At 52.9% G+C, this 64,335-nt stretch overlaps 2 protein-coding genes across 6 annotated transcripts; both read left to right on the top strand.

Annotated features, from left to right (window-relative positions):
- Positions 1-425: 425 nt before the first annotated feature.
- On the top strand, positions 426-19,879 carry GPR157 (G protein-coupled receptor 157). Its single transcript, XM_059136884.1, has 4 exons — positions 426-888; positions 12,814-13,027; positions 16,223-16,417; positions 16,787-19,879. Exons 1-4 carry the CDS (start codon positions 506-508, stop codon positions 17,000-17,002), a joined length of 1,008 nt encoding a protein of 335 aa, XP_058992867.1. The 5' UTR covers positions 426-505; the 3' UTR covers positions 17,003-19,879.
- Positions 19,880-31,712: 11,833 nt separating this feature from the next.
- LOC131809768 (solute carrier family 2, facilitated glucose transporter member 5) lies at positions 31,713-61,419 on the top strand. Of its 5 annotated transcripts, XM_059137128.1 has the most exons (15): positions 31,713-31,842; positions 34,725-35,100; positions 42,786-42,876; positions 43,541-43,639; positions 48,925-49,023; positions 49,606-49,766; positions 52,318-52,442; positions 55,907-56,059; positions 58,390-58,515; positions 58,650-58,837; positions 58,944-59,054; positions 59,496-59,597; positions 59,922-59,997; positions 60,461-60,588; positions 60,681-61,419. In XM_059137128.1, exons 2-15 carry the CDS (start codon positions 34,871-34,873, stop codon positions 60,882-60,884), a joined length of 1,893 nt encoding a protein of 630 aa, XP_058993111.1. In that variant the 5' UTR covers positions 31,713-31,842; positions 34,725-34,870; the 3' UTR covers positions 60,885-61,419. The 5 variants fall into 5 exon arrangements, with proteins under 5 accessions (XP_058993111.1, XP_058993112.1, XP_058993115.1 ...); XM_059137129.1 differs by lacking the exons at positions 31,713-31,842; positions 43,541-43,639 and having other exon boundaries at positions 34,915-35,100; XM_059137132.1 differs by lacking the exons at positions 31,713-31,842; positions 34,725-35,100; positions 43,541-43,639 and adding an exon at positions 35,711-35,729.
- The last annotated feature ends 2,916 nt before the right edge of the window (positions 61,420-64,335 follow it).

The following is a 64,335-nucleotide window of genomic DNA, read 5'->3' as shown; positions in this document are numbered from 1 at the left end:
GCTCGGGATGGACGTTCGGGGATCCAGGCGCCCCGCCGCGGACCACGCGCTAAGGCTACCGGGAGGGCGGTGGAGGGCGCGGGGTCGGGGGCGGAGCTCAGAGGGCGCCAGGGGCTGGGCGGAGCGCGGAGGGCGCCGGGGGCGGGGTCGGGGCGCAGAGGACCCCGGGATCCGGGTTGGGCCGGGAGCGGGAGGCGGGGGCGGGGGGCACCGGGGCCGGGGTCCGGAGACCGCGGGCCGCGGCCGAGGGCGGGCCGCGAAGGGCTTAGGGGTGTGGGGCGGAGCGTGGAGGAGGCGAGGGGTGGGGCGCGGGGACTGGGGCGGGGCGAGGGGCGGGGCGTGGAGGGGGCGGGCCGCAGGGCCGCGGGCCCGGAGGGATCGGGAGTGGCCGGGACGCGAGCCGTGGGCGCGTCTGTGCCCAGACGGCGGCGGCGGCGGGAGCCGCACGCGCGTCCCGGCCTCTGTCCCCGCGGCGCCGCGGCCCCGGCCCCCTGCCCGCCCGGCCATGCCGTCGCCCGCGCCGCCCACCGTGCTGCTGCCGTCGGAGCGCGCCGTGGTGCTGCTGTCGTGCGTGCTCTCCGCGCTCGGCTCGGGCCTGCTGGTGGCCACGCACGCCCTGTGGCCCGACCTGCGCACCCGGGCCCGGCGCCTGCTGCTCTTCCTGTCGCTGGCGGACCTGCTCTCGGCCGCCTCCTACTTCTACGGGGTGCTGCAGGACTTCGCGGGCCCCTCGTGGGACTGCGTGCTGCAGGGCGCGCTCTCCACCTTTGCCAACACCAGCTCCTTCTTCTGGACCGTGGCCATCGCCCTCTACCTGTACCTCAGCATCGTCCGCGCGGCGCGCGAGCCTCGGGCCGGCCGCCTGCTCTGGGCCTTCCACGTCGTCAGGTGCGTGGCAGCGGCGCCTTCCCTCGAGTCCCCGACCCCCACCTGGGACCTGCCTGCTGCCTTGTGGCCCTTGCGCCTTTCTGGCACCCGCGTCTTGGTCAGAGCCCTGGCCGGGGGCGCAGAGGGTTGTGTCTGCTCGTGTTCCGAGGCGGTCGGGGGCCGGCGGGAAGACGCGAGCGGAGCAGTGGACCTGCCCTGAGCATCAGGGCAGAGGGCACCCCTTTGGGCCGGCTACGGAGCCCGAACCTCCCGGAGAGGTGGGGGGCCAGCGCTCAGCCCTCGTAACTTGGAAGCACCTGGGGAGATGGCACCTGGGGAGATGGCGAGGACACCTTATGCCTTTTGACTCCTGCTTCCCTGCGTTCTGGCCATCTCTGCCGCCCATGGGGAGAAGCTCCTCCTTCCCAGGCTGAGGGGGGAGATAGGTGCTGCTCCAGGCTGGAGAGGGCCGCGGTGCCCAGTCCAACCCTGTGCCACAGTAGGTGCGATGCGTTCAGCCCCTCCCAGGCTGGCTACCGGCGGCCAAATGCAGTGCCTCAGCGGGAAGGTTTAGAGAGTATGGTCTTCAGTGTTTTGTCTTTGCTCATCTCTAGACCCAGATGATCTGGACTCTGTAGGGTTCAGAACCTCTGAGGGTGAGGTCAGTGGCAGGGGCTGGTCTGAAAGAGGGCCCCCAGGTGCCTGGAGTCTATGACAGTAGAGTCAATGGAGGGCTTTGCCGGGCCCTGGCATTAGAGGCACCTCATCAGGACACCCTCGCCTGTTGCAGGTCGCCCTTTTCCTGGTGTAATTTCCCCAGTCTGAACACCGATGGTGTCCTGCACTCCACGCAAGGCAGGAATCCTACAGGGCTCGTTGATCCTTGGCCCTCTCCCAGATAAGAGCACCCGGTACTGCCCTAATTATAGGACCTCGCTGTTAAATACTTGAGTGCTTTCCATGGGACTGAGGACAGTCAGCACTTTGGCAGAGACAGGTCACCTGGATGTCACAACGGTGAGATCACAAGCCTGCAAGAGTCACTTGACCTCTGGGGCTCAGAGCTGCTGGATGAATGCCAGCTGGTCCGTGGGAAGCTTAAGTGACCTGCTCCTCAGCTGTTCATGTCATAAGTTTTTCAGGGAGCCAGACAGGGCCTCAGATGCTGCAGAGACCCCCCGGGGCCCCCTTTCCTCCCCTTGCAGCTTCCCCTGCCCCCCGTCGCCCTGCTGGCCTCTGCCTATTTCAGAGACCCAGTCCTGGGCAGTCTGGCTGGGCGTACACCAGAGTTCACATACACTTGAGAAGGAGCCCCAGACTGGACCTTCCTTTGCCAAGAATCTCTTCTCTTCCCCCCCTCCCCCGCTCTTAAAAAAAGAATATTTATTTATTTATTTATTTATTTTATTAAGATTTTATTTATTTATTTGTCAGAGAGAGGGAGAGCAAGCGAGCACAGGCAGACAGAATGGCAGGCAGAGGCAGAGGGAGAAGCAGGCTCCCTGCCGAGTAAGGAGCCCGATGTGGGACTCGATCCCAGGACGCTGGGATCATGACCTGAGCCGAAGGCAGCCGCTCAACCAACTGAGCCACTCAGGCGTCCCAAAAAAAGAATATTTAAAAGCAGTATATTTTTTAAATGATGGAGCGAGTCTGATACATCTCCTGTAGAAAAGTATTTTCTAATGAACCTGAGTTGGGAGTTTCTTCCTTTCAGTCCTAGGGGTGTTTTCTGTGATGCCGGGAAGAGGCCTTCTAAGAAGCCAATTGGGAGTTGTTCATCTTGTCCTTGGAATGTGATCCATCAACTTCTCAAAAAAAATTACCAGGCTGCCTGGGTGCCTCAGATGGTTAAACCTCCAACTCTGACCTCAGCTCAGGCCTTGATCTTAGGGTCGTAAGTTTGAGCCCTGCACTGGGATCCACACTGGACAGGGAGCCTGCTTTTAAAAAAAAAAAAAAAAAAAAAATTACCTATATCCAAGGTTCAAAGGGAGTTTGATAATTTGTTCTCTGGTGTTCCCTTTCAGAAGTTAGCTCTCAGCACCTTGCTGGTCTAAGAAAATTGATAGAAAACCCGTCTGACAGGATCATTTATTGACCTAGATCCTCCCAGGCCATAATGCTAATGACCTTGCTGAGGGCTCTCCAGTGGCTTTCTTTGGAGTATGAGTTTATAATGGTTAAAGACCTGTTGGCCTGAGAAATCTCATCTTCAGACAGAGACTCCTCAGTCATCCACTTTTAACCAGCTCAGCCTACTGAAGATCAGTTCTCGTCAAACCTTCAGTCTGGGAAGGCATTTTAAAACGTACAACGCAGAGATTGAGAATGTCTGTTGGAGTTTTTATGAAATTATTTTTTTTTAATTTATTTATTTATTTGACAGGCAGAGATCACAAGTAGGCAGAGAGGCAGGCAGAGAGAAAGGGGGAAGCAGGCTCCCCACTGAGCAGAGAGCCTGATGTAGGGCTCCATCCTCGGACCCCGGGATCATGACCTGAGCCGAAGGCAGAGGCTCAACCCACCGAGCCACCCAGGCACCCCTGAAATTATTATTTTTTTAAGATTTTATTTTTAAATGATCTCTACACCCAAATTGCTGCCCAAACCCCAAGATCATGAGTCACATGCTCTACCGACTGAGCCAGCCAGGTGCCCCTAAAATGTTTAAAAAAACAAAAAACACAAATATCCTGGTAAATGGCCAATGGAGACATTGCGACAAAGTGTCAGAATGGTTCATAAATATATAGGGGAAAGTTTCTCCCATTAGTAGTCAAAACAATACAAATTAGAACAATGAGGTACATTTTCTTATTAAATTGGGAAAAAAGTAGGAAAGCGGAATACTAATTCGATAAATGCTGGTAAAACTGTTATTTTCCGACATTGTTATTGGCAGTGGAAACTGGGATAATCCACATAGAAAGTATCTGGTTTGTACCCTTTGATCCACTAATCCTATTTTTAGGGACCTCGTCTAAGGAGATAATCCAAAATACATTCAAAGCCGTAGATACAAAGGAGTTTTTGTGGAAATTTGGAAGCAACCTGAACGTCCAAAATATAGGGGAACAGAGGGTTACTAACCGTACCCCACAGGAAACGTTACGTAGCCATCAATACTGGCTGTGAACATGATAGAATGTTAAATGGAAAAAAAAAAAAAAAGCCATCTCTAAAACTGGACCACGGGAAGCAGGAGACCAGATAGGATCCTACACCACACCCCTTCCCAGAAAGGACTTGCACGATGTACGACCCCCGCAGGCCCCATCGTAATACCTGAGCAGGTTCCCTTTACAGAAAGACTTTTTTTTTTGCCCACTGGGGAAGGAAGGCAACTTAGACTTTAGGCTCAAGGAAATGGTATTTTATCATGAGTTGCGTCTGGCTCCAGAGTTCTTTCAAAGTGCCGGTCCATTCTTGAGCTCATTGGCCACCAGTAGTCTTGTGCTGGGCAGGATGGTCACTCTCTAGTCACAGCTCATGAGATTTGCCTGAGCTCACGAAGCCGTAAATGGTTATGAACTCCAAGGGTCGGTTCTCCATTTATGATCTTGTCTTGTCTCTTGACCTGAGGATAATTCTTAAGGTTGGGATATCATTACACAATTTATTTGTAACTTTCCAGATTTCTGCCGTTACAAACATGGTATCACATTGGCTTCTGTCTTCCGTGTTTATTTTTCTGGAGCCATTTAAGAGTATAGAGTGATGACTCCAGAACCCCTAAATCCTTTGATGTTTTTCCAAAGGAAAGGGACCGTTTCTTAGGTGAACACGTACACCTTCCAGAAGCAGGACAATGGTGTCACCCAGAACAATGCTGTTATCGGAGAGAGGACTTTACAGGGATGTTGTCTGTCTCCTGCCAGTGTCCCCAGTGGCAAAGGGACACCCTTGGCTTGTGTCTGACTTAGTTGTCCGGTCTCTCTCTTGTCCGGCAGTCCGCAACAATTCTTTTTCCTTGGTGTTTCAGGACACTGACGTTTTTGAAAGGCGCAGGCCTGTGGTTTTGCAGAAGGTCCCTCTGCTGGGCTCCCCCGTGCTTCCCCACAGGTGGTTTCAGGTTCTGCACGGGGACTGGAATCTTTGCATGGCTTCCTCCGGGGACTGGAATCTTTGCATGGCTTCCTCCCTGGGGACCTGGATTTGTTCTGCCTCTGGGGGCAGGAATTCTGATCGCCTGGTGAAGGTGTTTCCTGCTGGTTTTACAGGGTAGTTACTGTCCTCCCTTTTGGTAATGAAAAATACCTCGTGGATATAAAGACCTTCCTACTCCTCAGATTTTACCCACAAGGTTAGCACATGTCCAATCTGACAGTATTCTGAAAGTGAATTTCCTGTTTTTTTTGCTGCCTTTATAAGGTTGCGTGAGAATACCTAGCATCCAAGGGAAAGTCCTGGGTTAAGACGCCCCTCCCTGTCCACTGACCATGAGCCGTGGAGGCAGCCTGGTACAGACCCCCCTGACCCCCGTATTTCACAGTCATGTGCATGTGCATCTGGGAGCGTTCATGCTACTCACTTGAGAAGATGTCCAGGAGCTCAGGGCCCCCATCCCCGGACCAGGCGTTATGGGGTGTCCTGTGAGCAGGGGAGAAAGGCTGGGCTGGGGGCGAGCCTCATTGCCTCAAATCAGAAGAAAGGGTTCCAAGCCAGCCAGATGAGGCAGTCATAGGCTTTCTCCAGGCACCAGGTGGGAATGGGTGTGGGCCTGACCCATGGGCCCACCCACGCTCTGGAGGTTTGCTTGGGGATTCTAGGGGAAGAGTCTGTGGTTCCCAAGTTCGCCATCAAGACCGCTGCTGCAGGGAGTGGGAAGTTCTAATGTAGACAAAAGGGGAAACACGGGGCCAGGAAGGGGAAGGTGCTCTAAGCTCTTTGACAGGGAACTAGCTCACTGTGGGGCCCAGTGACGAGGCCCCAAGCAGGTGTGTCCAAATGGGGGAGGCACGTGGCAGCTGCCGGAACAGCACCCCATGTCGCTCAGGGCTCCCCAGAATGACGAGAGTTGAACTGGCTTTGCTTTTGCCCCCTGAGAAATGTTCAGAGGCCACTGCTGCCTTGTGAGGTCTCTACCTGGTGTTTTGTGTGCACGGGAAGAGGCTGTGAGAGAGAGAGCAGGGGCTGCCCTTGACCCTCCGACCGGCTTGGCCGGGACCTGCGCCGTGTCTCTGAGCACGGCGGGTGGCTTCCCGATGCCCACCCGCGCTGGGCCTTCGGGGGTGTGTGCTTACCAGTTCCTTGGCACACCCCACTCCCTTCTGTGGCTGGTGCCACAGACTGACCTCGTGGTGGCCTGGCCAGTGGCTGGCCGGTTCCCTGAACTTCTCCCCCGACCTACACCTCTGCGCCACACTCAACAACAAGTGCCCTTTGTTCGGGGAAGAAACCTCCGGGCCGCTCCCGGCAGACGCACTACGCTCTGGGCCCAGCTCTGTCTTGCCCCCAGGAGCTCTCTAAATTGGCACATTGTTGCCCGATGGTTTTGTTCTCTGTTCTCAAAGCATTTTCTTTTCTTTTTCTTTTTTTTTTTTTTTTTTTGAGTTGACCTTTAAGGCTTTCCATAGACCACCCAGCCCAGGGGCCAGGCCCTGCTGTTTGGGGGAGAAGACCCTTCTGTTTCTTTCCCAGCAGGTGCCCACCCCCTGGTGGAAAGATCTGTAGGTGGAGTGAGGTTTGGGGTGAGGGGGAAGTGCGAGAACCTGACAGTATGGGAAGGAGTGAGCAGACCTGGTAGCCTCAACCTCGCCGCCGTGACCCTGGGGCAGAGGTTCCAGAGACCGCGGGCGGGAACATCCCCATCGGAGCAGAGCCGGGGACTCCGAGGGAAACCCAGAGCATCACCGTCCAGAGACAGGCCCCCTCCTCGGGGACACCGGGTAGATGCCTGGGAATTCGGGTACCAGGGATGGCTTCCCGGCCACCTGGCTCACCGTGTGGTGCTTCTGGTCCTGCTCCTCTGGAGGAGACTGAAAACCAAAAAGATGCTGGGGCGCCTGGCTGGCTCAGTCAGAAATGCGTGCGACCCTCCGTCTCAGGGTCATGAGTTCAAGCCCCACGATGGGCATGAAGCCTCCTTTTAAAATAAATAAATAAATAAAAATAAAAACAAAAGGATGTCACGTTCCAAAGCAGAGCTCTGCTCGTGAGAGACCTGACTGGCTTTTTGTCAGTTTACCTTTTTCCCCTAAGCTTGCTGAGGGACCCCACCCGCTCTGTCAGCCCGGCTGTGGTGGGGTCCCTGGGCAATGGGCACCTGGGTCTCCCTTGCAGTTCGTAGAAAGCCTCTCTTTGTCTGTTGGGGCTGCCCTAGCAATGTACCACAGCCGAGTGGCTTAAACAAGAAAAGCCCATTTTCTCACAGTCCTGGAGGCTGGAGGTCAGAGATCGAGGTTGACAGGGCTTTCCTCTGAGGACTGTCTCCGTGGCTTGTAGGTGGCTGTCCACACCCCATGTCTTTCCATGGTCTTCCCATTGTGTGTGTGAGAGGGGGGCTCCTGATCTCTTCATATAAGGATGGCGGTCGGGCTGGGTTAGTGCTCACCCTCCAGAACATTCTATTGGTCACTCTAAAGACCCCCATCTCCACCTACAGTCAGATCCTGAGGTACCAGGGGTTAGGACTTGAGCACAGGAATTTGTTGGAGGGGGTACCCAACTCAGCTCTTAACAGCCTTTGAGGGCGGATGAAGCCGACTTGGGGTCTGACTTCGGTTTCCGGGTGAACCCAAGGGAGGGGCGTGGACATTCGGAGAAGGCCTCAGTGTCCCTCCAAGTGGGGGACTGTGCTCCGAGTGTGGTCTCCCAGGCTCCCTCCAACCCGGTGACCCCAGCGCTGCTTCTCCTCAGTCTGAGTCACAGGTTTGGAGAGAAGGGGACCAAACACCGTTCACAGCATCCCCTGCACGGGGTCCCGTGGCTTCCTTCAGCGAAGCTGCCAGTTCAGTCTCTGGTTTCAGTCCTGAGTGGGGCACCCTCTCCTCCAGCCGTCTAACCCCATCTCCCCAGCCCAGCTTCGTCCGGAGCCTCTGAACATTTGAGCTCAAGGCCCAGCATCTCCTAATGTGCATGGCTCTGGGGCCACCTTGACAATCTGAGATCTAGAAGGTGGGTCGCGAGCCTCGAGACGAGGTAGGACAGCTCCCTGGCAGGTCTGGTCTGCCACATCCCGGCATCAGGGTGAGCCTTCGAACCACATGTTTTCTAGGTCATAATCAGCTAAAGTCCTTGATCTTTTTCATGTGCTATTATTCAGTGATATTGCTTTGGATTTTGTTAATGTTTTGGTTGCTGGCTTCTCTGAGGGGAGGGGAAAAAACTATTACATGGTACGTGATGGGAGATGGAAATATGCATCTCTGGAATGCAGGGATCGTGTCCCATGTCTCTGTGAAATGCTTTCTAGATTCACGGTGCCTACAGCTCAGGCTGGCCCCCTGGCCGGAGCATCGCTTGGCTTACCTGAGGTTGCCAAATATACTGACTTTCTCCTCACTCTTCAGATGGAGAACCTTGGGGCATCTTCAGCAAATTACCCTTTTTCTATCCTCAGTCCATTGGCGTCCTGGAGCCAGCTGGGGAGACCCAGTTATTAAATTTTAGGGCGTTTTAGGAGCTGATTGCTAAATATAATCATTAATAAAAACTAAATTATATAAACTTATAGTAAGTTGTATTAAAAAGTAGTAAAAATAGGAAAAACTATGTTTTTAAAAAGATTTTATTTATGTATTTGAGAGAGAGAGAGTGCAAGAGCATGAGGCGGGGGGGTAGGGCAGAGGGAGAGGGACAAGCAGACTCCCCGCTGAGTGTGGACCCCGAGATCATAACGTGAGCTGAAGGCAGATGCTTAACTGACTGAGCCACCCAGGTGCCCCACTAAAAACTACATCTTAATTACTTTACTATTATCTGTGAATTATTTACAACTATTATATCTGTGGTATGGAAATACGGTCACAAATACTGTACATCTGTCTCCAGCCACGTGTGCTGATGGCTTGAAATTAGTCCTAGGGGGAATATTTGCCCTGTGGAGAATGGCAGACATGACAGATGATGGCTTGGTTGGTTGTTCTGCTGATTGTGTAGAGCAGAGGTCAGCAAACTTTCCCTGTAGAGGACCGGAGCAGGTGTTATCTGCTATTGTCACTGTTCGACTTCTGCCCATGTAGCCTGAAAGCAGCCCAAAACAATACACAAAGGAATGAGTGTAAACGAGGCTGTGTTGCAATACTTTATTTAAAAAAGTAGAAAGCACACTCCAGCCAGATTGGACCTGAGGGATGGAGTGTGCTGGAGCCCTTCTCTAGACTTCAGGTGATGGAGAAAATATCAGTAGGGAAGATGATACTTAAAAGGGCTGCTTGTGTGAACTTCAGAGGTGGTACCCACACGGGGTCCGGTGGGAACCCAGGTATTCAAGGGGGTGAGAAGAGGTGGTATCCTGGAGCAGGAAAAAAAAAAAAAAGAAAGAAAGAGAGAAAAGAAAAAATACTCTTCCAGGGCTGGGAAATGAGTATTTGCTCCCACAAGGAAACCACTCCCTGGTCACCATTTGTCTCGTCCCTTAGGTCTTCCTTTTTCCACATGATTCTTATATGGGAAGGAAAATGAAAACACAACCAGCTTCACGTCCTGAAACGACTTTCATTTCATTCCAACCAACACGTCCCGTGAGGCTCAGGTGGCTATCCGGAATCCGCCACTAGGATCACAGCGTGTGGTGTGATTACTTGCAGACTGGGTGCCTCTGGGTGCCTCTGGGTGCCTCTCGTCTTTCCTATCTGTTAAAGTAATAAATGTCCGTGTGCAAGCATACATCTGTGCACACGCACACGCGCACAGATACGTCTGTGTGCGGAACCTGTTGCTACGCGTTACCAGCACCACAGCGCCCAGCCCCACAAATTACAAGTCCGGCAGAGCCTGCTTGGCTGGGTCCGTAGACTCTCTTCCCTCCCCCTCCATTCCCACCCCTCCCCGGTATTACTTCTTCTTACCACCTCCGCTGAAATACCTCTCGAGCAGCTTCTGGCCACACGTGCTTAGATTCAAATAGTGACTCTGATTGATCAGCCCACATTCTTTTTTTTTTTTTTTTTTTTAAGATTTTATTTATTTAACACACAGAGAGAGAGATCACAAGTAGGCAGAGAGGCCGGCAGAGAGAGGGGGGGATGCAGGCTCCCCACGGAGCAGAGAGCCCAATACGGGGCTCGATCCCAGGACTCTGAGATCATGACCTGAGCACAAGGCAGAGGCTTAACCCACTGAGCCACCCAGGCGCCCCAATCAGCCCACATTCTTAACCCATGAAAGCCCTCTCTGCCTGTTGGGACTTCTCTCTGGCTATTTCCCAACATAAACTTGGCTCCAGGTGCACCCAAGTCAGAGAGAGGAAATGCATCACTTTGTAGATTTCTTACCCCGATGAGAGCCCAGAGTCACGAAATGGGGTTTGTCTCCGGGTGGGGCCCAGGTCTCCTGCGAGGGCCACCAAGATGCTGAGGAAGGAGAAATCACTGCCTATGAGTCCGCTCCCTTCTCCTGCATGTCTGCCCTGTGCGCTTCCTTCCAGCCCCGAGGGCGCCCCTCCGCTCCCGGGCAGCCCCCTGCAGGGTGAGCTGCCCTCCACACCAGGCTTTTTTTTGGTCAGTCGGTTGCAGGGTTCCTTGGAGGAACCCAGTAAACCATACAGTGATGAGTGCAGTTTTAGTACCTTAAAAGCCTTTTACTTGGGCGCCTGGGTGGCTCGGTCTGTTAAGCATCTGCCTTTGGCTTGGGTCATGATGCTGGGGTCCTGGGATCGAGCCCCACATCGACAGGGGGTGGGTCCCTGCTCAGTGGGGAGCCCGCTTCTCCCTCTCCCTTTGCTCCTCCCCCCTGCTCATGCTCTCTCTCTCTCTCAAATGAATAAATAATCCTTAAAAAAATAAATAAAAGCCTTTTACTTCTCTTTCAATGACAATGACATCCTTGCAGCAAATAGTTAAGGAGTGAATTGGGGAAGATCCTTGCTTGGCTCCCACCAGGCGCCAGGCGCTGTTCTAGATGCCAGAAAGCGCAGGGCACCTGCCCTCACGGCGCTCATAGCTGGGACATACATTGTCTCCAGATCCCAGGACCCCATGAATCGTTAAGTGGTGACCCTGTATTATGACAAAGCAGTTTGACACTAATCTGTATCACCTTCACAAACAAGTAACCAATTAGATCAAGCATTTAAAATGGACAAACTCCTGGGGGTAACTTGGTCCCTTTCTCGTAACCCTTTAACTTCTGTGGGTTTGTTGTCCCTTCTGTGCCTTTGTGATGTCAAGGAGAACATTCCCACCTCCGCTGAGGGGGGAGAGTGGATGCGGAGGGTGAGGTAGCTCTGCCTCATGCCCTCATCTGGGCCCCCAGAGGCCAGTATGGGAAGGGGAGCGGGTCAAATAGGCACTCCATTCTGAAAGTGCCCAATGCAGAGTCCTTCCAGGCCCGGGGAGTTGGCTTTCTCTGTCCCGCACAGCCCCGCAGCATCTGGAGAACCTGATTGAACACAGCACTTCTACTCATTTTGGCAAGACTAACATGCAGCTGTGGTCCCATCATTGTTCTAGAACCTTCTCTCAAAAAGAGTTGTTCCTGGCTGGCTCCGTCAAGTCAGGGCATGCAACTCTTGATCTCAGGGTTGTGAGTTTGAGCCCCAGGTTGAGGGTAGAGATTCCTTAAGTAAATTTTTAAAAATTAAAAAACAAACAAACAAACAAACAAACCACTGTTGCTTACCCAGAGCTCTCAGCATATAACTGATTTCTGAGTTGAGTGTCTCATCGATGACAGGGTCCTGCTTATACATGGCCTGTCCTCTAGCGACTGACCTGGGCCATGGCTCCCAGGAGCAGAGACGGCACAGGCCCTCCAGGCCGGAATCCTGGGACGTCGGACATGACTCAGGACCGCAGTCAGACTCACTGACATACTTACCTAGTCCCGGGTTTCAGCCATGTTCCCCTCAGTTTATTCCCATAGTGACCTGCTCTCTTCTAGACACCGTGCCCGTCCCCACTTTGTGGAGAAAAACACGTGTCGAGGCCAAGTGGCGTCAGGGCCAACTTGGATCCTGCTTCTTGCCTGGCAGCCCAAGCTCTGAGCACCCCCAGGGTGCCCACGAAGCCTGTGTTTCCCCCTGGCCTGTGTCAAGTGCTTCGCAAGCAGACCTGTGCGGGGACACTGGGAAGCTCCTTGGGGCTTGGCATTATCTGGCCGTGTTGCCATCAGGGGAAGCTCTTGAAAAGTCAGCCTGGCGCTGCCCTAAGAGGGGGTCCCTGTGCCTGGCCTGATGCTTTAGAGGCCCCCCCTTTGATCTTTGCCAGGAATACCCCTTCTCAGAGAGCAAGGAGCCCTCAGGTCCGGAGAGATGTGTCTACTACCCAAGCCCCTTGTCCCCCTTCTAGATCCTGCTGCAGGTGCGCGGGACCCCGGAAGTCCCTGCTGCGGCAAAGCCAGGCTGCCAGGGTGTAGACCCCAGACCCAGGCGGCCAAGGGGGCTGTTGGGTGAGACACAGGCGCAGGCCACCCTGGGGGCAGGAGGGAGCCGCCCTCCCCGAGCCGCAGCCTTCTCGCGCCCATCTCCAAGAAGCCCAGCAATTCTAAATTACAACTCAGCCTCCGAAGGGCTGGGGGCGGGTGTGGGTCCAGGCAGGAGGCCAGGACATCCCTGTGTCCTCTGCCCCCGGCTCTGTGACAGTAGGGTAGGCCTGTGGGGCTGGGGCAGAGCGGTGCTGGGGGCGAGGGCAGTTGAGGACCAGTTGAGGACCCCTCCCCCACTTTCTCCAGGGATGCCGTGTGGTCCGGGGTTTGGGGGGGGCGGCCCGTGGCTTTGCCCCTTCTGGCTCTGCTGGGAGCAGGGCCTGACCGGGGCTGCCCCGTGTGCCCATTGTCCCTCAGCTGGGGCGTCCCACTGGTCATCACCGTAGCCGCTGTCGCTCTAAAGAAAATCGGCTATGACGCGTCGGACGTGTCCGTCGGCTGGTGCTGGATCGACCTGGAGGCTGAGGACCGCCTGTTGTGGATGCTGCTGACCGGGAAGCTCTGGGAGATGCTGGCTTACGTCACGCTGCCTGTGCTCTACTTCCTCATCAGGAAGCACATAAACAGGGCGGTAGGTGCCTGCGGCCGCCCCCTCCCCAGGCCCCCAGACAACAGCTCCGGGTGGCCGTGACACCCTAGCACCCGATGCTGGGCTCCGCCACTCAGGACAGGCCAGGGGGACGCCCCATGGCCATCGGGTTTGCTAGTTATGCGGTCCTGGAGGGAGTGGGTCCTGTCGCTCTCCGTTGTGGACAAGGAACCAGAGGCCAGCAGAGGCGAAGGGGCTCCCCAGACTCACCCAGCCCCTGAGGCCCAGGCCCTGTGCGCGGCCTCTGGGAGAAGAGCGTCCAGCCTGTGATCTGGGCACAGGCCTCTACTGCCCCCTCCTGGCAGGCCTCCAGGCTTGCGCCACCTCCAGGGGAGAGCATCCCAGCAGTTGAACTGGGATGCCCTTGAGAGACGGGAGCTTGGGCTTTTGTACTGCGACACGGACGCCACACCGCGTCCCCTGTGGCCACTGAACGTGGGTCATACACGTAGACTCTTCAGGGTCTCTGGAGCTCAGAGAGCAAGAGCTGGGCTGGCTGGAAAGTCCAGGCAAGAATTTTTTTCCTCTGACGACGTGGCCAGATGATTCCTTGTCCTTAACTGCGTGGCTGACAGGTCGCGGGGCGGGGTGTGTGTGTGTGTGTGTGTGTGTGTGTGTGTCCTGCGCGGGGACAGGGCGGGAGCGCCGAGGGGGCGCGTCCGTATCCGGGCCCCAGGATGCTGCGGCCAGCGCGTCCGTATCTGTTCGGGGCTTTGTCTTTGCCCGTTTCTCGGGGGCTGAAACTGCAGGGGCATGTGTCCCCTGTCTTGGGTCTTCCGCGGCATCCTGTGACATGGCGGCCGTTTCCGAGTTTGTGGGGTGCTCCCCACGGCTGACTGTGCTCCTGCCTGTGGATTCTGGGTCTAGACTTCAGGTTCTCTTTGCACTCAGAAAGTCCACTGCCTCCCCACCTACCCCCACCCTCTTCCGATACCGCGGGGCTTACCAACAGGCCTGAAATCTGTCTTCTTGCTGGTCTCCTGCCTGGGCCGGGGGCACCCTTCTTGGCTCCTTTTTTGCCCTGGGAAGGTTCTGGATGCCCAGGCTGCCCCTCTGCAGCTGCTCTTCTGTGGGCCTCTGTTCTTCCTTGGTCTTCGCGGGGAACCTGGGGCCGTGCGTGGGAAGCCAAGGGGAGAACCAGTCCTCTCTCACAGCTCTGCAAGTGTTTTCCAGAAAACGGGAAGACTAGTGGGCAGGGAGGTGTAGGGGTTGTTCTCTGCCTCTAGCTAGGAAGGAGAGCTAAAAATAAGTCCCTCTGGGTGGCTCTGTTGGTGAAGTGTTGGACTCTTGGTTTCAGCTCAGGTCATGATGGCGGGGAGGAGTAGGGGGATCAAGCCCTGAGCCAGGCTCGGTGCTGAGCGCAGAGTCTACATCAGACAGATGTAGACTTTCCCTTCCCCTCTGCTCCTCCCCCCACCCCGCCTCTGCCCATGCACCCCCTCTCTAAAATAAACAAAAATAAAATTTTTTAAAAAGATTTTTATTTATGGGACAGAGAGCACAAGTAGGGAAAGCAGTAGGCAGAGGCAGAGGGAGAAGCAGACTCCCCACTGAGCAGGGAGCCCGATACGGGGCTCGATCCCAGGACCCTGGGATCATGACCTGAGTCAAAGGCAGACGCTTCACCAACTGAGCCACCCAGGCACCCCAAAAATAAAATCTTAAAACAAAGAAATATAAGTGAACTGGAACAAACTTTGCAAAGAAGAGGACAGCTGCCCTGCTCCCCTGTGCGCTCACCGCACCCCTGCCAGGCTGCTCTAAGCCCCAGGGGAGGAAGGCAGGAAGCAGGTGCTGAGCAGGGCAACCTGGGTATTCACAATGTCAGTGTTGTGACTTCTCCCCTCACCCAGGCTGTCACAGGACACAGGACCAGGCTCAGAAACACATCTCTGTTATGAGCAGTTGCACCTTTTTTTTTTTTTTTTTTTTTTAAGATTTTGTTTATTTATTTGAGAGGAAGAGAGAGAGACAGCGAGAGCAGGGAGGAGAGGGAGAAGCAGATTCGCCGCTGAGAAACGAGCCTGATACGGACCTCAGTCCTAGGACCCAGGCACCGTGACCTGAGCCAAAGGCAGATGCTTAATAACTGAGTCACCCAGGGGTCCCTGCATCTGTTTTTACTAATTCAGTTGAGATCTGGAAATGGAGCTTCCTGCCTTCCTCTCACTGAAGGGTGTTCCCAGGTAGGGAAGCCCAGAGCCTGTGCCTGCTCACCTTTTCTTCTGCCCCAGTTTTGGATGGAGCCCCTCCTTCATAGCCTTTGCCCTGGGGGAGCTTGCATTCTAGAAGGGGAGGGCAGGACGATAATAAGTAACAGGCCTGATAAATAAGGATGAATGCCATCTAGGAAGAAGGATGGTAAGAGCTACCAAAAAAACCAGGCAAAAATAAAGAGCAGAATCTGGGGACAGGGCTACCTGGGAAATAACCTATGCACTTGAAATGGGATTGTCAGGAGGCCTCCTCCAGGGGGCGACATTGAGCAAAGGAACGAAGAGGGTGAGAGAGTGAGCCTCCAGGCAGATGGGAAACAGCACTCCAGATGGGAACAGCTAGTGCAAAGGCCCTGTGGTAGGGTGTGCCGGGGGGGAATATGTTTGGGGAATAATGAGGAGGCCTGTGTGGCTGGAGTAAATGAAGCGAAAGCAGCAAGCATGAGGTCAGAACTAGATTAGAGTCTGAAACCTTCAGGTAGAACTGAATCTGACTTAGGTTTCCAAGGAACCGCACTGCTTCCGGGCTAAGAATAAGACTGCAGCGAGAAGGAGTTTGGATGTGAGGGCGATGGAGGAAGACAGCTAAGACAGACTTGCCGCTGCCCAGAGGAGTGGTGGTGGCACTTGGACCGGGCTGGTGGCAGTGGCAGTGGACAGGGCATCGGGGTTCTGGCTCTCTTTTGAAGGTGGAGCCTGCAGATCTTGGCCAGAGGAGGGACGTGGGTGGCAACAACAGGAGAGAGTTTGCGGCCCTGGGTACCTGGAAGGATGCGGGTTTGTTGGCCGAGGTGGGGCAGTGCATGCTAGGCCTGGGGGTGAGGATCCTGCGCGGTGCCCTGACACCAGAAATGTCATCCGTGGCTCAGACCCCCCGCATGGGGCTGCGCAGCATGCAGTGGGGTGAGGGCGGCAGGGCAGCCCGCCGCGCTCACCCCTGTTCTCCGCATCGCCTACACAGCACGAGGCACTGTCGGAGTACCGGCCCATCCTCTCCGAGGCACACCGGCTGCAGCGCCACGCCTCCGTGGCCGACAAGAAGCTGATCTTCATCCCTCTCATCTTCATCTGCCTCCGGGTCTGGAGCACCGTGCGGTTCGTCCTGACCCTCTGTGGCTCCCCGGCCGTGCGGTCACCAGTGCTGGTCGTTCTGCACGTATGTGGGCCTGCCCTCCCCGGCCCTTGCCTCTTCCCTGCCCCCACCCCCAGCCCGGGAAGGGTGTGTGCTTCCCGATGCACTGGCTGGCAGGGATCCTGGTTCCCTGCCTGAGCCGGGGAGCCTTAGTGAGAGAAGGGGGAAGGGCGGTGAGGCTGTCCTACGGCCCAGGAGCATGAAAGGGTCTCCAGGGGCCTGGGAGTGATCCTGGCCTTCCAACCCCAGAAGGCCTGCACATGGGGGTTGCAGACCAGCCTCAGCGGGGGGAGGACAGGTTCTGGGGTCCGCAGCACTTCCCAGTCTCCTTCTGTGGGCACGTCCGCCCCCCTCCAGCCCTGGCACTTGTGCCTCTCCTCTTCTCCCCAACAGGGTATCGGGAACACGTTTCAGGGCGGCGCCAACTGCATCATGTTCGTCCTCTGCACCCAGGCTGTCCGAACTCGGCTCTTCTCCCTCTGCTGCTGTGGCTGCTTCTCCCAGCCTTCTGCCGAGAGCCCGGCTGGCCCTCCCAAGGCTCCTGCATCCTCCAAGACAGGAGAATCCCAGGGATCCGGACACACCCCAGATGAACTTCCAAGCACCTGAGCTTGCCCCTTCCTGGTTCTGTGCACAGGTGCTGCCTACCTGGGGACACGTGCTTCTGTGAGTCCCAGCCGCAGAGAGTGGGGCAGGCACCCACTGGTGCTTGAAACCTTCTGCTTTTGAAGCTCTTGACCCCCCTTGTGGGGGAGTGACCACAGACTCAGCTGCTTCTACCTCCTAGACCCTCAGGTGGCACAGCCCCACTCCCACCTGTGTCCTGCTGCACGCAGGGGCACTTGCCTGCATGAGGGTCGGCAGTGAGATCGGTACGTGATCACTGTCAGGTTGCCTACTACAGGGCCTTTGCACTAGCTGTTCCCACAGCTGACCACACACCACTGTTTACAATTCGAGGGACCCACACCTAGGGGAAAAGCACAAAGAGATATATATGTATAACATGCACCCGTCCTAAATAAAATGCCAGGGGTTACCCCAGGTGCGTCCCCCAGTTAGATGTCTCGAAGCTGATTTTTGGTTTGTCAGAGCATTGAGATTTCCCAGCTTTTCTTGGATAGCTTTGCTGGCCAGCAAAAGAGCCAGTTCCCTTTAACTAGGTGGAAGGTTCCCATGAGGTTTCTGGGCATCTGGTCTCCTTGGGACGTCCAGATCCAACCCTCGATGCAAATTGCACTTGACTTGCCAGTCTAGGCTAGAACCCAGACTCCTGCCTGCCTCCACCAGTCTCTTTAATACCCAGTTCCCTTCTCCTTCGCGAGAGCTGGAACAGGGACAGGAAGAGGCATTGCAGGGAATCCCAGTGGATGTTGGATGCCTCCTAAAGACTGGACGGGCGAGCTGGGGAGGGATTTGGCTGATTCACTTCCTGGCTTAGTTTTTCCTAGGCAGGGTGACCAGAGAGTTGGTGAATGACCCAAATAACAGATTCCTCTAGAAGGTGAAACTTTGGGGAGTGGGTTGGGTGAAGTGACACACGCATCATGGGGTGATTATTTACATTTAAAAGAAAAGGATCAAAAATAAACCCGTATCTCTATAGTCATGGCTCTTCCACCAACTTTTTCCTGTTCCTTCAGAAAAACGTTTCTCTATTAAGTCACGGAAGCCACTGGCTAAGGTGGCAGGTGTTAGTGTCGCGGCAGGCAGCTTGGGGAGGAAGAGTACAACTTCAGCCTATCCATGTCCCTCCCCTGGGTTCGGTCAGAACTCTGCCAAACCGAAGTGATCTTCTGAACCAGTAAGACGTTTCTGGATTAAAACCAGCGCCACCATACTGTGGATCCCCATTTTATTCTCCAAACCAAAATCTGTCACAGGAAGAGAGTCTGAAAGAAAGAGTTGTCAACAGAGCTATATCCAAAATGCTCATTTTTGGTTTCCTTTTTTTTAAGTTTTCTTTATGAAAATCAGCAAGTGGTGATCATCCCCCTTACGACTCACGGTAAGCCCTGGGTGACCCTACAGAAAGCTACTTGCTGGTAGGCTGAGCTCCTTTTTTTTTTTTTTTTTAAAGATTTTATTTATTTGTTTGACAGACAGAGATCACAAGTAGGCAGAGAAGCAGGTAGAGAGTTGGGGGTGGGGAGCAGGCTCCCTGCTGAGCAGAGAGCCCCATGTGGGGCTCGATCCCAGGACTGCTCATGATGTGGGGCTCGATCCCAGGACCGCTCATGACCTGAGCGGAAGGCAAAGGCTTTTACCCACTGAGCCACCCAGGTACCCCCCCCTTTTTTTTTAAGCTTTTAGGTAAGCCAATCTCCTTACAGAAATGGCCAAGGTAAGAGGAATCCAGGGACTCCCTAGAGACGGTGGGTCTTAACCAGTTATGATCATGGGCCCATAGCTGGTTAAGACCGTCACGTTAGCTTCTGGGACAGAGCCGACATTCCGGAAATTGCTTGCTGCAGGAAAGAAAATGGTTCAGAGCTGAGTTAGCCTGCGGGCCACGAAGCCTGCGGTGAGAACAAAGCCTGCTCGGAAGAGAGCCCCAGAGTCTGGCTCAGCCGGCAGTGCTGGCTGCCCGGCCCGGCGCGGCTCCCACAGGACTGGCCAGGCCTGGAAGTCCGCCGGCAGGCCGCGGCCAGGGAGGCCTGGGGGCAGGAGTAGGGGCTCCGGAGAATCCCTGGGCCTCTGGGGACCCCTCCGGTTCTCATTCCTCTCATTTGACGCCCCTGCTGTGTGCTGGCTGCTTTGGTCAGAACCACCCAAAAGTGACCCCCTGGTCAGAACCACCCAAAAGTGACCCCCGGGCTTATTCCCATCTCGGCTTCCCCGGCTGCCCGGCGCGTTGTCGTTGTCTGCGGAGCCCAGATGTGTTACTGTGGTTGGTGGAGACACGTGGGCCGGAAAGGGGTGCGGTCGGCGGGGGCGGGGCAGAGGCGGAGCTGAACCTCTGTGGGGTTCAAAACTGGAATGTGGTGGGATGAAGTCGTGTCTTAGGAGCCCAGGAGGGGCTCCTGCTTCCCATCAGAGCTTGGCTCGGTCCCGGCCCCGGGGGTTTCTTTCTCTTCCACCAGCCCTGCTGGCGACCCTCCCCTGCGGCCTCCCGGCGCAGGCACGGGCAGGTGCTGCCGCCCCATCCGGTGTCCTCAGCCCGCCGCCCTCTCAGGCATTTTCTGAACCTCGGTCTTTGAGTCAGGCACGTTCTGCCTCTCTGTGCTTCTGAGCTCTTTATGTTTGTTTGTTTGTTTTGTCTTTGAATAAAGAGTATTAATTGGCCTGGGGTTAAGGGTGCAGCACAGAGCTCCTCTTATGTACACGACAAGAAGAAACATTGTACAAGAAACTTTTTACAAACGTCCTGCCCCGGCATAATAACAGCCCGAGGTCTTTTTGGCCGGTGCAAAACTGTATTGAAACCCTGGGTCGAAGCCAAAGTCTTGCTATTTTAAATTAAATAAAATACTTATTTTTCTCTTCTGTGTTTGATAAACTGTTTTGGCTCCGATGGGGTTGCAGGGGCGGGGCCAGGCGGGGTGGGGTGGAGGCCGTTTTGTCCAGAGGCGCCTGGGTGGCTCAGTGGGTTAAGCCTCTGCCTTTGGCTCAGGACTTGATCTCAGGGTCTCTGCTCTTGGAGGGTGCCTGCTTCTCCTTCTCCCTCTGCCCCGCCCCCCACTTGTGCGCTCTCTCTCTCTCTCAAATAAATAAATAAAACCTTTATTTAAAAAATACACATTTGTCCAAACTCACTCAATGTCCAACACCAAGAAGGGACCCTAACGTGCTCATACAGACACTTGATGACTATTTGCCCAATAGGTTCGTCCAAGGTCACGAGCACAGCATTCTGGTGGAGAGTGTCGGTAACGGGAAAGGCCACGCGTGTGTGGAAGTCGGGGTATACGGGCGACCTCGGCACTTGCCCCTCACTTGCACTGTGAACCTAAATCTTTCTAAGAATCAGTCCTCATAAGATTAACTAATTGAAAATACACTGACTAGCCCCTAGAAATGGCTTGCCTCTTGGTTACATTAATTTTGCTATAAAGAAGCAACAAGCACAAACTTCAATCGTCCTGAAAGAGCAGTGCCTTGTCCTGCCTCTTCCAGGCCATCACTGTGATGAAGTGTTTCAAGGGGGCCTTGGGGGGGGGGGGTCGGTTTTTTATTTTTTTTTTAGATACTCTCTCCTTTGCATTTCCCCCCAAGTCTCTAACCTAGATGCGCCACGTTTATCTGTAAGAGAATGGGAGAAGCCTCTCTCCTGCCCACGCTGAGGAAACTTCCCGCGACCCTTCGCCCCTCACGAGGGACCATGTGCCTCTCCCTGTCCGTCATCCTTCGTCATCTCGTCCCTGACCTTCCTGCCCACCTCCTCGTCCTGCTCGGGGAGGTCCTGTGCACCCCCCACAGCACAGTCTGCCCCAGAGACTCCAGACTGAACCACAGGGGCCACAGGAAGAGGCCAGCCTCCAGCGTGCTCTGGCACCTGTCCCCGTGTCCCCCCCCACCACCACCCCTGCAAACAGCAGGCCGGTCCATGCTTGCAATGTGCATGTGTCTTACTGCCGACAAGCAATTCGGACGCCAGCTGAGAGTCTGATAATTCAATTCAATTCTGACACTCTCTCCCTGGGGACAGCATCAGGTCCCACTGGTGAAGGGCCTCGTCCCACAGGACCGGCCCCCCCATCCCCCCTCAGATGACAGTCTCAAGGGACCTGTGCTTCTGACCAACCAGCCATGATCAGAGGTTCCCATGACCCCCTCCCCAGAGGAGGTCATGAATTTGCTGGAGTGGTTCACAGGACTCAAACACTTTACTTTACCTCCTTGATTACTGGTTGATGATAAAAGGCTGTAACTGGGCAACAGCCAGGTGGAAGAGATGCATGGGGCAAGGCACGGGGGAAGGGTACCACTCCCCCCGAACCTCTGCGTGTTCACCAACTCAGAAGCCCTTCAGATCCCCGTCCTCTGAGATTTTGTGGAAGCGTCATTACAGGCACACAATAGCCCATCTCTAGGTTATATAGGGGCTTTTCCAAAAGTCACCACTAGGACATAAAGATGCCTTTACCACTCTCAACACTTGGGAAATTCCAAGGACTTTAGGATCTGTACTCTCGGAGTCAAGCTAAGATCCGATATATATTTCTTATTAAACCTCAGATTTCCAGGCATGCCCCTTGCTGTTGGCTCTCCTGCGAAAGCCCCTTCTTTCCCTGTTTGCCTGGCCTTTCACTTCTGCCCTTAACCAGCTGACAGCCCCAAGGTCACCTCCCTCTGGTCCACGGCCTTCTAAAGAGACCTCTGGGATGCCACAGTGTCTACAGAGATGACTCTTGCAGCATGTTCTCCCAGAGACTGCCCCGTTCCTGGCATATAGCCAGCCTCTATCCGGGCCAGCCCAGCACACACACCTAGCAGGTGAGAAACTCTGGGGAAGTAGTGAACTGCTTTCTGAATGAATCATGTGGGTCCAAATCAACCAACCAACCCCCCCCCCCGAAATACTTATTGAAGCAAGAGTCCCGAATCCAGGCTCCACGAAGTAAGGGTGCCCACCGTGAGGAGGTCAGGACATTCTTAGCAGCTATAGCTAGAATTTCCTGAAGTCTCACTGATGTGGCTTCAACTGGGGACTGTGACTCAATGGCCAAGAAAGAATTCTTGAGACATTTTCGGTGCAAAAAAGGTGGTTTTATGAAAGTACGGGAACAGGACCCCTGGGGTCAGAAAGAGCTGATCCTCAGTTGTGAGGCGAGTCTGATTGTAGACCTGGGGTGAGTAAGGACAAAGGAAGTTTCCAGATTGTCATATGTCAAAGGAGACTTCCAGCGTCCTGGAGGGGGGGTTAATATTAAGGTTGCCTTTTGCCAAAGTATTACCATCAACTTGGCTGGGCCCCTTAGGAAGGTCACTGCCTGTCCCAAGTGCTTCTCAATGGGCTGTAAATCACAAGAGATTTAATTTGATCTGTATTTCTTTTACCTTTCTTCTCCACGTCCATCCCCCTTGAATAATTTTGACCCTTAAGTCTTTCAGTTTGCTGTGGGAGGAAGGTCTTATCTTCTGTAACTTCATTTTGCTGAATGGGAGTGTGTGTGTGTGGGGGGGGGGTAGAGGCGTCCCTACCTATGGGTCAACATTGGTCAGCTGGGGACAGATCCGCATACGAGTTACGGAAGGCAGAGGCAGCTGAATCCAGAGTGCTTGCACGGATCTTCCCCAGTGGAAAGGACCATCTGTCAGCTTGAAGTTACCGCAGTGAAGGAGTCTGGGTACCAGGTGGAGAGAGACCTGATCAGAGTAACAAAAAGAAAACAAACAGAGCCCAAATAAGAGTCCTTTGAGAGTTGAGAAAATCCTCTTCCGGTTCAGAGGTGGGGTGGGGGGCAGAGGAAGAGAGAATCTCAAGCAGAGATTCCTCGGGGCTCAATCCTGGAGCTCTGAGGTCGTGACCTGAGCCCAAATCAAGAGCTGGCCACCTAACACTCGGAGCCACCCAGGTGCTACATACGCTCTGGCTTTTAAGGCACAATTTTGTCTTCCCAGCCACACAGAACTGGTTAGGGTGAGAGCTGAGTTATATTCATGCCATTTTCCAGCTGTTCAAACGACGATACGCCCAGGGGGTCCTGTTACTATCCCCACAGAATCACAAGCATGAAGATTACCTGTACGCGAGCTGTTTCTCGGAAGTTTACCTCAAGTCGTCTCGCTTAGGAAACATTCAAAGACGGTAGAATTTAACATCTGCAAAGATGTGTTACTGAAAAATAACTTTTTTCTCTCTAAAATCATCCTTATTTCTAGAGATAGCCAACTCCAAACTAATTTATTTGTAAAGCAAGTCCCATTTTAACAAACTTAGCCTAATTATTGACATCAGCTCTGCAAAAATAGTGAGAGATGACATAGATCTTTCAAAATCCACTTTGCTGGAATTTTTCGTTAAGGAATCTCAGTTGAAATTTCAGTAGCCTCTCTAAGCCAGGATCCAAGCCAACACTTGCCATCAGACATGCCTGTAACACCTGTCATAAAGTTTTAGAATATAACTGAGGCCCAGAGCTGAGAAAGAATTCTTAAGATGTTTCTGGTGCAAAAAGGTGATTTTAATAAAGCTCAGGGACAGGACCCGTGGGCAGAAAGAGCTGCTGTTCTGAGATCCCGAGAAGTGGCTGATTAGATACGCAGTGGGTGGAGAGGTGAGGACAAAGAGGTGTTCAGAAGGGCTGTGGGATGCTAAAGCAGACCGTCAGGATACTGGGAGGCTTGGCTACTGTCCAGCCAAGGCTGTTTTTCCCCTAATGAGTTTCCCGATGGAATGTCACACTCCTCCATCACGCATCCTTGTCAAAGAGCTTTAGGTTTAGAAGAAATTCAACTTTATTTACATTTCCTTCCGCCTCAGCCTCCCTCAATTTTATGGAGGGGAGGGCGATGTTAGGGTTTCAGGGACTGAGTTATGGGTCTCTGGAAGTTAGACTATTGATAAGAAAGCCTTTTCCTTGCAAATCACTAGGACATTTGTGAACGGAGGGAGACTCCAGTCGTACAGGATTGGGATCTCTACAGGTCAACTCTTGGTTTTTCCTTTAGGGTAGCCAGGAGTGCCTGAGGAATGTCACATACGGCCCATGGCGGGGAGGGGTGCAGGGTGTCAGCTTCTATTTTGTCCTCAGCTTCCCTTCTATCCCCTCATCATTTCCCCCTTGAACAGTTTTGACCCTTGAATCTTTAAGGTTGTTAAAGGTGGAAGGTGTCATCTTCTGTCCCTTCTTCCTGCGGAATAGGGGCGTCGAGCTGTCCCCACCTCTGGGTCAGTATAGGTCAGTTGGGGAATATCGGGGGAAGTTACGAAAGACGGAGGCAGCTGAGTCCAGCACGGACAGGATGGAAGCATCTCCGCGAGGGGTCAGGTTCATCTGTCCACGTGACGTCATTTTAGCCAAAGGGTCTCGGCACCAAGTAGAGGAACACTGAAGGAGGCAACACATTAAGATCAGTAAGGCTAGAAGAACGAGAAGCCCAACAGAGATCTTTAATCGCTGACCATAATCCTCCTTTAAACCAGGAACGTAACGAATCCCTGAGAGAGGAAGAAGGATTTTATAGAGCCTCATTTTGGGCATTCCTATCTTTTATTAGTCCTGTGACGTTTCTGCGATAATCTGGGATGTACACACAACATTCTCTTTTGATCACTGCACCTGTGCCGCCCTCTGCTTCTGTTAGAAGAGCTAAGGCCATTCTTTTCTGTAGGACCACCTTGTACATCTGTGTGACTTCGATATTAAGTAAGGAGACGTGACTTCGTGAATCACTGAGTGATTTCATGGCGCATTTATGAAGGGCTTCTACCTGCCAGAGGACATCCTCTAACCCTACGGATGGAGCAAAAATGGATGTTAAATGATCATACCATTTAAAAATAGATCGTGTCCATCTTTGCTTTAAATTGGGGAGATTAGCAGCAGTAGTGATGGTTTGAGGAATGCGTCCATGAATCCAGACAAAACCTAAGGTGCAGAGACCTTTCACTGCAGGGGAAGCTGGGGCCATGGGTTAGTTCCACATACCCCGTGGGTTCCATTTGGAGCTGGCTGGCCATCTGCTGCCAGGTCACCTTACCCAATCAAGAGCAAACAGTCAGCAGCCCAGAGTACTATTATTTGGGAATAGATTTAACCCTACTGTCATTTGTATTTTCAACAGGGGCATCTGACATCTGGTCAAGTAGAGTAAGCAAGATTAATAACCTCTGAACAGTTACACTTTACGGAGAAGTTCAACGGTCAGGTCCAGGCGAAAGGGTAACTGTGTTTAGAGTTTGACAAGTTTCAAGTACTATTTTAAGCATATCTATAAGCATAGCCTGATATTTAATAAGTCACCCTCCTATCATCTGTTGGCAGCTTTTGGTTTCTAAGATACTCTGGACCTGCTATGAAATCATGACCATCAGGGACTGATCTACAGTGAGCTTTGAGGCTCCTTTTACCAGGAGGGCTGTTCTCTGTTTAGCCAAAGCCTTTACTTGTAATTGTATCTCAACAGAGGTGGCTTCTAGGATAAATATGACTACAAAATAATACCATTAAGAAGACCTCTTTGAGGTAAAGTGTTAATATTCTTTTTTTGTTTTTCAGATTTATTTATTTATTTGACAGATAGAAATCACAAGTAGGCAGAGAGGCAGGCAGAGAGAGGAGGAAGCAGACTCCCCGCTGAGCAGAGAGCCCGATGCGGGGCTCGATCCCAGGACGCTGGGATCATGACCTGAGCCGAAGGCAGAGGCTTTAACCCACTGAGCCACCCAGGCGCCCCAAGTGTTAATATTCTAATTACAGAAGATTACTGGCAAGTGGGAGAAAACTTGTCAAGAGATAAGGGCATCCCCAAGTGCATCATCCAATCCAATCATAAAGGAAGTGGGGCCATCCATTACCTCCACAAGTCCGTAGTTAACCCTTTGGAGTGGGGTATGCTCTGGCTTTTAGGAACAGTGTCATCATCCCAACCACACAGAACTGGTCGAGGTGCTAGTTGGGTTATACAATTGTTGGGGAATTAATCCCACTTCCCAGCTGTTGAAATAATTATGTGCCCATGGGGTTCTGTTATTATCTCTGCGGAACAACAAGCAAGAAGATTGTCTATATATGAGTTGCTGTGGTCATTTCTCTAAAGTTTACCCTCAAGTTTTCTAGTTTAGGTTAACAACAAACATTTAAAAACCAGATCTAGAAGTTAACATCCACAAAGGTGTATTATTGAAACATAATTTTTCTCTCTAAAATAGGCCTCATTTCCAGAGATAGCCAAATCAGGACTAATTTATTTGAAAAACAAGTCCAGTTTTAACAAACTTAACCTAATTATTTACATAAGCTCAGCAAGAACAGCAAGTGATCGTATAGATGTTTTAGAATCTGCTTTGCTTGAATTTCCTATAAGGAATCTCTAGGTTGAACTATGAGTGGCCTCTCCAGGCCAGAAGCCGAGCCAAGTATTTGCCGTCAGACATGCCCACAACACCTGTAGATTGGGGCAGAGTCCTGTCCTCGAGGTCCCCAAAGTACCCTTGAGGTTCCTGCACCTGCCAGGATGTGACATTCTTGACTCACCTGGTGAGGCTGCTGGGAGCTCTCTAAGCAAGGTATCAGGCCAAGAGTTCCAAGGGGCTTTATGACTCCAGGTTTCATAAAGTCAAACTTAGCTCTTAAAACTGTCTGGTCACATCTGAGTCTATGCATGTCTCTCTCAAATACAACATTCGAGTCAAAGCCTTGGTAAAATAGCCCATGTTGGGGCGCCTGGGTGGCTCAGTCATTGAGCATCCGCCTTCAGCCGGGGTCGTGGTCCCAGGGTCCTGGGATCGAGCCCCACATTGGGCTCCCTGCTCAGCGGGGAGCCTGCTTTTCCCTCTCGCTCTACCCCTGCTTATGTTCCCTCTCTGTCAAGTGAATAAATAAAATCTTATAAAATAATAATAACCCATGGTTCCAATGGTGTCCTCTTACAAGAAGAACAACTTCTTGAACTTGGGCAAATGACTAGGATGGCCATGGAAGAAGGAAAACTTCCTGAGACCTTTTGAGTTTCAGAAGGTTCAGATAGAAAGCTTGAATGCTTTGATTTGTTTACAAATGAGTATTTCTGCATTTCTTTTTTTTTTTTTTTTTAAGATTTTAGTTATTTATTTGACAGAGATCACCAGTAGGCAGAGAGGCAGGTAGAGAGAGAGAGGGAAGCAGCCTCCCTGCTGAGCAGAGAGCCCGATGTGGGGCTCCATCCCAGGACCCCAGGATCATGACCTGAGCTGAAGGCAGAGGCTTAACCCACTGAGCCACCCAGGCGCCCCTATTTCTACATTTCTGTAAGTCAGAGATATCTTAAGAAAAAGTTTCCTTAGTCTGCAAGAGCAAACATTAGAGAACCAGCAATGTTCCTTTTTTTTTTTTTTTAAGGTTTTATTTATTTATTTGTGTGAGAAAGAGAGAGCACAAGCAGTGGGAGGGGCAGGTAGAGGGAGAAGCAGACTTCCCACTGAATAAGGAGCCTGATGCGGGGCTGGATCCCTGGACCCTGGCATCAGGACCTGAGCCAAAGGCCGACACTTTAACAGATTGAGCCACCCAGGCGTCCTGCCAGCAATGTTTCAAACAAAAGTCACAACACTATAATGTTCTAGTTAATTTAGCCCCATGTTACTAATTCTGGTTTAGTTTGAACGCAGCTTTAGTTCGTTCTGGAAATTCTTACCTATTTCAGTTTTAGGATTTTAAAGATTTTTTGTTTTAATTTGACAGAGGAGATCACAGATAGGCAGAGAGGCAGGCAGAGAGAGAGGAGGAAGCAGGGTCCCTGCTGAGCAGAGAGCCCAATGCGGGGCTCAATCCCAGGACCCTGAGATGAGGACCTGAGCCAAAGGCAGAGGCTTTAAACTACTGAGCCACCCAGGCACCCCAGTTTTAGGATTTTCAATAGGTTGAATACCTGTATTTGTCCTAAAAGTCCTTTCTGTGAATCTCCTGAAGATGAAACTCATTTTACAAGGGAATTAGAATAATTATAAATGACAAAAGCTCAGAATGGACATGGTTAAAGACCTAATGACATAGAGCAGGCAAAGACATCGGGTCATCTCTTTGACACACAACACTTCGATAATTAAAGTACCAAGTGATGACCTTATCAAAACATTAAAACTTTAGGAATTGCATAGAAAGAACCTCTGGAATAGTTATAGCGTTTACCCTAATGTCACCCAAAGTCTGTTACTGATTGAGCAGTAACTTCCTGAGTAACTTAGCATACCAAGGAGAACGCCTAATGAGTTAAAGAGACTTCATTTACAATTTAAATCTTGTGAAAATTTGTTAAAACCTTTGAAAGTTTTAAGCTCATGCCTAAGTAGGATTAGGATGTTAAAGATCTGACAGGCAAATTGTAGAAACTGGTTTTTCTAGACAGACAAAGAGAAAACAACTGTTTACATTTTCTTCTTAACAGCAGATCAATTAATTTAAGAAAACTCTGTCTTTCTGGGCGTCTGGGTGGCTCAGTGGGTTAAGGCCTCTGCCTTCTGCTCAGGTCGTGATCCAAGGGTCCTGCGATGGAGCCCCGCATCAGGCTCTCTGCTTAGCAAGGATCCTGCTTCCTTCTCATTCTCTCTCTCTCTCTCTCTCTGCCTGCCTCTCTGCCTACTTGTGATCTCTGTCTGTCAAATAAATAGATGAAATCTTAAAAAAAACAAAAATTTTTAAAAAAGGAAAAAAAAGAGAAAACTCTGTCTTTCTGAACAGAGAGAAAGCAGCCTTTCATTCTTATACAGTGTATTTTAAAATCCGTCTATTTAAAAAATAAATAAATAAATAAAATCTATTTCGATCTTAGTCTGTCCTGACCACGCCTGAAATTCCGTTCCAGGGGCGCCTGGGTGGCTCAGTGGGTTAAAGCCTCTGCCTTCAGTTCAGGTCCTGATCCTAGGGTCCTGGGCTCCAGCCCCGCATTGGGCTCTCTGCTCAGCAGGGAGCCTGCTTCCTTTCCTCTCTCTCTGCCTGCCTCTGCCTACCTGTGATCTCTGTCTGTCAAATAAATAAATAGAATCTTTAAAAAAAAAAAATACGTTCCAAAGTTTTCCCATCACAAACTTTCTACAACTTTCCTTTTCATTCAGATTTTGTCCAAAGCCATTTCTCTCCAAACAACCAGTCTCATTTAGGACAAAATTACCTTCTTTTACCTTCAGCAAAAAGGCATTCCCATCAGTCATTTAAAATTCTGCCTTCTTTAGAAACCTTCATCTCCAGTGAAGACTAAGGAGTAACCAACTGGGAACGATTACACCAAAATTCTTTAGATGTTTACCAACAGAGTTAAATATCCTTGGTTTCTTTGCAATAAGAAGTCAAAAGCACAAACCTATGCCCATTAATAATGACTTAACAGTTTATCCTATTTGGAAAGACCTAGATGTCCAATAAACTTAGTTCCATTTATCATTCAAACAAAACTTCAAAGTCTCAGGTTACCAAAGACTTGGAAAGCTCTCTGAACAATTACCCATGAAAACTCTGAGACAATTAACCACCAGTTTAGTCATCTTTTTGCTAACAAATTGCAACAGAGATAATATGAGCTTATTTGACCTTCAGCAAACCTCGATAGAATAAGTTCTACATTTAGCACCGACAACTTTAAAGACATGTCTGTCTTAATTAAACCAACAAACCAACTTAGTTCGAATACTGACTTATGTTCCACCTGGCCCACCCCGTTTTCAGTTTTCATGTGAGACCCTGGGGGGGAAATCCGGAGTGGGGGTGTGTCAGGTCCAGGCAGGGCTCTTCTTGCTCCTGAGCAGTGAAGGGGGAAGGAGCCAGGGGCCCGAGGCACTAAGAATGGTCTAGAAGCCAGTTACGCAGGCCGCACCCAAGCTGGTGCAGAAACAGGAAAAAGCGGAGATAGAAGATACAACAGTGTTGCCAGAAGGCAGAGAAAGTGGTCCGGGCTTCAGAGCTCACAGCTCTAACAGAGGAGCAGACCCCATGCTTTCCCGCCAACAAGGGGGGGGGGGTTGGGCTTAGTCCATGAATTTCCCTGAAACAAAGGGAGTTTGGGCAGCTGCTTGGGAATATTCCTTAAAGTCCCCATTGGGAGGGAGACAACCCAGATGACTCCAGTTACAGCCATTAGCCCAGGAACCGAGTAAGGGAGAAGCCCCCACGTCTATTAAAAGAAACAGAGGGGCGCCTGGGTGGCTCAGTGGGTTAAGCCGCTGCCTTCGGCTCAGGTCATGATCTCGGGGTCCTGGGATCGAGCCCCACATCGGGTTCTCTGCTCAGCGGGGAGCCTGCTTCCTCCTCTCTCTCTGCCTGCCTCTCTGCCTACTTGTGATCTGTCTATCGAATAAATAAAAAAAAAATTAAAAAAAAAAAAAAAAAAAAATAAAAGAAACAGAAAAAGAGAAAGTCAGAGTCCCCTTTGCTAGGGACGGCCTGCGTATCCTCCAGCAACCTGGGTTAACCAGGAGGCGGCTTAGTCAGATCATTACCATCCAGTATGTCAGGCGGGGGTTTACTAGTCAGACATAAGCAGGTAACCGCATTCTGTGAGAGGCTCTTAGGTCAGGGTCCTGGTGTAGAGCAATGAAGGCCTCGCTATGAGCAACGAAGGTGCCCTGGGCCCTTTTGCCCTGTTTCCTGCAGAGGAGATCTCACCGATAGATCCCACGGAAGCCATGTGGTGTTCCAGAAGCTCAGTCCTGTCCTAAGTTTTGCAATCTGAATTGTTTCCAGGGGGTTAAAAGGCACCCCAAGGGGGAGTCCTTGGGAACTGAAGAAGCCTGCGGAGGCCACACTCCCAGAAGAGTAAAGAAAGTCCATTACCGAACCCCACCCCCGACTCCTGGCTGGTGTCCCTCGCAGGAGGCGTCAGAGATTCTTGGGTGTCAAAAGTGACTGGAGGCGTCCCTCACACAGGACATCACTATGGATCACAGTCCTGCCTGCCCGCAAAAGCATTCCTGCCGTAAAAGGCCAGTAGGAGGGATGGGGTGACTCTCCCCCTCCCCATCGCACCCTTTACTGTGCGGATCTGGAAGTTGCGCTATTGCCCTGCCATTTTTAACCCCTGGAAAATACTAGAAAGGTTTTTGCAAGGGGGAATTACCCAACTTTGTAGCTTTAAGTAGTTAGTAGAGGACATTGACAGAAAACTGTAAAGATAGAAATCCATCATGGTCTAAGCGACATTCCAACACATGTGGTCCTTACAGCCAACTTTCCTAGGAAACGGTCCCCCGTTGGGTTTTAATTCATTCAGGTACCGGTTTCAGCCGGATCCCAGTAGAGGTCCCGCGGCCAGAAGTGGCTAGACCAGGGATGTGGAGGGGATCACGTTAGATTAGTCAGGAGGAAACCTCACACGGGAGTCTTAAGATTGGCAGCCATCCTGGTGACTTAGGGGGCTGTCCCGTGCCCAGGAGAGACCGCTTTCTATAAGAACAGGAATAAAGAGAGGCCATCAAGTTTCTGGGTCTTATTACCATTCTGGTCAGGGCACTGACTTCCAGCCAAAAGGCAGACTTTCTCCTCCCCGTGGAGTAGCCAGGGGCTAGAGGATTGCAGCCCAAGCAATCGACTGAGACCACACTCCTCGCGGGGCCGACTCCCCGACTCGCCGACTCGCCGACTCGCCGACTCCCCGACTCGCCGACTCCCCGACTCCCCGACTCGCCGACTCGCCGACTGGCCGACTGGCCGACTCGCCGACTCGCCGACTCACCGACTTTGCACCAAAGCTCAGAGTCCAGGCGTCAAGACTCAAAGCCCCTCATTCAGTGCCAAAGGATGAAGATTTAGACTATAAGTGGGGTCCAGAGCCAACAACCAAAAAAGAATTCTTAAGACATTTCTGGTGCAAAAAAGGTGAGTTTTATTAAAGCACAGGGACAGGACCCGTGGGCAGAAAGAGCTGCCGGAGTGGCTGATTAGACACTCAGGGGGTGGGGAGGTGAGGACAAAGAGGTGTTCAGAAGGGCTGTCGGATAAAGCAGACCGTCAGGACACCGGAGGTTTGGTTATCTCCCAGCCAAGGCTGTTTTTCTCTCTAATGAGGCTCTAACAGGAAGACCGTTGAGAATTTCCCAATGGAATGTCACACTCCTCCATCTCGCGTCCTTGTCAATGAGCTTTAGGTTTAGAAGAAATTCAACTTTATTTACATTTCCTTCTGCCTCAGGAACTGAGTTATGGGTCTCTGGAAGTTAGGCTATGGATAAGAAATCCTCTTCCTTATAAATCACTAGGACATTTGTGAACTGAGGGAGACTGGGATCTTGCAAGATTGTGATCTCTACAGGTTAACTCTTTGTTTTTCCTTGACGGCAGCCAGGAGTGCCTGAGGAATGTCACACTTGTCCCAGGGTAGGGGGGAGGGGAGGGGAGGGGGCGGGGGAAGGGGAGGGGGCGGGGCATCAGCTTCTGCTTTGTCCTCCGTTTGCCTTCTGTTTCCTCATCACCTGTAGATCTGGGTGCATCCCTCTTCTTGAGGTCCCCAAATATCCTGAGTTTCCTGCTGCTGGAACCTCAGTAAACAAGGTCTCAAGCCAACATTTCCAAGGGGCTCTACTGGCACCATGTTTCATAAAGTCAGCCTCAATTCCTTAAAGCTGTCTGGTCACATCTGAGTCTATGCATGTCTCTCAAATGCAACATTCTAGCTAAAGCTTTGGTAAAGTAACCCAATGTTTCCACTGGTGTCCTGTTAGGAGAACAGCTTCCTTTTGAACTTATGCAAATGATTATAATTGCCGTGGAGGAAAGAATACTTACTGAGACCTTTTTTCTAAAAAAAAGAAAAATGAAGATTTTTTTTTTTAAATTTATTTGAGAGAGAGCACAAAGGGAGAGGGAGAGGGAGAAGCCAACTCCCAGACGAGCAGAGAGCCGGATGTGAGACTTGATCTCAGGACCTGAGCCACCCCGGCACCCTACTGAGACCTTTTGAATTTCAGCGGGTTCAGGTGGAGAGAAAGGCTAGGGTGTGCTCACAAATGAATACTTTATCACGTTTCCATAAATCATGGATATCTTAAGAGAAAGTTTCCTTAACCTGAAAGCACAAACATTAGAGAACCAGCAATGTTTCCAACAAGAGTCACAAAACGAACAACGTCTTCTTTGGGTCACTTAGTTCCACATTATTAATTTTTGTTCAGTTTGCAGGCAGTTTTTTAGTTCTGGAAATGTTTATTACCCATTTCAGTTTTATGATCACAAAGATATCAAATACCTCTATTTGTCAAAAGCCCTTTCTATGAATCTCCTTGTAGGCAAAACTCATTTTGCAAGAGGCTCAGAACAGTTAACTATAAATGACAAAGGATCCAGAAATGGACACATTTCTTTTGCGTCTGTTCTCCACGTCATTACTATGTTCGGGGCGAAAGGAGGCAGCGCTTCTCAGGGACGACTGCGGTGCAGAATTTCTTTTTCTCTGGTGTTCTTGGTCATGCCGCCTCGAAGAATGAAGAGGTAGACCAGACCAGGGTGGTGAGTAGCAAAACAGTTTATCGAGCAATGGTAGAAAGCTCCCGAAGAGGGAAGGACCCAAGAGGGTTGCTGATTTGGCGTTTAAATCTGAGGTGTTTTTTTTTTTTTTAAGGTTTTATTTATTTATTTGACAGAGAGAGAGAGATCACAAGTAGGCAGAGAAGCAAGCAGAGAGAGAGGGGGGAAGCAGGCAGAGAGCAGAGAGCCCGATGCGGGGCTCGATCCCAGGACCCTGGGATCATGACCTGAGCTGAAGGCAGAGGCTTTAACCCACTGAGCCAGCCAGGCACCCCCAAATCTGAGTTTTTTATGTGCTTTTTGGTGTGGGTTGATTAACCCTCGCTGCACCTGTCACCCAAACAGGTTTTTGTCCACGTGCTCATCTACGCATCAGATAGGAAAGGGCAGAGGCCTCCCTCCTGGGTGGTTCCGTAGCCTCGGGGATCAAGAGGGTGTTAGGACAGCTAACCTTTCCTTGCCTTTCTGTCACATACAAGTTGTAAGTCCTCCCAGGAATAAGACTTAGAGCTGGGGCACAGAGTAAAGCCTAGAATAACAGGACAGGGTCTCTTTCCTTTTAAGGGTAGTTTCCTCTTAGGACCAGGAGTAGGGGGTGGGGGCGGGGGCTTGTCTCTGAGTGCCTTTCTTCTGACTGTCCTGCACTAACTACACGTGTTGCACGTCCGAGTGAGGAAAAATAGTCCTGGGACAGAGCCTTACTGCATCTCAGAACGGACCGGGCCACGTGGGGATATCAGGGGCTGTTGTGAAGTGCATTTCAGGGTGGGTCTTTCAATGCACTTTGACTGGGCAAGGATCAAAATGCCACACACGTGCGCGCGCGCACACACACACACACTTAACCTTCTATCTATGATGAGGGAGGGAGCAGAAGGCTAGCTGAAGATGAAGCTGAACACCTTGTAACCTCCCCCCGCACCTCCCACTCCCCAGTGACACCAGAACAACCTAAATTTGACAATGACAAGGCCTCCTGGTATCTTGTAGGTCAGTCCTCTTTAGCATATGAAATTTCTTTCTGAAACCTCCCTTACTTCCTTCAATGAGAGAGAGAGAGGAAAAAAATATATATATATAAATTTAAATAAAAAATTATAATAAAAAATTAAATTATAATTTATAAATTTAATTTATATATTTTAATAATTTATAAAATTTATAATTTTATAAAATTAATTATAAAAAATTAAAATAAAAAATATATATTTTTTTTAATTTTAATTTTTTTTTTTAAGGTAACCCGTGTGCCCATGGTTGGGCTTGAACTCACAGTCCTGAGATCCGGAGTCTAGCCGGGCACCGGGATCATGATATCACAGATTCGGACTAGTGGGCATCTGAGGTAAAACTTTGGAAGTGGACTTCTGAGTTTTGGGTGTAAATGTCGCTTGAGGCTTTCTATTACAGAGCTGACGAGAGTCTCTGGGAAGTTCTTCCAGGGGACCGTGAAGTTCTGTGCAGCTTCCATCCTTCTGGGCCAGAGTCTCGCGGGAAAAGGCAAGTGGCATGGATGCTGATGGCCACGTCATGGATGCTGATGGCCACGGCATCTTCGTCAAGCCGTGTGGGGGCAGATGGGCTGCGGCCGAAGAAAGGAAGCAGGAGAAACAGGTGAGCCCAACAACCGGGCTCGTGGATAAGGGGGCTCTGGAGGGAAGAAAGCGGGTCAGCCACCGTGCTGCCATTTCTATGTCACTGTGGGCAAATAACCGTGACCTCCCTCCGCCTCAGTTTCACCTAACACGGGACTAGTGGCACCAACAGGAGACCCGATGCTCAGCCTCATATACTGTCAGCCTTTGTCGTGATCTCTAAGTGACACGAAGATTCTCCTCCTGGCCCCGCCCGACACAGCCCGCCCCCCCCCCCCATCTTCCCAAGGCTCCCGGCCCAGCAGTCCTGGGAGGCCCGAGAGGGGAGACTCTTGGGCCTCCCCAGTTTATCAAGTATTTGAGGAATTCCTTGTGACTATTTCGCCAGAGGTGGGAGGAGGCCCTCCCTTCCGCGAATCCCTTCTGTAGCTTCTCTTCTTCCCGGCAGACAGCGAATTCCTGGGTTTGCCTGGGCCCAAGGCACTGGGGAGAAGGCATTCTCCCAGCAGCCAGGGCTGGTCTTCTGCTTCTCCCCTCCCCAAGAGCAGAAGGCAAGAGCAGGGAGTCAGGACAGGTGCTGAGCGCTGCCTGAAGTTGGCCAACCACTAACCCTAAGTGAGAGCTCAGGATGCCGCGTAAGGCTAGAGGGTAAGTCTGCTCTGGTGGGGCTCAGATCCGGGAAGCCTCACAGCCGGGCTTCTCTGATGTTTGTGAAGGAGAGCTGGTTCAAATGCAGTTTCTGAGCTGGTCTGGGATGGATGGAGCCTGTGAGTCTCCGTTTCTGGCAAGCTCCCAGGTGCTGTGGCTATTGCTTGCGGGTAAGCCAGAGAGGCCTGGAGGAACTGTGCTTCTGGGGCCTTCAGGTGTATGAGCAGGTGCTTGCATGGTTTGACTTCGACGGGAATTGGAGTGACCTGGCAGCCCCTGTAGGGCTGCTGGCTTCCCTAACCCGTCCCTCAAGACCCCAGGTTGGAGATGTAAGATGCGTTCTCTGGCCCTGTCCTTTGAACTAATCCCATGGGGGTGCCGTAAGTGTTCAACAAAGGCGTGGAGCGGACTGGGGCTGTGTGTTGATTTATAGCCTTTGCTGATAACGGTGATCGAGGCTAATTGCAAATGATGTAGGGGAAGTGGGCCTCAGTGGGAAAACCACACCTTACTGCGTTACATTTCCTAATTCCACAGGGCTCTGCCTTATACCGCCTTGGAATTTACAGTTCTGCAAGTTGTAAATAACCATCCTAGCACAAAATACTTGTCTTGAGGCACTAAACCAATGCTGTATGGAGAGGTTCCTTGACTGCCCTCCCGGGAAGCCACTTTAGATCCATTCCTTCCAGCATTCCTGATCTATAAACCAGTCAGCTCTTCAGATTCTCTTTCAAACCAGTTAAAACAGCTGCCTGGGTCCCTCAGTAGTGAGTTAAAATCTTTAACACCTGCTTTTTTATTTATTTTTTTTAAGATTTTATTTATTTATTTGACAGAGAGAGATCACAAGTAGGCAGAGAGGCAGGCCGAGAGAGAGAGGAGGAAACAGGCTCCCTGCTGAGCAGAGAGCCCGATGCGGGACTCGATCCCAGGACCCTGAGATCATGACCTGAGCCGAAGGCAGCGTCTTAACCCACTGAGCCACCCAGGCGCCCCAACACCTGCTTTTTTAAATTTGTACTAGAGTCATAATTTTTAACCTTGGGGGAGAAGAGTATGCTTTAACTTTATTAACATGCCTCTAGACACTTTCTGAAAGATACAAAGTAGCGAGATCATTAGACACTGTTTCAGTATTCCCTTGTAGGAAGGTGAAATTCACAGAACATGAAATTAACCTTTGCGAAGTGTACAACTCCCAGACATTTAGTACATTCACAGCTTATCCAGGACTCTATCCAGTTCTAAAACGTTCCCATCCCCCCACCCCAAAGGAAGTCCTACGCCCATTAAGCAGTCCCTCCCCACTTCTCTCTCCCCCGGCCCCTGGCAACCACCAATCTGCATTCTGTCTCTATGGATTTACCTCTTCGGGATTTCTCATATAAATGGAATCATGCAATATGTACCTTTCTGTGCCCAGCTTCTTTGGCTTAGTGTGATGTTTTGGAGGCTCACCCAGCATGTAGCAACACTTCATTCCTTTTTATAGCTGCATAGTTCATTGTGGGGTATATGTCACTATTTGCTTATCCATTCATCCATTGATGGACATTTGGGCTGATTCTACCTTCTGGCTATTGTGAATAGTGTTGCTATGAACACGTGCATACGTACCTGCTTTTAATTCTTTCGGGTATATATCTAGGAGTTGAATTGCCGAGTCATAAAGTAAATCTGTGTTTAACTTTCTTTCTGTTTTCCACGGCAGCTGCACCATTTTGCATTCCCACCAGCAATGTTCCAAGCCTCCCAATTTGTCCACAGCCTTGCCTACAACACGAATGAAACCTGGGGACGATATGCTGTGTGCAATGAGCCAGTCACAAAAAGACAGATACTGTATGATTCCGCTTATATGAGGTGACTAAAGTAGGCAGGTTCATTGAAACAAAAAGGCAAGTGGAGGTTGCCTAGAGCTGGGGGGAAGAAATGGGCAGTCGACGTGGAGCAGGCGTAGAGCCTTAGTCTCGCAAAGTGAGAAAGTTCAGGCGATCACTTACCCCACATAGTAGATAGAGCAAACTGTATACTAAAGATAGGAAGCTTTGTTGTGTGTTTTTATGACAGCTCTAAACAAAGAGCTGTCTACCTATGGTAAAGTGTAACTGAGGGAGGCCCCTTGGGTCCCCAAGGAGCCTCGTGACCCCCCTGGCTTTCACGCTTTCTGTCCATGGTTCTTGGGGGACACACCCGTTTGTGCCTGTGCACGCTGATAAGCAAGGTCAAGCTCTGTTCTTGTAAAGTCTCTTAAGTTTACTCACCAGGCATGTCGGAGCGTGACGGGCAGCCTCCCTGCCCCGGCAATGCCTGATCGAGTTTTGAGCCAGATTCAGTGTCAGAGCTCCTAACCGGCCTAAGGAGCAAGAACGCTAACTCGGATCTGATAGGTTTTCTCTGCTGAGCTGAGTTCCAATGGCCAGATGGCCAGCCGGGGTGGCGTGCGGTTGACCCCACTGAGCACCAGGCTTGAAAAGTCCTAGGTCAACAGACCGGACCCCCTCCACCTCCCCTACACTGCCCCAGGACCACGGGTCTGGATAGCTGGATGCACGCTAGGACCTGTTCGTCACCGCTTCCTTATCTCAACCTGGAATGGAGACGACCCAGTCCCTTCCCACTCCGCCTTCGAATCCAGCAATCCCGTGGGCACACTGCTCCTGGGCAGGCAGCCTCGGTCTGTGCCCCCCTGAGGCCCATGCCGGTGTTTCTGCTGTAGCACCATGCACCTGCTCCTAGGGAACCCCACGTTCTACTGTGTGGCACATAAAAATAACAGGTCTTCCAGGGGAAAAAAAGGGTTGGGGCAGACCCACTTAAATCCCACGCATTTTTTTAACCTGAACACAAAACCAAATCCAGTCACACCACCAGCGACCCCTTTGCATTATACAGAGCTTTGTCATATGTCCACACCAATTGCAAGGGACCTAGGGAAACGCAGTCTTTATTTTGCTCAGCCAAGAAGTCCTTCCCCAAATTCTATTACTGTTGACAAGGGACTGAGCAAATTGATTTGGGGTTGGGGGAGCCACAGCAGTCTGTTCAAAAAAGGCCTGCAGCAAAACTTGAAGATTCCAGAACATTCCTAGTAGAAGTGAGAGCAGCAGTGACCCAAAGTCCTGGTATCTTTGGTCTCAAAACAACCCAGGGATTTGCCCCCCCTGCCTTCTGGTGCTACTTCAACTTTTTACATTTTTGTTGAATTTTCCTACATAAACTGGTAATTCTGAAAAGCTTCGTTTTCAGAAAGATCATTTTGATTCTTCATTGCAACAGTCATACAGAAGTCGTCCTGTTTCACTGCCCTTGGCCCTGTCAGTCAGCAAGTCTTGTCACTTTTATAGCCTAGATATTTCTCGGATTAATTGACTTCTCTCATCTTTTCCGCTACCCTCCGAGGGCAGGTCTACAGCAAAGAAACTGCCCCCTCCCCTCTCCCCCAAGTCTGTGAACCTCTGTTCCCTCTGTGGTTCACCTCCAGGTAGCCACTGTGAGTTTGGAAGAACGCAAACCTGATCACTCTCGAAACTCAACGCCTTCTCTCTGCTCCTAGGACAAAAATCGAGCTCCTTAATGCACGTGGTCTTCAAGTACTAAGTCTAGTCTGGCCCAGCCTGCCCCGCCAGCCTCCCCCCTACACTCTTCCTCTTTGCCTTGTGCTCCTTAGCCACACTGACCTTGCAATTTCTTGATGGCATTACACTCCGACCACAGGCCTTGGCCCATACTGTTCCTGTCTGCAAAGCCCTCTCCACCGCCCCCTCCCCACCCGCCCCCTTTGCCTGGGTAAGCTCTTTTCCTCCTTCCTTCCTGTCTCGGCTCAAGCTCACATTTTTAGGACTGCTTCCCCTGACCAGCCTTCCACCCCCATCTCTAGAGCTCTTTTATTGTTGTAAATTCATCAATGTGTTTATTTGGTTAAACTGTGTCTTCAAGTAGAGTCTAAGCCGCCTGGGGCAGAAGGCAGTTTTTCTCTTGGAACCCTGTTGCACTCCCCTTCCCGTACAGCATTAGGCTCAGTAAATATAAATGGAGGGGCGCCTGGGTGCCTTCTTGGGTTAAGCATCTGACTTAACCCTGACTTGAATTCAGGTCTCAGGTCATGATTTCGGGGTGGTGAGATCGAGCCCCATGTCAGGCTCTGTGCTCAGTAAGGAGTTTGCTTGAGATCTCTTTCTCCCTTGGCCCCTCTTCCTCTTGGATCTCTCTCTAAAATAAGTCTTTTAAGGGGTGCCTGGGTGGCTCAGTGGGTTAAACCTCCGCCTTGGGCTCAGGTCATGATCTCAGGGTCCTGGGATCAAGCCCCACTTCGGGTTCTCTGCTCGGCAGGGAGCCTGCTTCCCCCCTTTCTCTGCCTACTTGTGATCTCTCTCTCTCTCTCTGTCAAATAAATAGATAGAATCTTTAAAAAAAAATAACAAAATGAAATAAGCCTTTTAAGAATAAAATATAAATGTAAATATATACTAGGATCAAAATCACCTGTGATCTCACGTTCCAGGATAACCACTGTTGTCAGATTCTGATAAGTCCCCTAAGGTTGTGCGCGGACATATGTACATTTTATGTTAGTGATAGCACTTTGGGAGTTTAATTCCGGGACTCAGATCCTCATGTCAGAGTCCCTGGCCACACTTCCTGGGTCACGAGAGGTTAAAGAGGCCCTAATACCTGGCCCTCTTTGGGTCCTTCGTCCCTCAATGATAAAATCCTGATATAATAAAATCCCAATATAATATATAAATTATATAATAATATAACTAAAGTCCTAATATAATAATCCTCCTAATGAGGACCCAGACTGTGTGGAAGGTGAGGAAGTGTGGCAGGAGGGCCCTGCCAGGACCAAGCATGGCCCCGTAACTGTCCACTTTTCCTTTAAAAGGGATTCCTTAGCTCTTGGTAGAGGTAGTTTCAAAATAAATGCAGTTTCTCGGAGAAACTTGTACGTGATCCTGGGACACACCTCAGCCTGTCCTTGGGTCAATCAGTGGTGTTCATTAGTGTCATTTTAAACCACACAGCAAAAATAGGCTTTAACTGGCAGGTTCTTCGAGTCCAGACTGAGGCCGGGCAGGGAGGGCAGGGCCCAGAGGCCAGAGTCTGAGACGCCCCCCCAACTTGGAGATCATTTAAGGGGTGGGGTGCAGACCACAGACCCCAAGTCAACCTGCCAGGGGTGTGCCTCTAACTGGCGGCCCATTCCCCCATCTGAATGCCCAGATCCCCTGAGTCCCAGGGCCCTTCCTTGGGCTCAACAGCAGCTGGAGACCCCAGACTGCTGGGCCCAGTCCCTGGGCTGGGAGGGTTGGAGCAGGGACAGACAGCACCTACGAGGGGTGCAGCCCCCAGCCCTCGGGCTCGCTCCTGGGTGCTCCCAGTGGCAGGAGCCCAGGCAAGGGGTTGTACCCCGTTGGCTGGCCCTGCTGGGGTGCTGGTGACACATGGCCATGCCTGCAATGCCTGAGTCCCACAGGAACCAAGTAGGGCCTTGCTGGGGCTGGGGAGGTCAGGTGCTGGGCAGGGCGTACCCCTGCCCCCCCCCCCCCCCCCGCCCCTGCCACCTCCCCAAGCACGCCGTCATTCATCACGCAGGAGGGCAGGGGCAGGTGGGCCTGGCCATGACTCAGGGCTGCCAACAGAGGCCACTTCTTTTTGTTTGCACAATCTGTGTCTTTCCCTTCACCCCCTCCCCCTCTTCCCCCACCAAAGTGCATTTTCTTTGGAGAATTCTCCAGAGCTCTCTGAAATGATTGGGAACCTCTGGTCTTGCCAAACCTTCCTTGGGCGTCATGCTGTGACACAAGAAAGGACAGGGAATGAGCTGGTGGGGAAAAATGGCCAGTCCTCCCTCGCAACAGGGTCACAGGGGCCCCCAACGCACACGCACAGGCTCTTTGTCACCCTCCTCACAGTCTCCCGCAGGTAAGACCCTGGTCACAATTCCCAAGCCTGCTACTGATGCAGGAACGGCGTCCAGCACACAGCGGACTCTGGGTCATTTATTTGGGAAAGGAGAAGGGTCCGCCTGGGGGACTCGGTTGGTTTGAGCATCTGCCTTTGGCTCAGGTCATGGTCTCAGGATTCTGGCTCCTGGCTCAGCAGGGAGGCTGCTTCTCCCTCTGCCTCTGCTGCTCGCCCGCTTGGGCGCTCGCTCTCTCTCTCTCTCTCTCTCTCTGACAAATAAGTAAAATCTTAAAAAAAAAAAAAATGGGGGAAGGAGGGAGGGGAGTGGCTGAATTAATAGATTTGCGCCGCAACAAGTAAAACAAGAACCATATCCCGTAAAGACAAAAGCCCGTGGGCCTTGTGGGACTCTGCTCTGGATTTCGGCCCCTTGCTCCCGGCTGCCCCTGCTTCCAAGGAAGCCCACGCTCCAGCCGCGGGGCCGACACGCGCTGAGCACAGGAGGTGGCCGTGGCCTCGCCTGGCAGAGCCGGTGGACCCAGGCCAGCAGCCGTGACTCCCTTTCCCTGCCCTGCAGATAAAGGCATCTGAGCTATTCACTGCCTTTACAGAAGTGATGATCACAGAGAAAGTCACATCTTCAGGCCCCTCGGGTCCTCGCAAAGGAAAATACACTCTCCGAGCTAGTGTGGCGCGGTTATTTGAGGAAAAGCGGGCTCCCAGAGGGACGGGCTGCGGGCTTCCTGGCAGGGACCACTTCCCAGGAGACTCCGGTGACCCTAACCCTTGGCCTCGTGCTATCTGGTACAATATGGGGCTGGTGGCTTTCCGAGTGTTTGTGACAGAAATAACTCCCGCAGCCACTCATCACGAGCCCGACGGGTGGAGGTTCTCGGGGAGCCACGGCCCACAGCCCGCCCCATCGGGCCGGCGCTGCCGCCGGTGCTGGGGGGAGGGGGCGCCCGCCGGCTGAGCCAACCCCCAAGCTTTGCATTTAAAAGACGTGAAAGGAGACACGCACGGCACGCACACACCTCGGGGCTCCTGAAAGGGTTATTCAGTGCGGGGCTGGCTGTAAAAATGCTATTGGCTGATCTTTGGCACGGCCAAAGTACAACCCGAATGTTTTCTCTCTCCATTCAGTGCTTTTGTTATTTTGGCTGAAAGGAAGTCGCAGGCGCTCCCCTCTGGCAAGCCCAAGATGGAGCAGCAGAGCCCCACCAAGAAGGAGGGGGTAAGTGGGCCTCCCGGGGAAGGAGGCAGCGCCGAGCGGCCGCTGCGGACGGCTGCTCGGCTCTGCTCCCGGGAGGGACCGGGCCGCTGGACGGAACCTTCGAGCTCGCTTTGACAGGGACTAGGAGACGGATTCGGGGACACTTAGATTTTGGAGACTGGCCGGGGATCATTCTCCCCGAACAGCCTTGAAAAGTACCTGCCGCCAAATTGAAGACGGGTCAAGGCTTTTGTTGTCCCCAGAGCCTTACCCAGAAAAGTTGGAGGAGAAGGGCCTCTGCCCTCCCCACCCCACCCGGCCCGGCCCCACAAAACCCTTGCACGATGTGGGTGAGCTGCTTTCCTTGATTTGTTCTGATGGGGGCTTCGGGACACTGGCATTCGGTTCTGGGGCAAGTCACGCACGTGGCGAGGCCGGCGTGGAGAGGGGGAGGATGCAGAGGAGACTCAGAACCGACTGGAGCCTCATTCCCATCTGGGAGCAGGGATGCCCCGCCTTGAGAGGAGAGGCTCCCTTGTTTTCAAGACAAGCATTTTCTGGCCTCTCCCCTCCTGCCCCACTGCCCTCGCTCAGAGAATTTCGGCTGTCCTTCGAGAGTCTCTAGATTGAGGAGAATTCGGGAAGACCGAGCCTGCGAATTTATCACGAGGAATTCGCATTTTAGGCATTGCGGCGCATCTGCCTGTATTTGTGGAGACAGAGGTACCTGCCCGTGCCGGTGATGCCGGAGCCGGGCGCGGAGGGGAGCCGGGTCCACAGACAGGTCGAGAGCACTCTGCGGGTTCAGAGCGGGTGTGGGAGGCGGGAGGTCCTGGTTCTGTTCCTGCTCCATCCTGTTCAAGCTGCGGGAACTTGGGCACGTTGTTTAACTGCTCTGTGCCTCAGCCTTCTCATCTGTAAAATGGGGATAATAACCAGACCGCCCCTAGGGCTACTAGACCAATTACCTGGCCTGTAGTGGGTCCCCCATAAATGTTACTACTTTTGCTCATCCTTTAGAGCGGGGCACGAGTGGCATTTGGGGTCCGAGGACTCTTTGCTATGGGGGCCTGGCCTGTGTATTGCAGGCCGTTTAGCAGCCTCCCTAGTCTCTTCTCATTAGAGGCGTTCTTGTGCTGCGAGAATTATGTTTTGAAGGTTACTGAGCCTTCCCATGTGGATCTCTTTGACTCTTGCAACAACCAAGAAAGATGGGCGTGCTCAGCCATTAAGGCCTCTATCTCCTAGAAAAGGGGCTGTGAGTCCTCAAGAACTTAGGGTCTTGGGGGCCGCCAGAGGCCCTCATCGGGTCTGTGCCCTCTTTTCAAAGAGGAACGCCCTGGCCAGCTCTGCCCTCAGATGAGGCCGCAGGAGAACAGAAAAGCCTCGCAAGGTGGTCCCTGAAAGGAAGCCACACATCTGGAGAGGATATGATTAAAATGGTCACATGCAGCAGGTACGGGCTGATTCTAGCTAGATGCCTGCCCCCTGGATTCTCCAAAGAAGGAAGCCCGCGCTCCAAGGGTGGGGGAGGGGGTCGGGGGTGGGGGGTGGAAGCCTCCCCTTCCTGGCTGCCTGAGGCCAGACCTGCCCCTTTGGACAAAAGCCAGGACACATGCTGGGCTTCCTGGGATGCATGATTCCCGCGGTGGCTATGGGAATATCTGCAGGTTACTGAGGGAAGCCCAGGGAGCATTTTGGAGCTGTGGAAAAGTGGAGGGGCCTGGGAACCCTGCAGAGAGCTGGGGCTGATGGAGAGGGCTCCGTGGGGCTCTCTGTCCCCCCATTGGCGGTGTGACCATGGCCTCATTGGCCTTTGGGTTCCTCCTATGTAAAGAGAAAAGACCAGAATCTGACCAATGTGCATCAAGAATTTTTCTTCCAAGAAAAAGGACTTTTGGCCTGAAGGGAAGAAAAATGAGCCAAGTGTTTTTAGAAAATGAAGACATAATTTTTTTGGGCGGGGGGGATGTGCCTCCATCAACAGCACACCTAGTGTGATGGGATAAGTCACTTCCCCTCTGGTGTGATCGGTGTTGGTGATGAGAGCAGGGCTGTGTGTAGAACTCACTATAAGCCAAGTGTTTTTCATGTATGAACTCATTCATTCTTCGCCTCAGTCCTGTGAGGGAGGGAGGGCCGTCCCCATTTTACCGGGGAAGGAGCCAAGACAGAAGTTCTGTAACTGGCCCAAGGCCAAACAGCCAGCAGCAGGAGCGTAGGATCCGATCCCGGGCCCTTATGCTGCCCACCCCCCCCAAACAAGCTCAAAACCACCAGAGCCACAAGGCAAGACACCTCTGCTGTGCCCCAGCCGCACCTAGGCCTCCCTTTCTGTTTGTGAACTTTGGGATCGAAAGTGTGAGAAAGTGAGTCGAAGAGTTTATCATTCATAAGAACGAACTTTTCTGGAGACGTTGGAATTCTCCTGGGAGATTCCGGACGGCGGGAATGGCTGTAGGAAGCAGATTCCCAAAGGGAGCTGTTTGGGGGCAAAGCTCCTTTCCCAGCACCCTTAAATCACATCCAGTTGGAAGCCAGGCCCTGAAGGTGGCTTTTGAATGAAGTCTGAAAATGTGTTCGGTGTTCTGAAACAGGAAGCCCGTTTAGTGTGGGCGTGAGGAACGTGCAGTTGCTCCCGAAAGCAGAGCTGGGTCATGGCTCCCCTTGGCCTCTGAGGAGACACCCCACCCCCTTTCATGTCTGAAAGCCACTTGTCACTTTTACAAGCTGCTGGGAGACCTGGGCCCCTTCCCTCTCATGCCCTACTCCAGCCCAGTACTAGATCTCTTTCCCTGCTGGAAAGCCTGCCCAAAAAAGAAAAAAAAAAGGGGAAAGGAAGGAATGAAGGAAGGAACAAAGAAGAGAGGAAGGAAGGAAGGAAGAAAGAGAGGAAAGAAAGACAAGAGAAAAGAAATAGGAAAAGAAACCGTGGTTTGCTTTTACATGCCTTTTAAATATAGTACCTTTCCTGAGAACGTAACTCACAGACCATGTGATTTACCCATGAAAAGTATACAATTTGGATAAAATACACAAATGTACAGTTGTGCAGCCATCAGCATGGGTAAGTTTAGACCATTCTCATCACCCCTAAAAGAACCCTGTGTCCCGTGGCCGTAACCCACATCTCTCCCCAGACCCCTGCGACCACCCAATTACCGTCTGTGTCTCCCTAGATTTGCCTGCTTCGGACCTTTCACAAAGGCGAAGGCAGACAGCAGGGGCTCCTTTGTGACGGGCTGCTTTCACTTAGCATGTTTTCAAGGTCCAGTCACCGTGTGTCGTGCGTGTCAGTCTGTTGTCTTTCCTTCTTGTGGAGTCCTTCCATGGTCTGGCTGCATGGCACCTGTTGATACATTCATCAGCTGATCTGTATTTGGATGGTTTCCAGCTCAGGGCTAGTAGGAATCATGATGCCATGAACATTTGCTTTCAAGTGTTTGCATGCACGTGTCTTTCTTTCTCTTGGAGGGACACCTGTGTGTGGGACCGCTGGGTCATTCGAATACTCTGTTTAACTTTGTGAGGACGTGATGGTCCTCAGAGCTAGTGCTTCTGCCCTGGCTCAGCCTCGCCCTCACCCAAGCCCCTGTTCACTTCTGGCTCCTCTTTTAAACCACGTCTGTGGTTTTTTTTTCCTCTGTAGAGCTCAGTACAGTGATAGTTAAACTATTAAATTATTAGGTTGGGTTTGTTTTTTTTTTTTAAATGTCCGCCTTCCCCATTGGACCGTGATGTGGAGGGGGCCGACCTGCTCACCAGACTGTAGCCTGGTGTCTGGAATAGAGGCAGGTCTCAGCCACTATTTGTTTAATGAATGAAGGCATTTGGACAGCGTGGTCAGCGAGAACCTACCCAGAATGTCTTTACGGTTTCGACGGAGGGTAACCCCTGACTCCTCCGGGTCCAGAGAACGTGCCTGTAGCTTGAATTCAGGGAGGGAGACAAAGCACGGACGTCACGTTGGACGCTCTGGGCTTGGAGCGTCTGCGGCTGGAGTTCTTCCTCGTGTATGTTCCCTGCGATCTCCTAAAAGCAGTCGGGTCACCGTCGGTCCGTCCGTGGTGCCTGGCAGTGTCCTGCGATCTGGGGCACCAGCCAGCCCCCCCCCCCCCCCAGGAGCTCTGCTAAGGTCTTCAAACCAGAGGACCCACCGGAGTAGAAAGCGGTCAGGAGGGGGCCCTGGACGGTTTGAGTGAAGCCTATTGTGTTTCTAGTGAATCATTTCCGTGGAAGAGAATTGGAAGAGGAAAACTGTTCCAGCCTGCGGCCTCCCTCCCTCCAGACCCCCTTCCACAAAACCAGCCGTAGAACCCCCACAGGGGACGGACTTTGTTTTGCTTTCCCCAATATCCCCAGCACTTAGAACAATGGGGGCTCCCGAGGGGGCCACCATCTGTTGGAGGGATGGAGGGAGGGAGTGACTGCCCAGAGCACTTCCCAGGGAGCGAGGGCCGCCCTGTCTTGCAGGGGGAGGGGGGTGCGCGCGCTTGTTCCTTCCTGTGCCCTCCCCACCTCTAGCAAGCACAGGGTAGCGTGGCAGCAGCCCCGGAACCCACTTTGTCTCCTGGGCACCAACACTGCCCCCCCACTTTGGTCACCTCCTCCCCATGCTGGCCCCAGGGGATGGCGGGGGCTGAAGAGAGACTGGAAACCAGAGCCCATGCTTCTTACCCCCCTTGCCAGAAACTTCCAGCTGAATGAACCCTTTGTTAATTCCTTTGTGGAGGGAGGAGAGGGCCAGGTTTCATTTGTGGGGCCTCCAGGCAGGTCTTGCCCCACTGCTGCTTGGATGCTGCTTGGATGTTAACCGGCTGGTGCTCTGTGGTGTCTCTGCCTCCGGCCTGGCTCCTCAGCTCTCTGCAGAGGTGCTGCTTGGAGGGAGACCCGGGGACCTCGGCAGCCATGAGGGAGCACATGTCCACGGGACGGGGCCTCCGTGGGAGCACGGAGAGGAAGATGCTCCAGGGGCGGCTTCTGAGAGCCACATCCAGGCTCCGGTCAGTGGATTCACCTCCGCAGCTCGACACTTCCGTGATTCAACCTTGCAACAACTCTGGGGGAGTGTGATTGACCCTCCTTTTAAAGAGGAGGAAACTGAAGATTCTAGCAATTAAGCTAGAAAGTAGCAGCGGCAGATGCAAGATGAAATCTGTAGATTCTGAGCCCCTGGGTGGCTCAGTCGGTTGAGCGTCTGCCTTCGGCTCAGGTCATGATCCCAGGGTCTTGGGATTGAGTCTCTTGTCAGGCTCCCGGCTCAGCGGGGAACATGCTTCCTCCTCTCCCTCTGCTGTTCCCCCTCTCTTGTTCTCTCTTTCTCTCTCTGTCAAATAAATATCTTAAAAAAAAAAAAAAAAGAAATCTGCATATTCTAGAGAAAAACTTTTTCCACTTTTATTTTTCTCCAATTTTTCGTGACCTTACTAACGACTTCCCCCCGTCATTAAGTGTTCAGTTTCCTCCGTGTCAAAGGGGAACATGATCATAGAACACGCATGTTTGAGTCCCCAGAAACCTGTATTTAAATATTTTCTCCTCGTGCCTGTTAAAGCAAAAGTCCAGAGGCTCAAGGAAGTTAATCGCGGTCCTAAAGAAAGAGTTAGAATTGTTCACATTTTCTCCTCTTCAATTGTTAGGGGAGGACGTGGGCTCTGCTGGCTGCGGTCCGCAAACACGGGCACGCGATGGGGTGGTGGGGAAGCATTTCGGACAGAGGTAGAGTGTTGGAGCAGGTGAACCTTCGGTGACTTTCTGACCCAGTGGTACTCAGGGGCAGTCGCTTTCCCCAACCAGGCCGACATCTAGCGATGGCTGGAGACACCTGGGGACGGATGGCCCTACAGTGCATCTGGGACAGCCCCCCAGAGCAGAGAATCAGCTAGCCCTTAAATGCTTTGGCTCAAGGAACTTTCTACAAGGTGGTAGAAGTAGGTGTTGAGACAGGAGCAGCTGAAAGACCACAGATCTCCGGATTTGTCTTGCGTCCTTCTAGAAGACTTTGGGGTAAAAGTTCCCTTGAAACCCAGCTGCTTCCTATGACCTAAGCCAGGGTTTCTCCTCCCATAGAGGCTGACGCTGGTACTTTCACTGGCGACGCTGATAGCTGCCTTTGGGTCATCTTTCCAGTATGGGTACAACGTGGCCGCCGTTAACTCCCCTGCCGAGGTAAGTCGCTGGGGGTAGTGAGACGCAAACCCTCCACCCCTGCCAGTGGGTTGGGGTTTGGAGCAGCTCGTGCCTGGAAGTGGCCTCTGGGGTGGCGGTCCATGCATGCTGGGGCACATGGTGGGCCCTCAGGTCACAGGGAAGGGAGATACCCACAAGACACAGCGCAGGCCCGAGGGAGTGACTTGTGGGCCCATGGGGGTGAACCAGGTGCCTGGCCTTGGCTTTTCATGGACAGTCAAGCCTGGCTGTTCACCCACGGGCTGGCCTCGGGGGTACAGAGGGGGGGTGCTCTGGTCTTCCCCAGCCTTGTACTCTCCAGAGGAGTCTGGAGGGTCAGAGGTCATCCAAAGGCCTAGAAGACGGGTTAGCTACGTCCTGGACAGGGTGCCTGTCAGAGGCCTGGCATCTCCCCGCTCCTGCTAGCTTCTCTTTGTACCACTCTGTCCCTCCTCCCTGCCACTCCCTGGTGTCGCTGTCTGTGTGCCCAGGTCGTCCCCGGGGGGGCCTGACAGCCCACGGTGTGCTTTCTGCAAAACGGGGTCAAGTTATTTTGGTGCTGTCTTCCGCTTTGTTCTCCAGCTCATGAAAGAGTTTTATAACCAGACCTACTATGAGCGCAACAATAACTACATCAACGAGTTTTCCTTGACGTTGCTGTGGTCTGTTTCCGTGTCCATGTTCCCGTTTGGAGGCTTCCTCGGCTCCCTCATGGTCGGCCCTTTGGTGAATAAATTTGGCAGGTAAGGCCAGGTGAATTTCCAGCTCCTGAAATTCCCAGACCCCGACCATTCAAAACCTAAGCCGAAAGCCGAAATCGGGTTTTTTTGTTGGTAAAACTAGGTAATAACTGGTGTGATGATTTCTGTTTTCTTTCTTTCTTTCTTCTTTTTTTTTTTTTTTTAAGATTTTACTTATTTGTTTGACAGAGATCATAAGTAGGCAGAGAGACAGAGAGAGGAGGAAGCAGGCTCCCTGCTGAGCAGAGAGCCCAATGCGGGGGCTCGATCACAGGACCCTGGGATCATGACCTGAGCCGAAGGCAGAGGATTTAACCCACTGAGCCACCCAGGCGCCCTGATTTCTGTTTTCTAAAAGGGTCTTAAGAAGACCTGATGTTGACCACGTGGCCGGGGATGGAGGCAGGGTCTAGACGTGGGTGTGGCGGGTCTCGGGCTCTGGGGGCAGGTCCAGAAAGACCAGAATGTACTTTCCAGCTCCGGACTCGCTCCCTCTCTCTGTTCTCCTGCCTTGCAGGTATGTTCCTTACCAAAACCAAAACAGGTTCTCTCCTCCTCTGTGTGTGTGTGTGTGTGTGTGCGTGTACATGTGCGTGTACATGTGCATGTGTGTGTGTGTATGTGCGTGTGCGTGTGTGCTTTTAAAGGATTCAAACCCAGGTAACAGGACCATGATGTCAGTCCCAATGTAGGTCACAGCACAGTGTTCTCGAACTCTGCTTCCCAAACAAACACAAACTCACTGCTCTGTCCTTTTACCTTGGGATCAAGTAATACGCAACACTGAGCCCAAATTAAATTCCCATGAAACTCTGAAATGGCTGAGATGACTGGGTGAAACCACATGGTCCCGGGGCAACTCTCACTAAGGGTGTTGTGAACGTCAGGGGCAGAGCTCCTATCTTTGCCCCTAATTCTAGAAGCATTAGAGGTTGTATATTTGATTCCAAAAAAGGTCCTTAAGACGTCACACTCTCTCGTAAATTCCATGGGCATGAGAAAGCGGCCTTGTTACTTGTGGTATGTAAGAGCTCCTCGCCTCCAGCCCCTTCCCTTGGCGAACGAGCACACAGGCTAGGTGAGGTCAAATCATCTTGGCCACATATCTTGTTAGCTTGAGAGTCAAGGCCAGAACCCAGAGCGCCCTCTCCAGTACTTTTCAAAAAGAGTCCCAGATTAGAAACATCCAACCTCTGCTTTGGGATCTAAGATTCTGAGGTCTTCCTGGGAGGTTGGTGTTGGACCTGGTAGTTCCCCCTGCCGGCCAGAGCAGCAGTCAGGTCACAGATCTGCAGGCCAGGTCTCCTGGAGTAAAGGACTTGGGTCCACGCTGATCCGTTTGGTCCAGATGAGCAGGCAGTTGCGTGCCCAGCTGTCTGCCTGAGAACGTGATAAAAATGCTATTCACTGGCTTGTGATTTCCTTGTATAACTGTAGCAACTAACAGTTCATTGAGGGGTTCCTGTGTGCCAGGCTCTAGCCTTAGCTTGCGTTTTTAGAGTTTTCAGGGTTTGGTGTTTTTGTTATTTTTAAGGGTTTTTAGTTCCTCCAGTCCATACAACAGCCCCATCCCCTTTTTCAAAATGGGAAAACCGAACACAGAGATGCTGTCCCTTAGCCAGGATTATAAGGCTGGGAGGAAATTCCATCTCTGGGCCTGTCCAGGCAACACTGTTGCATCAGGCGAGTATCTTCTCGATCTGTTGCTTTATTGCTTAGTCACACACATAGTATCTTTTTCATACAAGATGTTTACACGTTCAAGTGGTCAGACTTAAACTCTCATTTACGGTTTTTGCCTTTTGAGTCTGAAGACAGCCTTCCCCACCTACCTGGAGTCACAAAGATAGACTTCTGTCATTTAAAAAATAATGTTACAGTTTTGTTTTTCCCAGACAGATGTGGCATTTTAACCCTGAAAGATTTTTCTGTATGCTGTTGAATTCAGTCTGCTAATATTTCATGTACGATTTTTCCATCTTTGTGATACCCGTGAGGTTGACCCTATACATTTATTCTAATGTCCTTACCTGATCTGGTTTCAAGATTCTACTAACATCATGCAAGTTGATGATTTCAAAAACCCTTAAGTGTGGGGCGCCTGGGTGGCTCAGTGGGTTAAGATTCTGCCTTCAGCTCAGGTCATGATCTCAGAGTCCTGGGATCAAGCCCCGCATCAGGCTCTCTGCTCAGTGGGAGACCTGCTTCCCCCTCCACTTCTGCCTGCCTCTCTGTCTACTTGTGATCTCTCTCTCTGTCAAATAAATAAATAAAATCTTTAAAAAAAAAAAAAAAAACCCTTAAGTGTATCGTAGTGTTTGGTTATTTCTCTCTGATCCCCGTGACCGATGTGCTCTGCACTGTGGTCATCTCCATTGGCTCCCACGGAGACTGTGCCTTGGCCAGGCTGTGCACTTGACCCCTCTCCGCCTTCGATCACAGACGGAAGCAGCAGCAAAGCCCACTGCTATAACTGGACAGACGCTTGGTGAACATCTGTTAAACGAATGAATGAATCCTCCACCCGGACTAACTGACATTTCGTCCTCTGCAGGAAAGGGACTTTGCTCTTCAACAACATCTTCTCCATTGTACCCGCGATCTTAATGGGGTGCAGCGAGGTCGCCCGGTCGTTCGAGATGATCATTGTGTCCAGACTTTTGGTGGGAATATGTGCAGGTAAATAATGCTGGGCTGAGCTACCGCTCTCGGGGAGGAGGGGCAGGTGCTGGGGTCTGGACCATTCTGGGGCCACTGAAGCACGCAGGCACAGCAGAAGCTGCTTGTTCCTCTGCCCTTGAACTAGAACCCTGGAGGCTACACTGAGTCTCAGGTGCATTCAGGGGCAAGCGTCCCTGTACTGCTTCCTGCAGAGAGAGCCCTTGCATGAAAGAGAGAAATACAGGATCCTGTGCAGAGGTGGGCTTCCATCTGGCCCTTTGTCTGTGTTTTCTCAACAGCAGGCGGCCAGTGAGTGGGCGGTGACCCCTGATTAGTGAGCAGCATTTTTTTTTTCTAGACAGACTAGACAGTGTCGTGTGTCATAAAGATAAGGATTGTCTTCTGGAACTTTAGTTTCGCTTATTGATAATGTATGAAAATCAGGCTGCAGTGTCAAACGTGTTTCTGTATTTTTTACTGTGGGTCATGGCTAGAAAAGCATGACAATCTAATGGACAAATCCCTCCTAACGCGGGCAGGAAGGTGAAGTTTGCAAAGGGCTCTTCAGAGGTCCTTTGGCACTTCCTCCTCCCTGGCTCACCTGCTGCGCAGAGTAAGGACTGGCTGGGGTCTCTCGCCTTGCAAACCCTCCAAAGCCACCCTTGAGGTCTGCGCTCCCCCATCATTGCTTCCGACCAGAGAGATGGGGCTAAAACCGTGCTTGCAACCTTCCCTTGACTTGGCATTCTTCTGTAGACTGTAGTTCCCAGGCCTGGGGGTGGGGGGCAAGTGAGATGCCCACTCTCGGAGCCTTGCGCTTTCCGGGTGGGCCCCCAGGGTGAGCACCCCCAAAATGCTGCATCCTGGATGCCTTGCCAGCAACCCCACACCCGGCCCTGGCAGTGCCAACGTGTCTCATTTCCCCCTTCCAATCACGGGGCTAGGGGCGGACGGATATCTGGGCCACATGTCAGCAAGCCACTCAGTGGGTCCTGGGGACAGTGGGGGATGCAGCAAGGAACCTGGTGTCCGTGAGGAATTGAGGGGCCGGAAAGAAGAAGAGGAAAATAAGGAGAGGTCCTGTGGTGGACAGAGTGATGGGCCCTGGGACAAGCTTCCCTCTGCTTCCACTGCTGAGCCCCGAGGGCGCCTGGCCTGACTCCCCCGCAGCAGGGCTGGGCTAGCGATTCTGGGAGGCGCCGGCTCTGGGCAGGTGCAGGCAAGCGCTTTTCTGTGGACCATCCAGCCCTTTAGGGTTAGTTCCAGTGGGGAGCTATTAGGCTCCAATAGATAACAAATCACAAAACGCCCATCCTTTACTCTTAAATAAGCAGGACTTTCAAGTCCGGGGGTCTCAGAAGTTTTGGCCTCAGGCCCTTCTGACCCTCTTAAAATCACCAAGGCACCAAAGAGCTTTTTGCTCATGTGGGTTGTATTGGTCAATATTTACAACTTAGAAGTTGCAGCCAAGGGGCGCCTGGGTGACTCAGCGGGTGAAGCGTCTGCCTTCGGCTCATGATCCCAGCATCCTGGGATGGAGCCCCATGTCTTTGCTCGGAGGAGAGTTTACTTCTCCCTCTCCCTCTGCTTCTCCCTGCCCTGCTCATGCTCGCTCTCTCTCTCAAATAAATAAATAAAAATCTAAGAAAGAAAGAAAAGATTGCAACCAAGATATGTTCATTTAACTCATTTAAATGGTGACCAGAAGCCCGTTATAAGAGCTATATATGCTAAAACCAAAGCACCTAACGAGAAGAAGGGCATTGCTTTGCATTTTTGCAAATCTCTTTAATGTCTGGCTTCTCCAACCTGCTTCTGCGTTCCAGTGGCTATGGTACCACGTCCCATGTAGCCTCTGGAATGCTCCACTGTGTGCTCACGGGAAAAGGAGAACGAACCGGTGCTATCTCGGCATTCTGAGAAAATGCTTTTGATCTCACAGGCCCCCTGAGAAGGTGTCAGGAGTTTCCTAGGTCCTCAGGTCCCATCTGGCTCTCCCGTCCTAACCCATTCACGGTACGCTCTTTCACAGAGCTCCCGAGATAGTCAGGAAGCGGAGCGAGCCAGCGGCCGGCCGCTCGGACATCCTAAAAAGGAAGGGAATGACTGCTCTGCCAAAGAGGGCTCGGGGGCAAAGGACGCAGGGACAGACAGCGGGGCCTGAGACTCGCTGGCTCACCGTCCGTCCGCTCACGTCAGCTCACGTGGCAAGAACGCCAAGTGCTTTCACCGAAGGGATTTCAAACGTAAAAGGCACCTTCTCCGACTCGGCCCCAACAGGCCCGCTGGGATCGCCCATCGGAGTCACTTTTGAATCAGAGCAAGAATTACTGTCCACCAGCACAAAGGGGACCCGTCCTTTCACAAACCTCCTGATGTTTGCCTCTTGGACTTCCGTCCCTGTCATGGGAAGTACTTGTCGCGGAGATGGGTTCCCCCCACCCACCGGGCCCTGACTGGTGACCACGGAGTCCGCCCCTCGAGGGCCCCTGCTTCCTCCCCAGTCCTCTGGGCACTAGGCCTGCGGGGTCTCCCCATACACATACCCCACCAGACTTCTCAAGGCTGCTGCAAAGACGGCCTCTCTTTGCTCTGACAGCTGGGAAGGGCCAGTGTGAGTAGCAGCGAGCCTCTGCTAAACACCGAGCAGACATCCTTGGGCAGAGTCGCCAGGCTTGAACCCTTGGCTCTCAGATGCTCCCTCCTGTCCGGACGTCCTCCAGTACCCACACGCTGCCAGCAGCTCCAACCTCCACGCACCGCCACACTGTTCCCTCCACCTCCCCGCGGCCGGAGCCCCCTCAGACCCACGTGTCTCTGAGCCCCAGCCTGACTCCTGACGGGGTGTTCAATACTGGAACTCATGACCACCCACCCAACCTCCGTCCAAGATTTTCAGCCTCTTGTTGGCTTTTGGGAGAATTAGATGGGATGATCTATGTGCAAATACTTCCAAGGCTATAAAATCTAAGTCCCACCTGTTCTTCCTTGTTCCAGTAAGACGAGAAAACTAAACAGTGGGTGTTCAGAAGTGGCAATTGTCCCCCAATATACATTCGTGATTGTGATGCTTGCAGATAGATGGGGTTGGTGGGCAGGGGTCCTGGGCCCCATCAGAACAGCTTCCCCCAAGGAGCCAGGGGGAGAAGGTGCTAGACCACACCTGGGCTTTTCTTCCCTGGCACCAAGCCAGCTAAGGGCAGCCCTAGGGGTCAGGCCACCTGTGTCCCCTGGTGCCGGCGACGAATCGAGAAGCAAGGTTGCTTGTCGACAAACTTCTGGGCTCAGATGACCTTTCTTCCCTTACAGTTTAAAGGACGAAGAATTAAAAGAGGGGTTGGCTTATTCTCGCCGTTTGGAGACGGAAGTTTCCACCCAGCTGCTGTGACGGCTGGATAAGAGTAGAGAGTGTTTGGAGACACAGCTTGTTCCTGCCAGACTTAATGTTTCCTGACGGTGTTTTTGCTTCAATCCCCTGCCAGGTCTGTCTTCCAACGTTGTCCCTATGTACCTGGGGGAGCTGGCCCCTAAAAACCTGAGGGGAGCCCTCGGGGTGGTCCCTCAGCTCTTCATCACCGTTGGCATCCTCGTGGCTCAGATCTTCGGTCTCCGGAGCCTCCTGGCCAACAAGGAAGGTGAGGTCCGGCCGCCCCAGATGCCAGGCCTCCCTCTGCTGCGACTGGATGCTTCTGCGAGCTGCTCTCTCCTCTCGGGTCGGCTGGCTGGGCTCACCACGCTGCCTGGCCCCCACGGGGCTGGTGCAGCGTTTGCATAGAACAGGCTCTCAGTACATTGGTGGGGACCGTGTAGCTGACATTTCCCAGTCCCTCAGAGGACATGGATGAGGGGCTTTGGAAGGAGCGAGAAGGGAGAGCTGTTGCCGGACTCTCTCCCAGCTTCCTCGCTGGCTGTCCACACAGGGGCCCAGGGCTTGGCGGTGACGGCCACCAGGGCTCCAGGCTGTGTGCTTGAGGTTTCCTGCCGCCGCCTCTCCAGCCTCCCAGCAACGCTGCTGGTGGGGGGGGCTGTGATCGTTCCGTTCCATAGGCCAGGAAAGTGGGGGTCAGGTAGTGAGCCGCAGGGCCCGCCCCCACCCGAGATCCTGACTGTGAAGCCAGTGACTGCACCTGCTATGTCCCTCCTGAAGAGCCCAGGCCCAGCACATAGTAGGTGCACAGTCACTGGTAACTACATTGCTTCTGCATGATACCCCCTTCAGGTCTCAGGGTTCGATCCTCAGAAAGGGAGATCGCCCTTAACAGTTACACAAGCCAGAACATAAAATGTGCTTATTGTGGGCCAGTCCCCAGGTCTTCATATTATTTCCATTCAATCCTCCAAACAACCCTCTAAAGCAGATCCCAGTTTTACACCCATTTTACAGACGCGGAACCTGGGGCACAGAGAGGTTGGGTAATACGTCCCTGGCCTCCTTAGGATGTGTGTCAAGGTGACTTGGGCCGAGGTCCATGTTTAACGGCCTCTGTCCCCCTTTCAGTCACCCTTGTAAGGAGCAGGGGCCAGGGGTTAAGGGGTGAGTTCCTGTCTCCCAGCAATGGCACGTAAATGATCGGCAGGACGCAGGCAGTCTGCAGAGCCCCAGTGTCCCTGGGACGTGCTTGCTGGTGTGCCGCAGGGAGTGGCTGGTCCTGCCCCAGGAGGGGAGCCTCAGAAAGGGCGGAGGGCCTGGGGCAGGGGTTGGGGAGGCAGTAGGACCAGCAGGTCCAGACACGGCCAGGGGGCAGAAACGCAGGAGTTCTTTGTGCATTCAGGGAACTTGAAGTGCCCTGCGGACTGCATCTGTCCATCCTTTCTTGAGACTATTTCACTGGTGGTTCGCTTGCTCTGGGAGGAGTGTGTGGAGGGCAGGCAGGTGACAGGTGCTGGAGAACAAGGCAGGCAGCCCAGAAGAGAGGTGGGCAAGGCACAGAGGATGAGAAGGAGTCAGCAGGGCGTCTGGATTTGGCAGTTTGGCGTCTCCAAGAGAGTTTCTCTGGAGGGGGTGGGATGGGGGCGAGCCGGACGGCAGGGGCCCAGATCGGAGACCGGTCCACACCTGCTGTTGGCCGTGCTGGGCGATGGAGCCGGGGGCGAGGGAAGGCTGCGTTTGCAGGCGTGCGGTGGGGTTGTCCTGGCACCTGCGTCATGATGTCACGTCCGTGTTAATCACCCGAAGAGCCACTCGAGCAGGGCCTGGCACGTGGAGGTCCGCGTCATCACGGAGTGTGAGCCCTCGGGGAACGGGGCGAGGGGCAGGGTGTTAGCAGCCCCTAGAAGGAGCCCGAACTACTCATTGACTCGCTGGGACATATTTATCGTGAGAAATCACACAGAGAAGGAAGAGCGCATAAAACAAACATACGTACGTTTGCTGCACCCGAAATCAAACACCGCGTTTGGTCTGGACGCAGGTCCAAACTGGAGCCATGCGGGTCAGCCCTCTGTGCGCCCTTGACCCCGGCCTGCCCCCCCCTCCCCCCGTGCTGACATTCATCAGCCCATCCTTGCCTCTCCCCGTAGCTGTTTACCACGTTTTGCAAAGGCCGCGTCAGTCTTCTGCTCCTGGCCGTCGCCTGCTGGGTGCGGGGTCCAACGTCGGCTTCTGCCGCCGGCTCCCGTCGCGTTTGCTAACTTTCCCGTGCAGTGTAGAATTCTGTTTTGTGACTACACCGCGCTTCATGTATCCCTCCTAGCATCGCAGACATTGGCCTTGTTTGTGGTTTTCGTTTCTAGGGTCACTGCGGCTCGGACCGGTCCAGTTCAGGTGTCCCGGGGGGCCCGGAAGAGTCCTGGGCATGGGAGGGGGTCCCGTGTCACCAGCTCTGGGTCAGGCTCTTAAGGAAACTAGTCTGGGACAGAGCGGCCAGCTGGGGTGCAGAACAGGGGAGTGCGGGGGGGGGGCGGGGACAGAAGGCAGGTGACTTGGCCGGGGTGGGCGCTCACGTGGGCACTGGCTTCCCCGCAGGCTGGCCCATCCTGCTCGGGCTGACGGGGATCCCGGCGGCCCTGCAGCTTCTCCTCTTGCCCTTCTTCCCTGAGAGCCCCCGGTACCTGCTGATTCAAAAGAAGGATGAGGTGGCTGCCAAAAACGGTACGGCTTTACCGTGGGGGGGGGCAGGGGCTTTTCCTTGGGTGGGGAGGGGCAGGGGATGGAGGCCGCGGCGGCCCAGCCCCGGGAAGTTGGGACCCCCCCCCCGAGCCCACCCCCCTGCTCCCCTCCCCCAGCGCTGAAGAAGCTGCGGGGCTGGGGCGACGTGGGCTCCGAGATGGAGGAGATCCGGCAGGAGGACGAGGCGGAGAAGGCGGCGGGCTTCATCTCCGTGCTCAAGCTGTTCAGCATGAGGTCCCTGCGGTGGCAGGTCATCTCCATCATCATCCTCATGGGCGGCCAGCAGCTGTCGGGGGTGAACGCGGTACGGGGGCTGTGGGGCCGGGGCGGGCGGCCGGTGTCCTCGCGGGGCTTACCGGATCACGGGCGTTGCCGCGAGGTCCCCACCAGCCTCCGGGGGTCCCTTCCAGATCTACTACTACGCAGACCAGATCTACCTGAGTGCAGGGGTGAAACACCATGACGTCCAGTACGTGACCGTGGGCACCGGGGCCGTCAACGTGCTGATGACCGTCTGTGCCGTGAGTCCCCGACAGCCACCGGCGATGGAGGCATCTGAAGAGTTGGGGGGAGGGGGGTCCTAGCTGAGGAAAGAGCTCGATCTGAGGTGCCTGAGGTCCTCGTCTCCTGCCTCTGGGCTTCTGTCAGATGCCAGCCTGTGCACGCCACCCCCAGGATGGAGACCCTGCCCCCTGACTCTGGAAGCTTCCACCGTAGGAAGTGCCTCCTCCCCAGTGTCTGACATTTGGGGCTCTTCCTGTGCCAGGGGCAGATGGCACCGCTGGCCTGGGTGGTGTGGCAGCTGCTGGGGGGCATAGCCTGCCTGCTTCTCCTCACAGATGCCCCTTCAGAAGGGGGAGTGTGGGGGCTTCCTGTGAAGGCCGCTGTCGGCAGAGGTATGCCCCCCCTTCTCTGGCGGGCCTCCTGGACCTCCAGCTTGCCCTGTGCCCTCTCCCTTGCAGGTGTTCGTGGTGGAGCTCCTGGGGCGGAGGGTCCTTCTCCTCCTGGGCTTCTCCGTCTGCTTCGCCGCCTGCTGCGTGCTGACGGCTGCTCTGGCCCTGCAGGTGAGGAGGGGGCTTCTGTCACCCCCTGCACCCTCGCATGCATCCCAGGGAAGAAGAGTGGAATGACCTTTGAGCAGCCGCACAGAATCAGATGCCTGGGGACCATCAGCCCCCATCGCCCTCCCCACAACGCAGCCGTAGTACCCACGAATGGCTGGTTGTCCGGGGGCGTCCGAGGGGGGCTGCCTGGTGGAGGAGCCAGGAGCCTTCCTGTCCCAGCCCCCGGAGAGCCCCTGGCCCTCTGGGGACCAAGGTTCCCGACGTTCCCCATCTCCGGTTGTCCCTGCTTTGCTGGCTGTGATCCCACCTCTTTGCTCCCCACAGGACACGATCTCCTGGATGCCTTACGTCAGCATCGCCTGCGTCATCTGCTACGTGGTCGGACACGCCCTCGGGCCCAGTACGTACCCCAGCGCTGGCTCTATGCTGTGCTGGTCTCCTTTCTTGCACCATCAGCCCTAGAAACCTCTGTTCCCCGGAGAGACTCCTTGGAGGGCGGGACGCAACCCCAGAATGGCTTCTCTTCCTGCCTTCCTGTCGCCAAGGGGTTTGGACAGAGCATAATGAGAGTGAGAGCAGAAAGCAGCCTTGACTGTGTGGGTTGAAACGGGGGCTGTGTGGTTGGCCTAGAGATCCTTACGGGTGGTCACAGGCCCCTTTTCGGGACCTCACGCAGTGTCACCTGTGGTGCCCAATTCCTCCTGTTGACCCTCTCCTCCTGCTTGGCCACCATTTCGGGAGTTCCCGACACACTGCCCCTTTGGTCCCGATGCCTTAGGCCACCTGACACGGCAGGGGCTCCGGGGCTGTCTGAGGGCCTGATCTGCTCCTGCTCTGCCTCCTCTCCCGCTCTGTGCCCGCAGGCCCCATCCCCGCGCTGCTCATCACCGAGATCTTCCTGCAGTCCTCCCGGCCGGCTGCCTTCATGGTGGGGGGCAGCGTCCACTGGCTCTCCAACTTCGCCGTGGGCTTAATCTTCCCATTCATCCAAGTGAGTGTGCCCCGGGGGCCCCAGATGTGCAAATCCTCGGCAGTAAGGGGAGAACCTCCTCGAGAAAGTGAACCCCGATGCCCTTCCCCCAGGTGGGCCTCGGACCTTACAGCTTCATCATTTTTGCTGTGATCTGTCTTCTCACCACCGTCTACATCTTCCTGGTTGTCCCTGAGACCAAGGGCAAGACATTCATGGAGATCAACCAGATTTTCACCAAGATGAATAAGGTGTCAGAGGTGCACCCGGAGAAGAAGGAACTGAAGGACTTCCCGATCTCTGCTTCGGGGCTGTAACGCAGAAGAAGAGCTGATAAGCGGGTCTGAGTGGAGCATCCCTCCTGGGCTTTCTTCCTGACTGCCAGGTGTCCGTGGACATCTGAGGACCAGCCCGGCGTGGAGCGCAGGCCCCCCTGGGCCCATCCAGAGGGCTTCTGCATTGTCTCTCTCCACACTGACCCATCACCAACCCCAGCTCGCAGTGAGCACGCGCCCCTCACCGAGCTGGGTTCACCGTTGGGTGGCCCCTAGTCACACCAGCTCTTAGGACCAAAGTCATTACTGGGGCGGCAGGATGGAAGGAACCCCATCTGCCAGAGAAACGAACTCTTCTGCAGTCCCACGGAGGCAGTCTTCCTCCTGCCGTATCCATCTCCAGAAACACCAGCCCTGGAAAGTGTGATGTCCCACGTAATGGCGTCTAAGAAGCTGGAACAGGTTCTCGGGGGGACTTTACCGGAGTTGAGGATTGTTAATCGTGAATTATATTGCTGGAGGACGATGGCATTGCCTCTGTGTGCTCAATAAAACACGTATGATCACTTCTCACCAACACCTGCTTCGTTCCTGTGGGGAGTCTGTGCCGAAGCATCAGAGCCGCTCCAGGGTACAGGTCTGTCCCGGGATTCCGGGATCCCACTGCCTGGACAGGGCCTGGCGTGAAGGAGGCCCGGAGATAGTATTTGCTGGAGGAAGGGGAGCAGTGAGAGCTGAGGTGGTCGGAGAGTTGTGATCTTTTAAAATTTGGGGTCCGGGCTCCTCTGCTTGCCTTCAGCTGTGCAGTGAACACCGAGGGGCCCTGAAAGTGAGACCGGGAAGGGGGCCCAGGAGAAGGAGGGTTGCCTCCCCTCCCTGACTCCCGAACATACAGCAGAGCTGGAGGCTTTTGTTAGAGACGCGTGTGTGTGTGTGAGACAGGATGTGAGATCTGCTTCCCAGTGCGAGGGAGGCAGAGCCAGGGGCCGTGTCGGACAGAGGTAGGATTGAGGAGCAGCCTTTCTCAGGGTAGAATGGGGATCCCACTGGTCATGATTTAAATAACTCCAAAGAGTAGCGAGGGCCCATCACCCCTGCCAGGGTTGGACCACCCTTGACCTCCTGCTGCAGGGGCCTGCCGTGCCGAAGGGGCCCGGGAAGCAACCGCACACGCAGGAGCTCTCAACATAGTAGCCGTCCAGCGGGATGTCAGGATCCAGGAGGTGGGAGCTCCTGTCCTTGGTTCTGCCCCTTGGTGATGGTGCGACATGGGCTCTTTGCCGGGCTTTCCTGCACATTAGTTTCCTCTTCTGTTAAACAGAGCTCATAATAAGTATCTCCCATGGTTACGAGGATGAAGGAACATGTTCGTGGTGTTTAGATCAGCGGCTGGCATGTATTACGTACTTAGTTATTTTTAAGAGCTTGAGAATGAGCATCGATCTTGAGGACAAATAAAGCCACAGGTACGAATGCAGAGAGGCCATTATCCATGCATAACTGGGATTAAGCAATGAAATCAATGGATGGCAGGTGGTGGGAGGCTTCTCACTGGTGCAGATAAACCAAGACACGGAGCCCAGGATAATCCACATGGCCCTAGATGAGCGTCGGAGATCCTGGCATGAGCTCACGTCAGCTTAATACAAACACAGACCGCTACCTACAGAAACAGGCTACCTGGGGGCTCAGTTGGTTAAGCATTGGACTCTTGATTTGGACTCAGGTCATGATCTCAGGGTCATTGGATCGAGCCCCACATCAAGAGCCTGCTTAAGATTCGCTCCTCCCGGGAGGGGGCACCTGGGTGGCTCAGTGGGTTGAGCCGCTGCCTTCGGCTTGAGTCATGTTCTCAGGGTCCTGGGATTGAGCCCCGCATCGGACTCTCTGCTCAGCAAGGAGCCTGCTTCCCTTCCTCTCTCTCTGCCTGCCTCTCTGCCTACTTGCAATCTCTGTCTGTCAAATAAATATTTATTTATTTGACAGAGATCACAAGTAGGCAGAGAGGCAGACAGAGAGAGAGGAAGGGAAGCAGGCTCCATGCTGAGCAGAGAGCTCGATGCAGGGCTTGATCCCAGGACCCTGGGACCATGACCTGAGCGGAAGACTGAGGCTTTAACCCACTGAGCCACCCAGGCGCCCTGTCTGTCAAATAAATAAATAAAATCTTTAAAAAAAAAAAAAAAAAAAAAAAAAAGATTCTCTCCTCCCGGAGCGCCTGAGTGGCTCAGCAGGTTAAGCCTCTGCGTTCAGCTCAGGCCCAGGGTCCTGGGATTGAGCCCCGCATTGGGCTCTCTGCTCAGCAGGAAGCCTGCTTCCTCCTCTCTCTCTGCCTGCCTCTCTGCCTACTTGTGGTCTCTCTCTGTGTCAAATAAAAAAAATCTTAAAAAAAAAAAATTCTCTCCTCCACCTCCTCTCAAAAAAAGAAACACTTGCAGACATGCGTGTTTCCATGGGTTAGGAGCTACAAGAGGGAGGCATGGGCCCGGTGCTGGCTACACAGCAAGGAAGGTGTGGGATCAGGGAAGACCACAGGGCCTCCCCCGTGCCGAGGAAGCAGCAGGAAAGGGAAGGATGCACATTCAGGTGAGCACAGCGCACGGCGGTGTTCAGGGAAACTGCGGGTTGGCCAGCGAAGTTGGAAAGGTGTGGGTCCTCGTGAACCAAACAGTCTGAACGAGGTGCTCGACACAACCTGGGCACTGGGTGATTGCTGAGTCCGAGGAAGGGCTGTGGCAGTACTAGGGACTGAGGGAGGGGACTTGGGTCGGGGGTCAGTTGGTAAGAAAGAAGGGGGCCCTGCAGAGGCAGCAGCGGTCGGGCCGAGACGCGGGAGAATTCAGAGACAGACCTGTAGGATTTAGGGACCCCCTCAGCCCTCACAGGTGAGGCACCTCCCACCCTGCCCGGTTCCTGACACACCAGGGGTGGAGGGGGTCGGGGTGTGGCGCGGCAGGCTTCGGGCGAAGACAGTAACATTTTGGGCATGTGGAGATGGAGGAACTCGTGAAATACGTGAGAAGTGTCTAGAAGGACAGGAGTCATTGTGGCTCTGGAGCTTGGGAGAGAGAAACCACGTCACATAATTATTATAGTATATTGATAATTGCTGTCTTTCATCGTTAATTTCCTACTGTGCCCAGTTTCTAAATTCAACTCGATCACAGGTGTGTATGTATAGGAGAAAACATGGTGTTCCCAGGGTTCGGTGCTATCCGCGGTTTCGTGGGGGCTGGGAGGCAATCCCCCGTGGGTCGGGGGGCTCCTGTGGTCCTTGCTTCCTCCCTTCACAATGCCCTTTGGAGTGTCTGTTCTATACATGGGCAGCACTTAAATAAAAAATAAATATTAAAAAAAAAGAAAAGAGAAAGGGTATGTGCTATGGCGAGTGCTGTGAAGTGTCTAAGCCTGACGATTCACAGACCTGTACCCCTGGGACTAGTACAGTGTATGTTAATTTTTTCCAATTTATTTTAAAAAATATGCATACACA

The sequence above is a fragment of the Mustela lutreola genome, chromosome 10 (assembly GCF_030435805.1).
Source record: "Mustela lutreola isolate mMusLut2 chromosome 10, mMusLut2.pri, whole genome shotgun sequence".
Taxonomy (NCBI): Eukaryota; Metazoa; Chordata; class Mammalia; order Carnivora; family Mustelidae; genus Mustela; species Mustela lutreola.
Note: the sequence above shows the minus strand (reverse complement) of the source record. Positions and strands in the feature narration are given on the sequence as shown.

Excerpts from the sequence above, each read along its gene's own strand:
- GPR157 (XM_059136884.1), top strand. The coding sequence starts at position 506 with ATGCCGTCGCCCGCGCCGCCCACCGTGCTGCTGCCGTCGGAGCGCGCC. Across the intron at positions 889-12,813 it reads TGGGCCTTCCACGTCGTCAG|CTGGGGCGTCCCACTGGTCA; the intron begins GTGCGTGGCAGC and ends ATTGTCCCTCAG. Across the intron at positions 16,418-16,786 it reads CAGTGCTGGTCGTTCTGCAC|GGTATCGGGAACACGTTTCA; the intron begins GTATGTGGGCCT and ends TCTCCCCAACAG.
- LOC131809768 (XM_059137128.1), top strand. The coding sequence starts at position 34,871 with ATGTCGCTTGAGGCTTTCTATTACAGAGCTGACGAGAGTCTCTGGGAA. Across the intron at positions 35,101-42,785 it reads AAAGGAAGCAGGAGAAACAG|TGCTTTTGTTATTTTGGCTG; the intron begins GTGAGCCCAACA and ends CTCTCCATTCAG. Across the intron at positions 58,516-58,649 it reads TGAGGTGGCTGCCAAAAACG|CGCTGAAGAAGCTGCGGGGC; the intron begins GTACGGCTTTAC and ends CCCCTCCCCCAG.